This window comes from Vombatus ursinus, unplaced genomic scaffold (assembly GCF_900497805.2).
Source record: "Vombatus ursinus unplaced genomic scaffold, bare-nosed wombat genome assembly UNPS02014772.1, whole genome shotgun sequence".
NCBI lineage: Eukaryota > Metazoa > Chordata > Mammalia > Diprotodontia > Vombatidae > Vombatus > Vombatus ursinus.
Window position 1 is genome coordinate 8,077,467 of NW_020954550.1, and position 72,089 is coordinate 8,149,555.

The 72,089-nt window shown below is 41.9% G+C and overlaps 2 protein-coding genes across 6 annotated transcripts in view; one reads left to right on the forward strand and one right to left on the reverse strand.

The window, feature by feature from the left end:
- The first annotated feature begins 4,222 nt into the window (after positions 1–4,222).
- On the forward strand, positions 4,223–35,131 carry CD180 (CD180 molecule). The gene is made up of 3 exons (XM_027863485.1): positions 4,223–4,462; positions 27,140–27,306; positions 32,929–35,131. Exons 1-3 carry the CDS (start codon positions 4,361–4,363, stop codon positions 34,652–34,654), a joined length of 1,995 nt encoding a protein of 664 aa, XP_027719286.1. The 5' UTR covers positions 4,223–4,360; the 3' UTR covers positions 34,655–35,131.
- Positions 35,132–57,581: 22,450 nt separating this feature from the next.
- MAST4 (microtubule associated serine/threonine kinase family member 4) overlaps positions 57,582–72,089 on the reverse strand; it is a 783,557-nt gene continuing 769,049 nt past the window's right edge. For all 5 annotated transcript variants that reach the window (XM_027863400.1, XM_027863401.1, XM_027863399.1 and 2 more), the window contains 3 exons: positions 67,021–67,157; positions 65,310–65,491; positions 57,582–63,963 (listed from right to left, as the gene is read on the reverse strand). In XM_027863400.1, the coding sequence (XP_027719201.1) occupies positions 60,041–63,963; positions 65,310–65,491; positions 67,021–67,157 (4,242 nt within the window). In that variant the 3' untranslated portion in view covers positions 57,582–60,040. The remainder of the gene's footprint in view (positions 63,964–65,309; positions 65,492–67,020; positions 67,158–72,089) is intronic.

A 72,089-nucleotide genomic window follows, 5' to 3' on the forward strand; every position in this document is an offset into this window, starting at 1 on the left:
ACACACACACACACACACACACACACAAACAATCTATTAACACCTAGAAGAGAACACCATATTGATCGAAGAGCAAAAAGAGTATATATGAACATCCTGAAAGTTTAAAAAGCAACCTGTTATCAGTTTGGTAATTATTGAACAAGCCGTCCTAAAACTCTGTAACATTTATACTGCTTATGTCAGTTATCATAAAGACTTTGACTCAGTTTTATACTCCTGGCTTGTTCATGTACAGAGAATATATGGAATAGATCCAGACACAATGAGATTATCAGAGTATTCAATGTCCACATGGAAAAATGTTCCCCATTTAAAACATGACAATATAACAATATCAAAAATTAACAAAAACATCACATTTTTCAAGGGAAACTGTTTAAGCACATTATGGTTCTGCCTAGCTTTAAATTCATTATCATTTCTCCTAAAAATAAATAAATAAATATGGTTTCCAAATTAAAGGAACCAAAAAAAAACCCTCTTATTAAGCCCTTGAAGTATATAGATGATATCAAGCCATATTGCTCCACTGAAAAGCACATTAATCAGCTCCTTCACTTCATTAATATTTTTCCAATGATATCAAAATGTTATTTGGACGCATTAAGTGTAAAATTATACACCAAGGAAAGATTGATTCTAAAGGTGTCAAGCTTGAATCCAAAGGTCACATTAAATCAGTGGATGAGACAATACCTACAAATATCACTAACTCCTCTAGCCAAGCAAAATGGAACATAAGGATATCAAGAGAAGACTGTGCTTGGATGTTGAGAGTGTAATGGAGTCATCAGATCCTCCCCATCTACTGTGATGAGAGAATACCCCTGTGGTACACGTGTGGAGGTGAGCTGGGCTTCCCTGGCTATTTCCAGGGATGCACCTGGCTCAGTGCTGCAGGACTTGCATTTTGGCAATGACAGAGACATCCTTGTACTATTCCCTTTGTCTCTCTGGCAGTGTCAAAGAGGTAAAGGTCACTAAGTCAGGAAGAAACTTCCACTCATTGAACATTAAAAGGAGAAATAACATTTGCTTTGGCTTTCTTCTTCCTGTCTCCAGAACATGTGGTATGGGACTCTGTCTCTCTCTCTCTCTGTCTCTCTCTCTCTCTGTCTCTCTCTCTCTCTCTCTCTCTCTCTGACTCACTTCAAGTAGTTTCATTGATTGCTTAAACATGGTGGTGGGCTCATTTGCCACATGGGGAGAACCTGAACCTAGACTTTCGACCTCTGGCTACCTCTTCTACTTTGTTTCTTTGCTTGAGCATAAGCGAACAAATAGCAAGCCTGAAATTTCTTTTTCTGTCCGAGAAGGATGTTTCTAACCTCAAAAGTTTGAGAAATCAGACCTCCTGTACCTCTCAGTTTTTGGCCCTGGCAATTCAGGCAGACTGCCTCCTAAAGTGTAAAGGAGGTATCTGCATCAATGGAGGAAGTACCCACAGAATGCAATCCCAGATATTTGAAGACTACTCTCCCCTGACCTGTACAGTTCCCATAAGTTACAGCAGTAACCTTGGTGAGGTCCCCAGAGATAATATCAGAGAAGGGACTTACAACAAAAAAGGAGAGGAGCAACCTCTGTACATACCCAAGTAAGGCTCAGTCAAAATGCAAAACCCGAGGGAGAAAACAGGTCCAGATAGAAGTGGGCTTTGAAATTAAAATAGCAAAAGGACAAAAGTCAAGTCAGTCAGTCAATCAACATTTATTAAGAACCTTCTATATGTCAAGCACTGGGCTAAACCTTGGGGATGCAAAGAAGAAAAAAAAAGAAAAAAGACTGTTCCTGCTCTCAAGAAGAAGGAATCATCTCTCTAATGGGACAGACAACAAACAAAGTATAAACTATAAAACAGTATGTACAAACCATAAAGCTAGAATTCTAAAAGCCAAAGCAAAATTAAGAAACTGAATGAAATAGAGAAAAGGAGCAAATACAAAGTAGAAAGCCTACTGCCTGAATATATTTTGGCAACAGGAAGGGCATAAATAAGGGCCTTCCCCAAGAAGTCCCCCTCCAAAGCTTCGTCACGGCACTGAAGTGGCCCTGAGCCCTCTAAGGCTCCACCAATGAAACACAAGGGCAGGCAGGCTCTACCAAGGCAGAAAGGCATCAATTAGAGGCCTCCGTGATTTACAGTATCTGTCATTTGGGGACCAGCCTAAGTAAGTTAGTTCAGTGAAACTCGTCACGAGGCTGGCCACAGAGAGTTGAATTTTCCAGCCACAAGAACTCTCAAAGACCATCTCCTAAATTATAGAGGGATTATGATCTCTACCAATAAAGGGGCACCCGGAATAATGAAATCATAGAACCTGAAATTATGGAGGTAATGATAACAACAACAAAGGGAAATCCAATTACATCAGCAAGCTTGCTGCTTGCTACCCAGGATGGAACCTTGGCCCAGAAGCAGGGTGCAAATTGTTCCAGCAAAGAAGGGAGATGCAGACAAGGGAAAGTTAGAGAATAAAGGGAGGAGAGATTCAGGCAGGAATCAGGACTGGTTCCAACTCCTCTGGCTCCATTTGTATGCCAAGGGGCTGATGGCTTTTCCACCAACCCTCAGCACTTATGATAGAGGTTCGTCTTGTACAAAGCTAGTTTGTTTTCAGTCCAGTTTCCTTGTCTCTGAGATGTCCAAAGCACCCAATCTCTACTAGACTTTGGGAGTTTCCTTGGGGATACCATTCTAGAAAGGCCAGGGAAATCTGAACCTCATTCCCTTCCTAGTCTCCCATCTCTCAGTCCTGGCCCCTGTACCAGAAGGTTGCTGTTACGTGAGGTGTGGGATACCATCCCACCTCTAGGGTAGACCAGAAGTACCTGGGAAATGGGGTGTCTACTAACCCTTTGCCTTTTCTCTATTGACAAGGACAAAGGGGACAATGGGGACAAAGGGATGGGAGTCATCAGGATCTCCATTGTGACTGCGATCATCCCAGGTGCTGGTATCTCTCTTCCACATTACCTTGTATGTATCTTATATATGTGTATATGTTGTTTCCCTTGACAGAGTACAAAGTCCCTGAGGGCAGGAACTGTTTCATGTTTATCTTTGTGCCCCACCCACCCATCATGCTGCTTAGCACACAATAACTTGTGCTTCATATATGCTTCTTTTTAAAATTAATTTATTTATTTCTAGTTTTCAACATTCACTTCTCCAAGATTTTGAGTTCCAAATTTTCTCACCATCTTGTCCCTCCCTCCACCCCAAGATGGCATGCATTCTGAATACTCCTTCTCCTAATCTGCCCTCCCTTCTATCTCTCCCCCCCTTCTCTAGCCACCTCCTGTGGGGTTTTCTTGGTAATGATACTGGAGTGGTTTACCATTTCCTTCTCCACCTCATTTTAGGGTACATGGAATAAATAACGATTTATCATTAAAGACTAAGGAGAGAACAAACAAGTATGAAGGGAGCTAGGACAGGAGCGCCGCGCCAAGCAACCCCAGAGAATCAGGAAAAGAAGGCTTGGTGGATGGGCAGAGGCACTGGGGTGAGAGCTCCTAGGAAGACGATGACCCCCTCCAGTTTTTCCCAGCCTCCTCCCCTCACTGTGCCATCTCACCCCAAACCTCAGGGCATCCTTCTGCCCTTCCTATTCTGTAGTCACACTTCAGTTTGCTCCAAGTGAGGAACTTCCTATTTTATGGAACTTCCTCAAACCAATCAGAGTTCTCTACCATACATGTATCTCTATGGCTTCCCAGCAAGTTCATATTTTCAGGGGCAGAAAGCTCTCAGCATCAGCCAAAACACTCAAACTGGTCCACATCAAAATGAATTATTAGCCAACTTCACTGCCCACCCCCAGCCCTGGACCAGGGGTTCTTCACTTTTTTTTGTGTCAACCTTTCCATCCCTGCCACCCCCCAGTCTGGTGAAGCCTATGGATCCTTCTCAAATTAGCATTTTTAAAAGCACAAAATAAAATACATAGGATTACAAAGGAAACTAACTATGGTGATAATAAAGATAAATATATATTTCCCAACCAAGCTCATGGACCCCGTGAAATCCATCTGTGGACCACAGGTTGAAAACATCTAGCCTAGGGGGTTGTTCAAGTACACCAAGTTTGCCATCAGGAAGTGCTGTGTTAATCATTCATACTCCCAGTGGGGCTGAACTTTTGGTGGTGGGTGGGTGGGGAGGGGCCCAGGCCCAGAGAGATTTCCTCTTTTTGCTGTGGGAGGAGGGAGGAACTGCCCAAAGGGTGAAAGCTTTGACCCATGCATTCACTTTTTTCAGAGTGCACCACTTTGTGCTCCTGAGCTGTTGTACATTTCATTGATGGCCTCTGCTTGACTCGAGGTTGGACAGGCCAGCTGGGCTGGAGTGCATATGGTCTTTGTGATGGCAGGTTACACGCACTATCTGTTTCTGGCCGGCCTGTTGACTCCTGGATGTGTAGGAGCTATATCTGCAGCCCAGATGTGCACGGAGGTGAGTGCTATAAAGGGGGAGAGGGAAGAGAGGGAAAGGAAAAGAGGAAGGGGGAGCACCAGGGAGGAGAGGAGATAGTTTTTCTCTGGGTGAAATCCAGATGCTCAATTTGAAATCTGGCCAGAGTTCAAGCATCCCACTGTTCAATCTCCCTCAATAAAAGAATGAGGAACTGGCAAGATTTTCTTTCATGAGGAGTAAGTCAGATATCTCAGACAGAAAACACAGGACTTTGGGGGAGAGGGGAATGGAAAGCTCAGTGTCAGGAAAGGAAAAGTCTAGGAACATTCTTTTCATCAGACAGTCCTGCCCCTCAGAATCCCAGCATGTTAGAGCTAGAAGAAACCTTAGAGATCATGCCAACCCTCTCATTTTTATAGATTAGGGAACTGAGGACCAGTGACTAACTCAAGATCAGAGAACCAATGGGTGGCAGAGCTGGCATTGGAACCCAGGTTTTCTGATGCTAAGTTGTGGTCTCTTTCCAGTGAACATGTAAGGCATCACATAGAGAGTGGGTCATTGAAAAGGTCTCAAGGCAAAGCATCAACAAGCTTGTTGCCACTAGCTTATTCCTCACTCTCACAACGCACAAATGAGCAAAGAAGTGTTAATGCAGAGGTTCCCAAACTTATTTGGCCTACTGCCCCCTTTTCAAAAAAAATTACTCAGTGCCCCCCTGGAAATCTACTTTCTTTAATCCTGTCATGGTTTTTTTTTAAATTTGCATCATTTCAAAATAATATAAATTTTTAAAAATATCTTAAATTTAATAATTTATTGTAAATTTGTGGATTTTTTCCCTGCATTAAAATTTTGATGATGTAATATTGAATCACGTAACTGTGTAATGTCATATTGTAAACAAGTCATTGCACTCACGTATTCCTGCCTATGCATGCTGGACTTCCAGACAATGCCACATGCTTGCCTGCCAACACTTGCTTATTAAGGCCTGTCAGTGGACTTCACCACTTATCGTTTACAACTTGCATTTTGTGTTTATTTGGAAAATAATGTAATCACTACAACTTAGACTTTGTTACACAACAGATAAAACACGTACAAATGGTTTTCAATATTTTCCTGTCTTCTCTTCTTTCCTTTTGCTTCTACCACCCCCTTATTTTTATTCAACACCCCCCAATTGCACCTGAGGCTACTACCACCTCCATTCATCATTCCAGCACCCCCAAGGGGTGGTATTGCCCACTTTGGAAATCTCTGTATTACAGTAATCAGTATGGGGGATGTGGGTGACCCCTTTATGGTTTTGAGATGTTCACAATTCCAAGGTCTTTTCCAGCTCTAAATTTTATGGACTTACAGCCCTCTGCATGGACCCTAATTTTTCCCACAGCTCTCCATTTTTCCATTCCAACACAAAGAATTAAAAAGGAGAGAAGAGTCAAATTGTACCTGACTTCTATGGACTCAAACTGTATTTTTCAAACTATGAGGTGTTTCTTTTTTTAAATCACTTCAGACTCATCAGTTCCACTCCCTCTGAGTGGGAGTGGACGTTATGTCCACCCCCATACCCCAGAAGGCTGCATGATGCTGTAGAAGAAATGCTGGGCTCAGAAGGCTTAGAGTCAGAGGGCTCAGATGCCATCTGTGGGTGAGCTTGGCAGGTTCCTTAACCCCTCCTAGCCTTAGTTTCCTCATCAGTAAAACGAGAGACCTGGACAAGATGACCTCCAAGTTTCCTTCCACCTCTAATTCAGGGATTATTTGAACTGACAGCTGCATTGCTTGGGGAAGGTGGAGCACATCTGCGAGTCAACAGGACTTGCAGAACCAAGCACCAGAAGGCCCAGAGTTGCTGACGCTTGCTTGCTCAATTAGCTTTACTTTAAGGGTGAAAGAAAGGGGGGGAAACAGGGAGATTTTATGCTCCATGCTGCTACTCCTAAAGGCCACCAGGTCAGGCTTCCTTCTGCCGTTGTGAAGTCAAGTGGGTACTACAAGGTACTACAAGCCTTGAGGAATCTCAGGCTACGTAGACCTTGACCTAAACCCTGACCGCTTTCATTTTTCAGATCTCTTAGTTTCCAAAGGCTAAGGAAGCAAATAGCCAAGTACAGTGAAATCCCTCATTTTTGTTAGCAGCTCCTGAGCAAAGCTTTCCTCCATATAGGCAATAACCTTGATGACCCTGCTAGCTCAGCGGGCAAAAAACAACACTCCCGGAGCCACTCTCTGGCCTAGCTCGAGAAGGGTCTGAGCATCACAGAGGGCAGAGGGTCCTATATCAAGGGCTGGAATGACCTTCAGGGGCTATCTAGTACAACTTTATTTTACGGACGAGGAAACGGGGGCTGAGAGACCTACCCAAGGTCTCAAGGGCAACAAAATTCATAGGTCAAACCCAGGTCCTCTAATGCTAGAAACTGTGTTCTTTCCAATGTGGTAATTCTATATGAAGTGGGGACAACTGTTGGCTGGGATCATGCCCTTTCTACTAATACTAGTATTTCTCTATAAACAGGAAATAAGTCTCAAGGGTCCCTAAAACCCAGCTTTGAGAAATGAATAAGGCTTCACATGAATGCGTGGGAGGTGGGGGGTGACTTGCCTTTGACATGCTTAGTTGTTTCAGTTATGTCTGACTCTCTGTGGTCCAATTTAAGGTTTCCTTGGCAAAGATACTGAAGTGGTTTGCCATTTCCTTCTCCAGCTCATTTGACAGATGAGGAAACTGAGGCAAACAGGAATAAGTAACTTGTCCAGGGTCATTCAGCTAGTCTGAGGCTGGATTTGAACCCATGAAAACAAGTCTTCCTGATTCTAGGTCTGGCACTCTATCCACTGCACCACCTAGCTGCCACTATATAAAGGATAAATTGGAGAAAATCAACAGGGAGAAGGCACTGGCATTAAAGGGTAATCAGGAAAGACAGAAGGTAAGATTTTAGCATCGAAGGATGCCAGGGAAACCAGGAGGTGGAAATGAGGAGAGAGACTAGATTTCTTTAGATAGAGCTGGACTGTCATACATTCTAAACAGGGGTCGGTTTGAGTAAAATGGTACAGTTTGAGTAGAATGGTACAGTTTGAGGTCCTGAAAACGTGTGGATCCCATGTGTACTCTAGGTATGGGGATTTGGGTCTAGATCCACCATCAGGGAAGAAAGCTGGGAAGTCAGTGAGATCCACTAGAAGCCCTTTACTAGACAGCCCAGGGCCAGCCCAGCCAATGCACTCACAGGCAAATTCAGGAACTTACTACAATGTTTCTTGGTAATGGTCCAAGGAATAACCAAAAACCTTGAGCTGGGAGCCGGTCCAAGTGCTCTAGAAGCCCAAGAAAGCAGTTCCCACTGATGGCTATTCAGTGCTCAGCTTCCCATTCTCACCCAGTGCTGCAGCAACCAGGCTGCACGGGCCAGCATTTGGCCGTGGCCACATTTGATCCCTTGTCTATGTTCTCATTAACTCAATTTAGCAACGATCCAGTGAACAAGTATTAATCCCTTACTGTGTACAGAGCTCTAGTGATCTCTCCCTATGATTATGAGTTAACAGAGAAGGTGTTGACCCATATTGGGAGAGGGAGTTTCCCCACCTGAAAGCCCCCAATACCAATGATGTCCCAGGTCTAGTCCCTATCCCTATGTTTAGACCCGCAGGGGTGGGGAACCCATGACCTCCAGGCCATATGGGGCCCTCTAGGTCCTCAAGTACAGCCCTTTGACTTAATCAGGGCCACATTTGAGGACCTAGAGGGCCCCATATGGCCTCGAGGCCACAGGTTCCCCACGCCTGGAACTTAGAGCATTATGCTGGACTGGAGGGAGATACAAAGATAAATAGGACCCAATCCCTGCCCTCTTGGAACTTACAGTCTAGCACGAGAAGTCACTATATTCAATTTCATTAAACTCATTTCAGCCAGTGTTTATTAAGCACCTAGTACATGCCACACACTAGTGATGCAAAGACAAAAGTGAAGCAAACCCTGCCTTCAAGGAGCTCGTATTAATAGCTATAACACAAAGCGGGACATGAGAAATGCAAAAGAGATACACAACTTCAATCAGGAATTTCACTAGGGAAATCAAGGAAGGCTTCATGGAAGAAATATCATTGGAGCTAGACAGCAAAGACTGGAGGTTGTTGGAGGAGTGGAAGTATATAAATATATATAGATATACATTTATACGTATATATACATACATATGTATATCTATGTGTGTATATCTATCTACCTCTCTCTCTCTCTCTCTCTCTCTCTCTCTCTCTCTCTCTCTCTCTCTTTCTCTCTGTCTCTCTGTCTCTCTAGCTAGCTAGCTAGCTATCTATCTGAACCATACTCATGCCCTGGCAAAACCAGGACAGTTGCAACTTCAAAAAAAGAATGGGTCCTTCTAATAACTCTTGACAAAAGAAACATGCTTTGTCAAACTATGTACTCTGAGTTTTTATATGGAAACTACATTCATTTCAGGTATAGACAGAAAGGCATCATGGGAATAGTTGTAGTAGATGGGTTCAAGTACTACTTCTGACATGGTGTCCCAAAAATCTTAATGCAGTTTTAAGCTTTAATAACTTCAGAAATACAAATGCTACTAACTTACCAAAAATAACACTTCAAAGGTTAATTATACATTTTGAAAATATTGCTAACTTTCTTATTAAAATTTCACATGACCACTGCCTCATGCTGAACATCGCTTTAGTGAATTTTTGAATTTTGTAAAAAATTTCATCAGTTGCTTGCTCAGTGATCGAAAAGATTGCATTTTAGCCTTAAAATCATCCAAACAAAAGGGTTTTGATGCATCCATGACAGTTTTGAAAGAAAAGAGACTAGTGGAGATAGATCGGGTAACTGAGGTGAACAAGCAAGAGGATCCGCTCCACTAATCCTCAGGTCTGAGAAAGCGTCAACATACAGCAACACATAGTAACAGGGTGATTCACCTTGTTGAAATTAAAATGTTTTGCTAAAAATTCACAAAACTCAGTAAGCATATAAGAAATATTAATAGTTTAACTTTCAAATGATTTTAAAAATAAGTTTGCGGCATTTATTTTTCTTAAAGCTTAAAACTGCACTAAGACTTTTGGGACACCCTGTACTAGTTGTGAGATCACGAACAATTCATCGAACCTCGTAGCATTCCAGGGGACTCTTCTGGAATATAAATTACAGAGGGACTCAGTTGTTGCCTGGCATCAACAGAGAAAGTTTACATACAGTGCCTTCCCCAATACCAATGATAAAAAAGAAAGAGAAAGAGAGAGAGAGGGAGAGAGAGAAAGGAAGGAAGGAAGGAAGGAAGGAAGGAAGGAAGGAAGGAAGGAAGGAAGGAAGGAAGGAAGGAAAGAATCATAGGTCTGGATCCCAAAAGTCTTAGGGAATAGAGTAAATAAAAGTGTCCAAGTGGGACAAGACATATTTCAATATACCCATATGGAAGGGAGAAGTATGAGGTAAGTACACTGAATCTTATACAACGTAGGATCTGGAGAAGGAAGATCAGTTTTAATTGTAGCTTTACTAATTTGTTAGCTGACTGGCCTTAGCCAAGTTTCCTCCCTCTTCTCTAGGCCTCCCTGTCCTCTTTTGTAAAATAAAGGAGGTGAAATTAGATGATCTCTAAGGTCTCTTCCCAATCTAAATCTATGAACCTATGATTCAATTACAATTTCCCAACCGCTGCATTAACGCGAATTTCTGAAGACCTTTCATCCAAGGAACTGAAAGGATTTCGCTCATTGTGGTCAGCTTCTTACTCAAGCTGAAAAGTCAAATATGTAACATGATTTTCATTCATTTGTAGACATCCCCGAGTTTTATCTCTCTGCAGCCCCAGCTGCCTGCTACCAAAGCCCGTGAATGTGTCACTGATGCATCTTTACCACCTTCTCTTGGAGCAGCGAAAGACAATGACTGCTTGGCAGCTGCTGAGCGCCCTCCCTCTTCCAAAGGCAATGCAGTGTAATGGAAAGAGGATCCAAGGATTTGGGGCTAGAAGGCACCTTAGACATCATCTTGTCCAGGCCCCTCACTTTACAGAAGAGAAAACTGAGGCCTAGCTCCCCTTTCCCACCCCCTCTGCCATTCAGAGGAGGCGGGGAAAGGCTGGTTCAATAGCCATTTTGCCCTGGCTTAATCAGACTTGTCCCTTTCTGATTTCTCTCCTGACAGTCTCATATTAAGAGAGAGAGAGAGAGATAGGTAGATAGATATACACACATAGATATACATATGTATGTATATATACGTATAAATGTATATCTATATATACTTATATACTTCCACTCCTCCAACAACCTCCAGTCTTTGCTATCTAGCTCCAATTATACTTCTTCCAATGGCAATAAACATTTGTTAAGTGCCTACTATGTGCCAGGCACTGGGCTAAGCACTGAAAATGCAAACAAAGGGGAAAGAGGGTCCTTGCTCCTGAAGAACTCATGGTCTAATGGGAGAGACAACATGCAAATAGCTATATACAAACATTACTTATATATGAGTGCCACTAGGTGGCGCCAGAGTGCACAGAGCACCAGGCCTAAACTCAGCAAGATTCGTCTTCCTGAGTTCAAATCTGGCCTCAGACACTTACTAGCTGCGTGACCCTGGGCAAGTCACTTAACCTTTTTTAACTCAGTTTCCTCATTGTCAAATGATCTGGAGAAGGAAATGGCAAACCACTCCAGTGTCTTTGCCAAGAAAACCCTTAAATAGGGTCACAAAGGGTCAGACATGACTGAAAAACGACCAAACAAAACGTATATATAGGATCTTACTTTCATTAACCTCCAGAAGAAGGAAACTCCCTTTACCTCAGCATGTCAGCACATTTACAACTTACAGTTTTAGAGAGTAATGAATCTCAAACTTGTTGGTCTCAAGACCCCTTTATATTCTGAAAAATCATTTGGGATTCCAAAGAAATTTTGTTTATGTGGGTTCTAGCTATTGTTATTTACCATATTAGAAATTAAAATGTCTTAGTATTACTATGAAAATAATTTTGCCTTCATGGACTCTCTGAAAGGCATAAGGGACTCCCTAGGGATCCCAGGAGCACATTCTGAGAACCACTGATCTAGAAGACTGACAGGTTAAAACAGTTGTCCTGAGCACAGTGGACATGGGAAGCAGGAGGACCTGAGTTCAAATTCAGGTCTCAGACCAGACGCTTGACACTTACTAGCTGTGTGACCCTGGGTGAGTCACTTAACCCCAATTGCCTTGAAAAACAAAACAAAAAAAAAAGTGTCAGGGTTTCAAAAATTATAAAAAAAAAAAAAGACAGTTGTCCTAAGTCACACAGTCAGAGATGAGGCTTGAACGCAGTTTGACTATGTTGGAACCCAGAACTACGTTAGAGTTTGACTCTATTCATTTAGTGCTTTAAATTACAAAATGCTCTATGTACTTTACCTTGTTTGCTCCAAATGACCCTATAAGGTAGAGACTGAATGCATCATTACACCCATTTCACGGGTGAGAAAAATGAGATTTTTCGCAGTGCCATCCATAGTCCTTTGGAGCTGTGGGCTCATTTGGATGAGATAAGACCTAGACGGGAGTTCTGGCTCTGAAGTTTCCTCTACGTGACCTCCTGGGCCAGATGCCTGCCTTCTCTGAGCTTCTCTTGGCCTAGAAAATGTCTAAGGTCCCTTCCAGCTCTACGTCCTTGAATTCTGACTTCAGACTCAGAGCCGCTTCCGTGATACCACATTGCCTTTTGGGGGGGCCGGATGCTCTGGAACTCCCTCCGGAGCAGTCATTTTCTTTCACTGCTCCAAGGGAAGATGGTAAAGATGTATCGGTGACACACTCACGGGCTCTAGTCGTAGGCAGCCGAAACTGCAGGAAGATAAAACTAGGGAAAGGTGATGGATAGCAAGAGCTTTCAGGGAGAATGATAGGGGCCCTTAGGTCTGTGAGGGAACTGCCCTCCCGCACCAGCAGAATTACAGGGGGCTAAATGGCAAGGGGCCTGAAGCACGGCAATGAAAATTATGAAATGCCTCTAGGAGACCTCAGGCAAGAAAGATTTTACAGGCTGTTGATGATTTATTTTGTTAGAGAAAAGGAGACTAAATAAAAATACCTACTCTACTAAAATCTGAAAGCACCAAACAATATTCCTGTTGTTTTTTTTTTTTTTTATCTAGTTAGCTTGTGTAAGAACCAGGGGAACAATCAAAATGGTAAGAAAAAAATCCCTGTAACAGAGAGTCTGTCAACAAACATTTGTTAAGTGCCTACTATGTGCCAGGCACTGGGCTAAGCACTGAAAATGCAAACAAAGGGAAAAGAGGGTCCTTGCTCCTGAGGAGCTCATGGTCTAATGGGAGAGACAACATGCAAATAGCTATATACAAACAAGTTATACACAGGATGAGTTGGAAAAGTTGGAAACAAGCAATAGAGACAAGGTACTAGAATAAGTCTTCTGAACCAGGTCTGTGAGACATTATGGGGGGAACCAGGGTGGTCCTTAAGGGGAGGAGGAGAAAAGAATCTCACTTGGGGCAGGAGAGTTATAGTGATTGCCAACATCAAGTCAGGAGGGACCCTGGTTCAGTCCTGCCTCTGACATTTATCATGTGACTGTGAGGAACCTCCCTGGTCCTCAGTTTCGTTTTCTGTAAAATGGGAGTAATACTTCACCAGGCTGTTGGGAGAATCAAACGGACTAAAAGCTAGAAAACGTTTTATAAATGTCATCAATTACTCAGCAGGCACCCACCATGACAAAGCATGCACTGGATACTGAGAGAGAGGCAACATTTTCTTAGGACTGAGTAGTCAAGTCAATTTGGGAAGCATTTATGTTGGAAATAGAAAACCAAAGCAAAAACAGTGCCCTCCCTCAAGGAACTCACAGCCTAAGGGTTCCTGTTTTCATTTAGCTGGCACATATAATACAATAATACAAAAATAATACAAACACATATAACTACAATATTACGTGATTCAATTCAATTCAACTCAATTCATTCAAATCAGCAAGCATTCATTAAACGCTTAGACAAACCAGGTACAGTGCTAGGCACAGAGGAGGGAGGAGGTCAGCTTTTCAGTGGTCCCTAAAATCTCGTTGTAGATGTCTGTCTGGGAATACAAAGACAAAAATTCCTGCCCTCAAGGAGCTTCTTTTCTACCAGGGGTGGGGTACAAGAAGTAGGGGAGGACCAGATTACTATTAACTTCCAGGTAAGGGAGAGAGACCAGGAAGGTCTTCCCCAAGGAGGTAGGGCCTGCGCTGAGCTTTAAGGAAATAAGGTCCTTAGAGATCATCTCAGTGGTGCAGTGGATAGAGTGTCAGGCCTGAAGTCAGGAAGACTCATCTTCCTAAGTTCAAATCTGGCCTCAGACACTTATTAGCTATGTGACTCTGGACAAGTCACTTCACCCTGTTTGCCTCAGTTTCCTCTTCTGTAAAATGAACTGGAGAAGGAAATGGCAAACCAGTATCTTTGGAAGAGGGGAGGGAGTATATTTCAATTAAGGATGGGGCCAAGCCCAAGCCAAGGTACAGAGAGAGGCAGGAGCTGGAATGGGGAGTTGGGACAAGAGCAAAGAAGCCAGTTTAGCTGGAAGACATAGTAGGTGATACATCTAGAAAGGTAAGATCGTGAAGGGCTTTAAAAATCATACGGAGGAGTTCATATTTGATCCTCGAAGCAATAGGAAACTGTTACACAAGGTCATCCAGGCTAATCCCACTCTAACCACCCTCAGAAATGGTCTAGTTTTAAAAACTTCTTCAAATGACCTTGTGAACCTTTCAATTATCCAATAATTGTTAAAAGTTAAGGTCCATCTTTTCCTATGACCGCCAAGTGAGTAAATACCACCCTGCACTCCCCTCCTGGGCCCAAATGAATAAAAAACTTGCTTCTCTGTCCAAGCATGGCCTTACAATCAGGCAGCCACCTTCACAATGAGTTTTTTGTCATTCAGTCATTTTAAGCCATGTCCAGGTGACTCTCATGGCCCCATTTGGTGTTTTCTTGACAAAGATACAGGAGTGATTTGCTATTTCCTTCTCCAGCTCATTTTACAGATGAGGAAATTGAGGCAAACAGGGTGCCCAGGGTCACACAGCTAAAAAATGTCTGAGGCCGGATTTGAACTCAGGAAGATGAAGTCTTCCTGACTCCAGTGCTGGCCCTCTATCCACTGAATCACTTAACTGAAATGAGATTCTTAGGGACCACCAAAAGGCTAAGATACTCCTCTTTTTCCTCCCTCTAAAGTAGCAGGAAGCATGCTGGATTTTAGAGCTAGAGGACCTGAGTTCCAATGCCTGCCCTCCCACTTCCTACATTCGTAACCTTGAACAGATCACTAAAGATAGTCTTTGCCCTCAAGGAACTTACACTCTAATGGGGGGAAGTTAGTACCCAGAAGGAAGCTGAAAAGTAGGGAGATGCAGGAGATTCAAGCTGAGCTGCTAATGGAAAGTAGAATTACCTGGAAAGTTCAGGTGCCAGCTCTCTGTAAAGAAGGCTGTAGGAGTTTACTGCTCCACCCTCCAATGGGGATGGGGGAAGGGGTAGGGGAGAAGCCCTTGAGGATCAAAAACTGAGTCAATCGGTATGATGATGAGATCCTAGGTGGGGCATGATCTCAGTTGCTGTGGTTTGTCCTTCCTTCTCAAAGAGTACCATGATGTCAGGGAATGATGACAAGACTTACAAAGGAAGCAAAACTGTTGCTAGAAAGTGGAGTATTGGGACAGCTAGGTGGCACAGTGGATAGAGCACTGACCCTGGAGTCAGGAGGACTTGAGTTCAAATCCAGCCTCAGACACATAATACTTCCTAGCTGTGTGACTCTGGGCAAATCACTTAACCCCAATTGCCTCACTAAAAAAAAAAAAAAAATGGAGTATTAGAAGACCTGGTTCTACTTCTCACCATGCTATGTGTAAGCTATTATGACCTTGTGTGGGTTCCACAGCCTCAGTTTGCTCATCTGGAGTAATCCCTATTCCATACCCTCTATCCTCATCCTGCTGGGTTATAGGGAGGATGCAATGAACCATGTATGTAAGGCTTTATAAAACTGAAAAGGGCCATATGACATTATCATTCTTCCATTGGCTTGAAGCTTTGTCTTCTGTTCAGATGCAAACATCCCCATTGCAATGTAGGTGATACAATGGATAAAATGCTAGACCTGGAGTCAGAAGACATGAGCGCAAATCTGGCCTCTGACACTTAGTAGCTGTATCACTCTGGGCAAGTCACTTTACTGTCTCAGTTTCCTCATCTATAAAGTGGTGATAATAATAGCACCTACTATTATGATGATAAATTGATATAATGTTTATAAAGCATTTTGCAAACCTTAAATTTAAATGTTAACTATATTATGTTAATTATATTAATTGTTAACTATTTTATTCTTATTCTTATTATTAACTACATTATTCTTAATGGTTAATAATAATAATAATTTCTTCTTTCCCTCTCCCCCTTCCAGTCTTAGTCCTTTCCTAAGGGGTATTAACAGGTCAGAGGCTGCTAGCTGGTTCAGGAGATAGAGCATGGGCCTAGAGTCAGGAAGACCTGAATTCAAATCTGGCCTCAGACACTTACTAGCTGTGTGACCCTGGGCAAGTCATTAATCTCTGTTTGCCTTAATCCACTGGAGAAGGAAATGACAAACCACTCCAGTATCTTTGTCAAGAAAACTCCATGGCCAGTCTCGGCATCCTATGGTCCACAGGGTCACAAAGAATCAGACCACACTGAACAACAACAATAATAGTTCTCATCTATATAGTGTTTCAAGGTCTGCAAAATCCTTTGCCTACTTTATCTCATCTGGTCTTTATCATAATTCTGAGTTCATAAGAGGTATCCTGGAAAAGGTACAGAACTAGGCCAGTGTCAAGAGACTAAGATTTCAGCATCGGTTTTTCCTTCTTATCAACCGACTGACCTCAGTCAAGTCACAACCTCCCTGGGCTTCAGTTTCTTCAGTTAGGCAGTAAAGAGTTTAGGGAAAACGCTCTCTCAGGTGATGCTTCTAATTCTGGAAGTCTATGATTAGAAGAGAGAAGAGAGAAAGCAGGAGTTTTGGTGCCAGAGAAGAGAGCTCAGAATGGACGCCACTCAGGGAGCTTGAACGTGGAAATGGACAGCTGGAGGCACCAGAACATAAACTTCACATTTTTGCTTGGGCCAACCTTGCTTATAGGAAATGAGACCTCTACTTCTCTCAGTTCATTTCCTTCTTTCATTTCTTTGGTTTGTTTTGCTTGTTTGTTTGTTTTGTGAGGAAAATGAGGAGCTTGTATAGCAAAACCAGAGGAATTTGGTCTTCAGTGAGTGCCAAAATATCCTTTACCAGCCTCTATACCCACAGCCAAGATAGACTGGAACACTGAGAAAATGGAGTCTGGATGCCCTTTTGAACTGTGCCTAACACATCTGGGAATGGCTGGGAGAAAGGGAGAAAGGCTTTGTGTTGCCCCTTCCGTCAAGGTCAGATTGAGTTTAACTGGAGATCGTCTATCCCTATGGCTGTCTTCCATTCTTTCTTCCCCTTCAATCAGTTTTGACCGGGCCATCTCCAGTCGTCCTGATCTATATCTCATCACTGGACTCAGACGGCTCCGGAGGAGAAAGTGAGGCTGGTGACTTTGCACAGCCCTGCCTCACTGAAATCCAATTCATTTACATGTCTTGGCATCACCTCCCTGATGTCATGGTCCTCTTCCAGAATGAAGGACAAATAAAAACAACCTGGTTTTGACCCTTAACTCCACAGATAGCATTATACAGTTATTTATCCCTTCCGCATCAAGGTGGTTATGGGAATGGTACTCTCCCCCCCCCTTCTCTGGAAAGTCTGAGTAAATTTTTTTTGCCCTCCCTTCATACCAGAGAAGGTCTGAATTATTAAGGTATTAAATGATAAAATATATTGATATTATACAATACTATACATATGTTTTATGTATTTCTGAGTTTCTAAACCTTTTCTGTGTCATCTGCTGGCCTTCACATGTTGTATGCAGCTTCCACAAAACTCCCAAGAGATTCCTTCTTAATTTCTTACGCCAACCCATGAGATATCGAAACTATAGTGGGGAAAATCACAATGTGGAAGGGATAACTGTAAAGAGCTATGAGGTTTGCAAGGAACTTTACATATATTATCTCATTTGATCCTTACAACAACCTTGTGAAGTAGGTGCTTTATTAACTCCATTTTCAGATGGGGAAACTGAGGCTGGGAGTGTTTAAGTGAATTGCTCAGGGCAATGCAGCTACTCAGGGTCTGAGGCAGGATTCCAAGTCAGGTCTATCCTGCCTCCTGATGTGGCACTGATTCCATTATGCCACTTAGCTGCATCAATAAAGTGCCATAGTAAAGCATTTTGGCTGTTCTGACTCTCAGATTGAAGGTAGCAGGGATCCCAGACCCAGAGAGCCAGGCAGGATGGTGCTCACATTTCTAGGGCAGTCAGATTTAGGCTGGTGGTAGCAGAAGAAAATGAAAATGTGGGCAGAGCCCCAGACACAGAAGCTTCTTCCACCTTCTGGTTAGCCACTGCCCATGCTGCCGGCCTCTGCTGTTACCCCCTTGACTCCTTTAAGCAGTTCTGGGGACTTCCTCTTTCTATTCTGGGTGTTTTCTGAGTCCGCTCTTGGCTTACCCTCCCTGCTTGGGCTTCTTACAAGCAGATGGAATAGTCAGGGTGTGACTAGTACTTGGCAGGAGCAGCTCTGGCTGGCCTCTCCACTATGGGCAGGGCTGCCCTGTATTCTGCCCTCTGTTGATCAAGGGAGTCCCCTCATTGTCTGTCCACCCCAGCATCCTTAGGTACCAAGAAGCAGCTGGGAACCTTACTCGCTCTCAGTTTCTCCAAGGTGATCTCAGAGCAGGAGGTTTTTTTTTGTTGTTGTTGTTGCTGGTTTTTTGTTTTGTTTTTTTTTTTTTTGTTACCCGAAGTATCATTCACTCACTGAGTGCTGCGTCTGTATTTTCACTTGTCTTTCCCCATGGGGGTTCATTTGCATTTTTAATCAGGACCTTATTTTGCTTTTTTTTTTTCCTGCTGTGTTCTTAACTCCTTTAGATCTATCTGTCTTTTCATTCTACTTGCCTGTGTTGAAATCACGTTCCAATTCAGCATCCTTTGAATTTCACTCAAGGGCTGTTCTCTCCCTTTATCCATGTATCATCAGCACTTTCCACTTTTATTACCACTTTTAATATTAAACCAGCAGCTAGGTGGCACAGTGGATAGAGTGCCAGGCCTGGAGTCAGTAAGACCTGAGTTCAAATCTGGCCTCAGACATTTACTAGCTGCGTGACCCGGGGCAAGTCACCTAACCCTGTTTGCCTCAGTTTTCTCATCTGTAAAAATGAGCTGGAGAAGGAAATGGCAAACCATTGCAGAATCTTTGCCAAACAAAACCCAAAAAGGAGTCATGAAGGGTCAGAAATGACTGAAAATGACGGAACAACAACAACAACAAACATTTATTTAGTATTTGCTCTATGCAAAATACTGGGACACTGTTTTTTTTAGGGGGAGAGGTGACCTGTGATTTCAGCAGATAGAGCACTGGGCCTGGAATCAGGAAGACCTGAATTCTAATTCTACCTCATGTATTTACTAGCTGAGTGACCCTCCAAGTTGTTTAACCTGATTGCCTCAGTTTCCTGAACTGTAAATTGGGGATAATAATAATAGCACATCCCTCCCAGGGCTGTTGTGAGGATCAAATGAGATGATATTTGTATAATCACTTAGCATAGAGCTGGCGCATAATCAATGCTTGTTTCCTTCCTTTCTCTCAAAAAGGGAACTCCTACCAATGCAGATTGGCAGCTGTTCAGCAGCTTACAGTCTTAGAGATTCTCAGGGCTCAGGAACTGAGAAGTTAAGTGGCTTGTCCAGGATCACACACAGACAGTATGTCAGAGTCAGGATTTGAACCCAGATCTTTTTGAATATAAAGGGCAGCTCTGTAAACACCACTGCAGGCTGCCTCTTCCTCAGAGACGTACAATACTTAAATACACATGTCTTGACTGAACTCACAATCTATTTGGGGGTAGTTAATGATCAGACAGAGAAGCAGTATGTCACAGTAAGTGGAGGGCAGAAGAAGGAAAACCTCAAATTCCACCTCCAATACATACTATGTGTGGGATCATGGATATGTCAATTAATTTTTCTGAGCCTCAGTTTCCTCATCTGTAGAATGGAGATCATACCTGCAGTAACATATGTACCTCATAAGGTTGTTGTGAGAACAGAATGAGACAAAGTTCACAAAGTGTTTTGCAAACCTTAAAGTTCTATATAAGTGTTTTGTTATCACAGCACATACTTATAACTACAATATGAAATGGCATAGGACAAGCCTAGAAAAGCGATGCTATTGAGTATCTGAAAGGAGAACTCACCAGGAAGATGAGCAGAAGCTTCGTGGAGGATGTGGCATTTGAAATGGGCCAGATTTCAGCTTGATAATATGATATGATTCGAATAGATAGAGATGAGGATAGAAAATTTTAGGGAGAAGGAGCAATGTAAGCACGGCCCAAAGGTGGGACAGCCTGGGGAGTGTGAGGGGAATGCTGAGTAGTCACATTTTGCTGAGTTGAACACAGAGTGGAATAGTGTGAAAGCTGATAAGGGGATGGCTGTGTGGGAAATGAGAGGTGGGGTGATAACAAAAACAGAAGGGAGAGGTGCACAGTTCGAGAGACCTCAGGCGTAGTTGACAACTGGTTTTTAAAAGAGAGAAAAGTCTGAGATAATACCCCAATTTCAACTTTGTGAAATGGGGTGTATGATGATGTCATGGAGTGAAATAAGGAAGCCAAGGAGTGTAATAGGTAATAGGGAAAACATTCTGGAGGCAATGTGGGGCTGAGGAGAGTGCTAGCTTTGGAGTCAGAGGACCTGGGTTCAAATGCCAGCTCTGCCACTGGATAAATCATTTGATCCCTCTAGAACTCCATTTCCCCATCCGCAAAATGAAGGCCTGAATTGGAAGACCTACAATTGTTGTTGTTAAGTTGTTTTTCAATTGTGTTTGACTCTTGGTGACCCCACTTGGGGTTTTCTTGGCAAAGATACTGGAGTGGTTTCCCACTTCCTTCTCCAGCTCATTTGACAGATGAGGAAAATTGAGGCAAACAGGGTTAAGTGACTTTCCCAGGGTCACACAGCTAATAAGTGTCTGAGGACAGATTTGAACTCAGGAAGATGAGTCTTCCTGACTCCAGGCCACTCCAGCTTTAGATGTATGATCCTAAAATTCTGTTTTACTAGCTGTGTGACCCTGGACAAGTCATTTAACCCTGCTTGCCTCAGTTTCCTCATCTGTCAAATGAGCTGCAGAAGGAAATAGCAAACTACTAAAGTACCTTTGCCAAGAAAACTTCAAGTGGGATCACCAAGAGTCAGACACAATTGAAAAACGACACAACAACAATAAAAGATTCTATAGTAAATTCACTTTGGGTTATGTTACCTTCATTTTCTAATACATCCCCATCCTACTCAGACAGCCATCCTTTATAATAAATAAAAAGAAAAGGGAGAAAAAAAGCTATTCAGCAAATCTAACCAACAAACACATCAGTCCAGTCCAATAGAAGAATATGCATCATTTCACACCCAGAGTTCCCCAGTCATGTCTCTTCTTTGGGTCATTATAATCACATTATAGTCTTCAGTTTCCATTTTCAAATTGAATGTTGTTTTTCTTTCCATTTATTGGTTGTTTTCCTGGTTCTGCTTACTTCACTTTGCATCAGTTGATATATGTCTTCTTATGTCTCTTTGTAGTCTTCATTTCATTGTTTCTCATAAGGCAGTAACATGCCACTATCACACTGATGTAATACAATTTGTTTAGTTATTCATTCCCTAATTAATGGAGGTGAACTTTGTTTATAGTTCTTTGCTTTACTACAAATGGTGCTTCTGTAAATATTTTGTTGGATATTGAACCTTTATTTCTGACTTTGATTTCTTTGGGATATGCCTCTGAGGAAAAGAGGATAGACATTTTAGCTACTTTCTCTGAATAATTCCAAATTATTTTCCTGAGTGCTATCACTAATTCATAGCTCCACCAATGTTGTGTTAGTGCTCCTGTCATTCTATAACCCCTCCCACATCAATTATCCCCATCTTATTATAGACTACACTTTCGAGAAGTTTGGTGACCAGCGGGTTTGATAAGTTAGGAGAGCTAAGAAAAGACTTTCAAAGAGCAGTTTGGGGAAGCTAATGCAAACGGCATAGAGCCGATGAAGAGAGAAAGATGGAAAGTGTTTTAGAGATGATGGGATGATTTGAGTGTAGTTCGAGAGTTGGCAGAAGGGATAAATCAAGAGCACAGATGGATTAATCTTGGCAAGGAGTAGGGACTCTCATCCTAAAACAAGAGGGAAATGGGTAAAGACACTCAAAAGTTTTTAGTTGCAGAGTGGGAAAGTTGAGGAAGCTTACTTCAGACGACCTCAGTCTTCTAAGTGAAATAGGAAGCTAGATCATCCGATATGTGTGTAAGGGGTGAAGGATGTTATATGTTTCAGAAGAGAGGAAAAGATTTGAAACAGCGCCTGTGGGAAACAACATAGAGAATCGATGAGAGTTGAAAAGAAGGATTTTCCTGCAACTGTGAGGGTCCAGAAGAAGTTACGCTCCATAAATTTATAGCAGGTGAAATCATGATGATTTCATAGCTCTCGCCAAGGATTCTGGGCAGTCTGGGAACAGGGACACAGCAATCTGGTTGTGGAGGTCATTCAGAGTTGAACCTTAGCAGGCCAGTAACACGCAAGGTTGGGGGGATTAGGGCTTACTGTGTGGGAGTAGGGGACAGAGTGGTTGTTGAACATGAAGAATTTGAAATATCTTAGACCTAACTCATTTCTTTGCAGATGATAATACCCTAATCCCAAAGTAATATTACAACTCACCAAAAACTGAAAATAGCTGTGCTTAAATACACAAATTTTATTCTATCGACATTTCAAACTTGGAACCCCCAGATAGCACAAGCACCCCAAAACCATCCTGGCCAAACCCTGTATCCCAGCCTCCTCTTCTCAGCTAGAGCTGCAGTGGGCTGGCCTCCATCACCTGGAAGTTCTCAGCAGGACCACACACTCTTGGATCTTAGCCCCTAAGCACATGGGGTATAGATTCCCCTTGGATACTCAAAGCAAAAGGGTTATTACCTATGTAAATGTGGATTGTTGTTCTTATGACCAACATATTTGTGAAGGTGCTGAGTCTGACAGTCAATAAACATTTATTAAACAACTACTATGGGCCATGCACTATGCCAAGCACTAGAGATAAAAGATAGGCAAAAAATTGTCCCTGACCTCAAGAACCTCAAGTTATAATGGAACAGAAGGTATGTAAATAACTTGAGGGGTGGGAAACCTATGTCCTTGGGTGTAGCCTTTTGACTGAGTTCAAGTTTTACAGAACAAATCTTTTTATTAAGGGGATTTATTCTGTGAGGTTTGGATTCAGTCAAAAGGCCATATGTGGCCTCGAGGCCGCAGGTTCCCCCTCACTGAACTAGGTACATATAAAAAATATGGAATACGGGGAAGATAATCTGAAAGGAGAGTGATTCAGAAACAGCAGAGAATCAGTCTTTAGACTACTAAAAAACTAATGGGTAAAAAAATTAAAAATGCTGTAGCTCAGAGGTCCAATAATTATTGCACACTAAACTGTAGCTAATATTTTTGTGATTCTATTTTTAAGTCTTTTCAAATTGATGAGCTTTTGCCTCCACTTACTCATTTTATTGGTTACAGAACCATGGATTTGTGAAATAACTATACGGGTAACCATGGAAACATGTAAAACTAAGTGGACCATAGGATTTAGGACTACAATGTAGTGTGAGGGACTCACTCTGGTCTCTCAGTTGGCTACTTCAAGTTCTAGGTATTTTGTGAGTCAGAATTCTCTCCAAATCACAGCTCATAAGCCCCCACCAAAGTATTTTGCTTTTGACTAGTCAGCAAGATGACTTTGTATGAAATACAAAGGTATTTCATAAAGTAGCATTGTAAATAATAATAGAGTATTCTTCCTTCCCAACCTCAATCTCAATCTTCAGCAAAAACATACACGCCCAGTGTAAATTGCATACCTTTACAGAAATTATGAGGAGGATATTCTCAAAAAGTGATCAAATAGGCATCCATACATGAAGGGATGTGTGTGTGAATGTATAAGCACAGCATATGCATGTAGAGGCAACTCATATCTCTGATACAAAGCTGGAATGTCTTCTACTAGTGTCATAGCACTGCTGTCTGCCAGACATGATCCCCTCCCATGCTTTCTCCAGCTGATCCATCAACTCAGGCTATTTTCAAGGTCATTTAATGTTCTATGCAACATTTACTCTGGATGCTGTGACTATAGCTCTTTCAACAGCAATAGTAATAATAATAATAGGATTTATATGGTGCTTTAAGATTTGCAAAGGGTTTTACAAATAAATTTTCATTTGATACTCACAACAAAACTGGGATAAGTATTATTACCCTCATTTTGCAGATGAAGTAACTGAGGCAAACAGAGGTTAAATAGCTTGTGCAGTCATACAGCTAGTCAATCTGAGACAGGATTTGACCTGAGGTCTTCCTGACTCCAAGCCCAGCAGTTTAACCCACTATGCCACCAAGGTGCCTCAGCCTAGCCACCTCTAATATCCGCTAGAGGATATGTGGTTATGAACCCCCACCTACCTACCTTTGGATTGCAATTTTCACTCCAATATTTAACTTGTTTTCCTGCTGTAATAACAACAGGAGAATAGCCATTATTTAATGAGGGATCTTTTTGATAATTCAGAATTTGTAGTGGCAAAGGGTAATCATTATGAATATCACTTATGATTAATTATAATTAATTATGATTGTCCAGTACTCTAAATATAGACTCGTTAGTTTTTGTTTATAAAGTTCCTTAGAGCTGACAAAGCACTTCTTTCTTTGAGGTTGGCAGAGCAAGTATTGTTATTATTCTACAGATGAGGACACTGAAGCTGAGGCAGGTTAAGTGTCATATCCATCTAGAACCATGTAGTCAGTAACTGCAGGAGACAAGATAGGACTCGAGTCCAGATCTAGTGACTAGAAGTCCAATATTTGTTCTCCTACAACACGTTGAAGGGGCATTATCTTAGGTATATTGTTTTATACTTTGACTATTCCTGTCCTTAGCCCATTTGGGGGACCCTAGTGGGGTAGTGGCCTACAAATTGGATTTGGAGTCAAAAGAAGTGAATTCTGATACTGGCTATCCTTCTTACTCCCTAAGTGACTTTGGGCAAGTTGTTTTTATGATGAAAAAAGTCAGGTTGGATGACTTTGACAATCCCAAGATGATGCTATGGTAACCTTGGCAAATCACTTAATTCCCCTGGGCCGTTTCCTCACCTATAAAACGATGGTTTTAGACTAAATGGTTTTAGGTCCTGTCCAATTCTAGATGTAGAATACCATAGATGATCTCGTAATTTGTCTTTTTCTCCTTTTAAAAAATGAGTGCCTGGGGAATAAAACCTGCTAAATTGTGCTACTTTGCAGTTAATTTTATTTTATTTCATACAGTTGCAGAATTCAGTGTACTTCCTGTTATTCCCCATTGCCCTAAATTCTAATGTCCTTTAGAAGCTAAGTCTGATCTGCCTTCTTCACAGGCTGGATATGGAGGGGGCTTTTCTTCCTTTGGCTCTGTGGCCATGGCCTCAAGAGTGCACCCAAGCCTCTGGTTGAGCCCCATTGGAAAGCTGGGCACTTCTTCCCGGCTGCTCTCTCTGGATCCCATTAGTGAGGTAAAGAACTTAGTGTGGCTCAGGGAAGGATTAGGTCTGGAGTTATTTAGGCCCTGGAGACCTTGCAAATTCAAGAGGAGAAGAAAATTGTTGCTGCCTTAAAGCCTCCTGTGGCAAGGTCATAATGGAGCCAGACAAATTCTGCCATACCCTTTCTTGCTCCTGTGTATCAGGGCATCAGTGCTCCAGCTGAGGCAGCAGAGTGAGGGCCCCGGAGCACCCCTGATGGGGTGAGGGAGAGGGGAAACTGGGGCAGCCCAGCTGAGGCGGCAGCTGTGCAGTAATAGCTATGGGGCTCCTGCACATACAGGGGCTGGCACCTGGGAGCTGCTGCCCACATGGGTTGCCCCCCAGCACTCACTCAGCCAAATCAGAGTTTGCAATGCAAAGTGTGCATTTCAAAAACATGGTGAGTATTTGTAGAGATCCCTAAAGGACTGAGGTCTATGTAAGACGATGAATGAATTACTAACAGATATAAATATACAATTTTCATTAGTGACAGTTATGATGCTTCCATCTCATCCATGTGATTAAGAGGAAAATCTGATTTCCCTTCTGTGAGCTTACTCATATTTCCCATTGTAAAGGTGCCCAGATCAGCAGTAATCCCTATGAGTGAGTTATACTATGAAGCAATTAGCATGGCAGGCCTGGTCTCTTCAGTAAAGGTCATGCATTGGAGGCATGGGTAATCTCAAGATTTTCATGAGGGAAATGCTGATTTTGAGCCCAGGGGAACAGGAAGCTGGAGAAGGTCATTATCTGGCCCAGGCAGACTTTGTAGGGGATGGGGTGTGATGAGTCAGAGTTACCTTCTTGCCTCTACCAGCGGCAACTCAGGGGGAAAGAAGGGGGAAAAGGGGGTGGGGGGAGAGTAACAGAAAGGGGGAGGGAAAAGATGGGAAGAAAGGGAGGGGAAGGAAGGGGAAAGGAAGGGATAAAGTGGGGGGAGTTAGAGCTGAGAGGTTAGAAGAAGGGGAGATTGAGAGGGAGGAGGGTGGGAGAAGGTAGAGGAGGAAGAGGAAAAGGGAAGTACTGTTACTTGCTGAATTATGGATTTCTGTACAGATGTTGCTATTGAGGCTAATATGAGAAGGATGGACTTTGCCTCACTAAAAGGCTGGTGTCCACTGATAAATATTTGTATTTGTGTGTGTGTGTGTGTGTGTGTGTGTGTGCTTAAAAAGAAGTAGTCACTGGCCTTTCCACGAGATCCTTAAGAATGATAAAATGATAAGTCCATGTGATAAAATTTGTCTGCTGGCCTAGAAATCCTGTGTAATCACCCTAACTACTGGGGGGGGGGGTAGGGGGAGAGGCTCAAGGGAGGGGAAGAGAAGAGAGGGAGGGTCAGTGAGGCGTTCCTCAATGAGTGACACATTGAACCAGCCTCATTTTAGTCTCCACTATTCCTAAGAATCCTAACTTAATAAACATTTATTACATTCCAGTTCTGTACAGGACACTGTGCTAAGCAATGGTTACAAAGACAAAAAAGAAACCTATCCCTGACACCATTTCCTGAAAACAGTTGCTGTCTGAACTTTGGCCCATACTCTTCAATTATCCTCTGTTACCACAGGCATAGAGATTTAGAACTGGAAGGCCCTCTGAGGTCAGCTAGTCCTTCATTTTACATATAAGAAAACTGAGGTAAAGGAGGCTTGCCCACGAGGTAAGGAGAGGGACGAAGGGCTTGCCCAAAGTTTTAAAAACATGGCAACTAGCAAGACAAGATTTAAATGCAGGCCTTCTAACTCCAGGTCCAGCTCTTCTCCTGATTGGAAGATGTCATGATCAAGCATTGAGATCTTTTGTTCCTTCCAACAGGTTACAGCCAACCTGACCTACAACTGTGAAAACCTAGGACTTAAAGAGATTCCTGAAAGTCTTCCAGCCACGACGAAATTTCTTGAGTTCAGTTTTAACTTTCTCCCTGACCTCCAAAACTCAACCTTCAGCAGGCTCAGAGACTTGGTCTACTTAGATTTAACCAGGTAAATAGATGATTTCCCTGGGTGACTGCAGTGTTTTATGGAGTGATTATAAGTCTTGAGAGGCAGCATAGGGAAGCAGCTAAACAGCTAGCACTGGAATCAGTAATATCTGTGTTCCAGTCCTGCCTCTTGCAAATGCTAGGTGTGTGACCTTGGGCAAGTCCCTCTCAGTGCCCTAGGCAACTATTGCTGTTGTTCAGTCATTTAGGTCACGTCTGACTCTCCGTGACCCCATTTGGGGTTTTCTTGGCAGGGATACTTGAGTGGTTTGCCATTTTTTTTTTCCTCCAGCTTGTTTTACAGATGAGGAAACTATGGCTAACAGGGTTAAGTGACTTGCCTAGGAACACACAGCTAGTAAGTGTCTAGGCCGAGGCCAGATTTGAACTCAGGAAGATGAGTCTTCCTGACTCCAGGCCTGACATTCATTCAGTGAACCACCTAGCTACCCAGGCAACTTTTAAAGATTATCAAATGATTGATATTCATCAGTTGAGGGGCTGTTTAGACCAACCAGATCCCCAAACTGATGAAATCACAGGCTTAGGGGAAAAACATTCCCATGTCCTATATCTGGTACCCACAGATGAAGATCTCTTAGAAGCTGTGGGGAGGAGAAAAACACACCATATCCCTCAGCAGGGTCCAACATTCTAGGTGCTGTAGTGGATAGATTGTTAGAACTAGAGTCAGCAAGGCTTGGGTTCAAATTCTACTTCAGATGCTTACTAGATATAAGCCATTGGGCTTACCCTTTCTCAGCCTCAATTTTCCACATCAGTAAAGTAGAGATAATGAAAGCAGCTGCCTCAAAGTGTTACTGTGAGATTCAAATAAAACACACACACACACACACACACACACACAGTATTTTGCAACCTTAAAGCATTATGTAAATGCAAGGTATTTTATTATTAGCTAGATGAAGTCAGGTTATATAGAATCAAAGGTACCTTGATGAGAATTATTGCAAAGGCCAGAAGTAGACAGTAAAATGTCTGAAGCAGAGGGATGTCTGAAGGAAGAGATGTCACAAAAATGGTGGTGATCACCTCAGGTCCAGCAAAGGTTTCAAACTCTCAGCCTACTCCAGACTGTGGTCTGAACGATATTAAAAAGTAATTGGGAAATGTTTAACGAAATAAATAAAAATACAATATAGCATAGACAGTGTTAACTTGTGATCTTCTAAGACTATATGCAGCCAGCAATGATCCATTTCTATTTTATTTTGACAATGCTATTTTAAATCACCATTTGGTGGCTCCCATTTCTCGTGGTCACATTAAATGCCGTCCTGACCCATGCCAGAGCTTTTGCTCCTGGGACTCTGTACAAGGAAAATTTAAGCCTCCACAAGAAAGGGGGATGACTCCCTCTACCCCTTCCCAATCCCTAGGGTCACCTCCCATGGAGTTTTATAATTTTCAAAGTAGTGTTCACATTAACTAACTTAATCATAGGATCATAGATTTAGACCTGGAAGGGACCTTAGAAGCCATGTAGTGCAATCTTCTCATTTAAAAAAATTAAAATAACAGAAATGTATGTGTTCGTACTGGTCTGCTGACACCTGACAGGAATGAAAGACGTCCTTCTACAACAGCATCCCTAACAAACCAGCCTTCTGCTGAAATACTCTCAAAGAATCTTGCTTCTTTTTGGAAAAAAAATAATCTTATATTAAAAGATATCTTTTATTTTTATATCACCTTTATGGATATACGTGTGCTTGTCTTCACAGACACCCCCCCATACACACACATGCACACACACACACACACACACACACACACACACACACACACTTTCCTTCCCCATCTTTTATCTATCCCTTATAACAAAGATTTTAAAAGAAGGAAAAAAGTAGTCTTGGAAAACTAATGAATACATCAATCACATCTGATAGGATATGCCATATTTTATACCCATAGTTCCCCATTTCTGCAATGAAAGGATAAAGGTACATTTTTTTCAACTCTTCTCCAGGGTTAAGCTTGGTCATCATAATTACGTGGCATTTAGTTTTGCCAGCTTCTATCATTTGACATTTAAGGAAACTGAAGTTCAGAGAGATTAAATGAATTACCTACAGTTGCATAGACAGGTTACATAGACAAGTGGCTGAATCAGGATCTGAATGCAGGCCCAGAGACTACAAATCCAGCACTCATTTTGACTATGCTACATTATTTTCATGATAGCTCCTGAGGGGAAGATATTATTATTATTATTATTATCCTCATTTTTATAATCAGGAAAACTGAGAGCCAAAGAAATGAAGCAACTAGCCCAAAGTCATTAAGAAAATATTGTTTGAATTTAGTTTAGATTCCAGGTGTTCTGACTCTTAGTCCAGTTAGAAGTGTCAAATATGCAGCAGCAGCTCAAATGCAGCCCAGTCAGATTAAAATGTAATTGGGAAATATTGAACAAAATAAATACCTAGAACATAGACAATGTTAGTATGTGGTTTTCTAAGTCAACATGCAACCTGCAGGGATCCTTATGTGTGGATTAGTGGCCCATATTTCTATTTGAGTTTGACACCACGGGTTTGGGTCTCCTTCTCAGGCCTTTTTCTCCACCTTCCTCCAGGCTTTCTTATGGATCTTTCCTATAGGAAGAAAGTGACAAAAAAAAAAAAAAAAAAAAAAAAACAACAACAACAACAAAAAAAAAAAAAAACAGTCTCTGGGATTACTCTTGAAATTTGCTATAAATCTCCTATACTTTCTTCCTAAATCCATGGAATTTGCACGGACTATATTACCAACAACTCATATTTCTATGTCCCTTTGTGGTTTACAAGGTATTTGACATAATAGTGGGACACTTTCTCCTCACAAGAGCCCTGTGAAACAAGCAGAATGTTCCATTTTACAAAGGAAGAAATTAGAGATCAGAGAGGTTAAGTGATTTGTCCAGGTTTACATAGCTGGAAGCTCCAGAAGCCAGATTCAAACCTGGAAATGTCCTAGTATCATGTCTGGTGCTAGGACCGACCCATTCTGCCCAGGGGTTTAAAAAGTGGGTGTCACTTTCATGTTCATCATCAAAGAACCCGTTAAGCACTGACTGGTACATCAAGCTGCACAAGGAGTGAGGCAGTGGGGGATGGAAAGAGGGATCTGAGAGTAATGAAAAGCACCCTGGATTTTGGTTGGAGACAAATGACTCGGGTTCAGATTCTGCCACCTATTCCTTATGTGACTCTGAGCAAATAAGCCATTTCTCCTCCAGGAGCCTCAGTTCCCTTCTCTATAAAAGGAGGCTATTGGACAAGATGATTTCTAAGGTCCGTTCTGGCTCTAACATTCTGTAATAGAAAGCATGGGAGACACTGACACAGGACTATCCAGCATGGCGTGGCCCACAGCAAAGAAAGTGCCTTGCCCTAGGAGCAAATCAGAATTGCAATAGCTTAAAAGAAACATGAGATGTACAAATTTAGAGACATTTCCGTTCCAGATGTTACGTGGGGACTATTTGTGTCCAACGTGTGGTAGAGCCTTCAGAGCTCATAGCGGTCTGATCGGCCAGTCGGACACAATCTACCTTCACCCTGACGTGGGGATGTCATTTTGGTCCTCTTTGAGTAAGAAGGCCAACAACGAAGCAACCAACATTCTATAAAGAAAAAGGATTGTGTAGATGTGGCACCAAGAGCCACAAAAAATTCTGACTGTGCCCTGGTGCTAACTGGCCGGTGCTAGAAGATCCTCTGTAGCTACCCAGAGAAGTACAGACAACACAAGTGTTAGCTTGTTAATGCCGACCCTCCTCAAACCCAGAAATGACACCTGCCCCCAGTGCATCCTTTTGCAAGAAAGTGTTTATCTGCACAGAGGTCCAATGGACCCTGGTCAAGTGGAGGGAACTGCTCTTGGCCATTCAGATTGGGAGGAGTAGTTGTTCTACTTCCAAATAAGCAGGAGAAATCAAATCTTTTCTAAGTAGAAACTAGTTCCTTGTCTTTCTATAGATTTCTGACTCACAGCTATTGAAGCTCTTCTGTTGGGTTTCTTTGTTTTGTTTATTCTGCTTATCATACATATAGGTAATAGAAATGGTAACTCTAAGTGTGATAATCAGTCAGTAAATATTTATTAAGTACCTACCAAATGCTGGGGATACAAAGAAAAACAAAAGACAGTCCCTGCTCTAAAGGCACTTACAATCCAATGGGTGAGGCAATATGCAAACAAGAGTGTACAGACGTGTTGCGTGTAGCATAAATTGGAAATAATCAACAGAGGAAAGACACTAGAATAAAGAGGGGTTGGGAAAGCCTTCCTATAAATGGTGGGGCTTTTTGGAAGCCAGGGAAGCCAGGAGGCTGAGAGGAGGAGAAACAGCATTCTAGGCATTCCGGACAGCCAGAGAAAATGGCCTGGAGTCAGGAGATGAAGTGTATTGATAAGCAGAATAAGCAAAATAATGAAATCTAAAGGAAGATAACTACTTTGGTGGTTCAATTAAAAGATCATCACACTTGGAAAAGAGCTATGAGTAACGCAAACATGAAAGGACTATAAAACTAATAGTACTTTCTTGATAGATTGATATTTCATGTTTTTTAAATGGCAGTTAATATTCCTTTGCTTTGGGGTAGAACTGACCCATCCATTTGCAGATGGGTCTCTGTAGAAAGATTATGTGGTCTAGTGGAAAGAGTGCTGAAATGCAAGTAAAAAGGAGTCAAATCCTACTTCTACTACTTAATGCCTGTGTGACTATGGGTAAATCCCTTACTTAAGCCTCAGTGATCTCATCTGAAAATGGGAATAATAATGATAATATCTCCAGTGCTTAGCTCACATGTTGTTGTGAAGCTCCAGTGAGAAAATGCCAATAAAGCTGTTTCCAAACTTTAAAGCGCCATATAAATCCCACTTATTGTCATCTGCCCCAAAAGGCTCTTTTCCACCCATGGGTGGCTGGTTAGTTGCCTTTCGGCTCACAGACCTTTCTTTTCTATCCTTGACCTAGTGCACCGCTTTTGGGACTGTCTCCCTGGTTCATTGAGTCTCAAGTTTGCTTTTAAGCATTGTTTTAAGCATAAAAGCATCACCAAATGACTTGATGCTCCAGCAGCTCCTAGCATCAGACATTAGCCTCAATGAATCCTCTGACGAATTTCTTTTTCGCCTATGTAGCTACAGCATTTTCTCTCCTCTGGAGAGCAAACAAAAATCCTCCAGCAAATACAGGCTGTAGAAGGGTAGGGCATTTGGGAAGAATTTCCACTTGGAACGTCCAGAAGGGCAGCACCTGTGAGGGGAACAATAGTGCGGTGGATGGGTTTCAGTATGTATCTTAGTCTGGGAGGCAACATGATAGGGTGGAAATGTTGAACGTGGAGTCACAGGACCCGGGTTTGAATCCCATCTCTGCTAGTTCTCTGTGTGACATTGGGCAAGCTATTTAATGTCTCTGGGTCTCAGTTTCCTCATTTCTAAAATAAGAAGCTTGGACTAAATGACCTCTAAGTTCCCTTTCAGCTCTAAATCTGTGGTCCTATGGGCTGTGCCTCTGCATGTATCCATCTATCTATCTATTCATTCGTTTATTTATCTGCTTCTAATTGATTATTCTGTTCTCCATTTCCATCTTTTTAAGGTGTGAAATTAACTGGATACATGAAGATGCTTTTGAAAACAATAATGACCTCAGCATCGTTGTACTGACCGGAAATCCCCTGATATTTGTGGCAGACACAGCTTTTCAGGGTCCTAGGGCCCTGAAGCATCTCACCTTAACCCAAACAGGCATGACTAGTGTTACATTTATTCCAATGCAGAATTTGGAAAACTTGGAAATTCTGCGTCTTGGTAGTAATCATCTTTCATCCATCCAACTCCCCTCAACATTTTCTGCTCATAACCTGAAAGTCCTGGACTTTGAACTGAACGCCATACATCACATCACGAAGAAGGACGTAGCATCCTTGAAACAGGCAAACAACTTAAGCCTTAACTTGAAAGGCAATAACATTCGGGACATTGAGGATGGGGCTTTCCACTCCACCACCTTCCAAAGCTTGAACTTTGGAGGGATCTTTGATGTTTCTACCGTGTTAAAGGGGCTGCAGAATTCCACCACTCAAACTCTTTGGCTTGGGTCCTTTCAAGATGTACATGACCTAGATATAAGCCCAGACATGCTGGAAGGGCTGTGTAATATGTCTGTGAAAGCCCTCAACATGCAATTCCACCATTTCTCCAACTCAGCCGGCATCTTTCAATGTTTCATGGGACTCCACGAGCTGGATCTGACTCACACTCACTTGAAGAGTTTTCCCTCTGACATTAAAGGGATGAATCAGTTTAAGAAATTAGTGTTGAACCAAAACGAATTTGACAATTTGTGCCACATCAACGCGGCCAGCTTCCCCTCCCTGACTCATCTTTATGTTAAAGGCAACATGCAAAAGTTAGACTTGGGCACAGGCTGTTTAGGAAAACTCAAAGACCTTCAGCACCTAGATTTAAGTCACAGTAAAGTTGTCTCACACACCTGCTGTAATGCTCAGCTGAAGAACCTGTCTCAGCTGCAGCATCTGAACTTGAGTAATAATGAGCCGCAAACTCTCCAAGGCGAGGCTTTTGGGGAATGCCCTCAGCTGAAGGTGTTGGATTTTGCCTTCACACATCTTCATACTGATGCTTCCCCAAGTCCTTTCCAAAATCTCCGCCTCCTCCAGGTCCTGAATCTCTCTAACTGCCTTGTTGAGACCAGCAATTCTCAGCTCCTGGTAGGTCTGCAAGGCCTTAAGTATCTAGACCTGGGAGGGAATCCCTTTCAGTCTGGGATCCTCCCAAAGGACAATCTGCTCCATCCTGTGGACAGCTTACAGGTCCTCATTCTGTCATCCTGTGGTCTAACAGCCCTGGAACAGCAGGCCTTTGGAGGCCTTGGCAAACTCAGGTACCTGGATCTGCAGCACAACAGCTTAACCAGCTCAGGCTTGGCAGCTCTTAGCCATCTCAAGGGAACTCATCTCAACCTAGCATTCAACAATATACGTATCATTCCACCTAATCTTCTACCTGTCTTTTCCCAGCAGAGCATCATTAATTTAAGTCACAATCCCCTAGACTGTACTTGTTCCAATATTCGCTTTCTGATATGGTATAAGGAAAATCTACATAAAATTTCAGACCCCGAAGAGACCACATGTGAGGATCCCCCAGCTCTACGAGGAGTAAAATTGTCCAATGTAACTCTGTCCTGTGCCCTTTCAGCTGTAGGAATCTCCTTTCTGGTGTTATTTCTTTTGATGGGCATCGGTATGTTCATTGTCTTAGCCCGACACTTTTTAGTTAGAAAATATGAAAACATTTAGGTTTGAAGGTTTCCAACAAAGGCAGGCATGTTAGCTGACCTTCTCTTAAGTTTGCGTCCACTTCCTTCTTCCTCTAAGTAGCCTTTTCAGCTTGACTCCAGAGTCTGATGGGAATTAAGTACTTTCTTTTTCTTTGTGGTGGCAGACTCCTGTGCTACAGACCACAAGAGGAACTCACCACTGTGTGCCCGAGATTGCTGGTGGTGGGGTGAGCTGGGCAGACACTAGTGAGAGAATGAAGTGCTACTGGTTGGCTGCCATCTTGCCCCACTCTTCTTCCACCAACAAGACTTAGGACATGACTCTTTGGTTCCCTCTGCTGGTTTCTCATTGCCCCCACTTCTCTCTGAGCCTAGGTTCTTCCACGACTTTGTTGCACGAAGTGAAGCAGGTATTTTCCCCCAACCTCTCTTGCTTTCCCCACTGTAAATGGTGCACAACCTTGCTTTTCCATTTTTTAAAGGTTTTACTCTTTTGTTTTGTTTTGTTTGCTTTGTTTTTACTAAAAGAGCTACAAGGACAAAGCAAGAAATATTACAGTATATAAAAGATAATAGTAGGGGCAGTGAGGTGGCACAGTGGATGGAGCACCGGCCCTGGAGTCAGTAGTACCTGAGTTCAAATCTGGCCTCAGACACTTGTCACTTACTAGCTGTGTGACTCTGGGCAAGTCACTTAACCCCATTGACTAGCCAAAAAAAAGATATTAGGGAAAGGAAGCAAGTTTATTTTGACAGTAAATCTCAGGACTGTTGCAAATATCCTGTGGATATAGCACTGGGGATACAAAAAGAGGCAAAAGGCAACCCCTGGCCTCAAGGAGCTCACAATCTAGAGGGGCAGGTAACAAACAAATATTTACAACAAGCTATATACAGGATAAATAGGAAAGGAGAGGGAAGGCACTAGAATTACAAGGAGTTGTAAAAGGCTTCCTGTAGAAGATGGGATTTTAGTTGGGATTTGAAGAAGGTTAAGGAATACAGTAGGTAGAGCAGAGGAGGGAGAGCATTGCAGGCATGGGGGACAACCAGACCAAATACCCAGAGCCAAGAAATGGAGTGCTTTGTTGATAGAACAGCCAAGTGACCGGAATCACTGTATCAAAGAAGACAGTATGTAAGAAGATTGGAAAGATAAGAGGGGCTAGGGTATGAGGGGCATTGAAGGCCAAACAGAGGATTTTGTATTTGATCCTAGAGGAAATTGGGAGCTCCCAGAGTTTGCTGAGTAGGGGGTGACATGGTCAGACTTGTGCTTTAGGGAAAATCACTTTAATGGCTAAATGGAGGATGAATTGGAGTGGGGAGACACTTGAGGATGACAGACAAATCAGAGGCTATTACAATAGTCCAAGCTTGAGGAAATGAAGGCCTGTACCAGGGTGGTGACAGTGTCAAAAGAAAGAAGCTACGAAGGTTGTTACAAATGGCTCTTATCCTTCAGAAAGCTCTTGGGTCACATGACAAGTTCACAGGATGTTAGGATCATACTTTTTTTTAGCTCGAAGAGATCTGAAAGTCCAACTCCTTCTTCATACAAAAAATAAGTGTTAGAGACAGGATTTGAAACCAGGGCCTTTGACTCCAAATATAGTGTTCTTTGTACTGTACCATATTTCCTAGTTTTCCCTATAACCTAGGCTTTTGGGCTAGAGACCCGTGGAAGACCTATGCTAGCTCTTTGGTTCCTTAGATAAGAATTGACCTAACTTTCCCTAACTGGACTCCATTAAGCCTTAGTGAACTTGTAGGCACCTCTCCGAGCTCCTGGGGATCTCAATGACCTAATCTACATCTTTTTTCTGTTGACTCATTCTTTATGCCCCATTGGTGGACCTGAAGCAAATTCAAAATTGCTAGCCAAATTTAATGGCTAGTTGTGTCCTTTTCTTTATCTACCTATTCAATTAGATTGGCATCTGGGTCCCCACCCCACTCAGCGGTCATGTGATCAAGGATCATTCAGCAAGGCTGCTATGATCTCCATCCTTAAATTTTGTCCTCCTTCAGCACAGCCCACTCGTCTGACTTTCCCCCGTTCGAACTCAGACCTTTCCTATTCCCTCACTTCACTTAGCTTCCGCTCCTCATTATTAGAGATGAGAGCAGACATCTTGGGGCCAGTGAACCATGAGCATGTTTCACTGGTTGAACTGTTTGCTTAGCTCTTGACAATCAGGTGCTCAGATTGATGTGTTAGATACCTTCCCTTCCTCCCCCAACCCTCCCATCCTTCTCCAAGGAAAAGAGATTGATTAGAATCCAAGGGTATCACTTTTTAAATCTTTAAAATACACAGAAAATAAAGGCAGAGCTCTCCCCCTCCCCACCAGGGTCAACCTATGTCACTACTCGTTTATGCCTAAATTCCTTGTAATCCCACTCCTCTATTGAATCTACTCAAACATTACTAACAGCAGTTTAACTGCTAAATCCAATGGCCTTTTCTCAGATCTCCTTTTCCTTGACCTCTCTGCAGTTTTTGACACTGATGACCACCATTCTCCTCCTCGTCACGTAGCTTCCAAGACACTATCTCCTGATTCTCCTCCTATCTCTTGGAGAACTCCTCTGTCCTTTCTGCTTTTTCATCTTCTTCTCTTCCTTCCCCTACCCCCTACCCCCTGCTCCAGGCCTTAAGCATCAGTGTCCCTCTCAGGAGTCTGTCCTAGTCCTTCTTTCTGATCTCATCCACAATTATATATTCCATTATCATATCTGCACTGACCCCAACATTTGTGTATCCAGGCCTAATCTCTTCTCTGAACCATTCCCTGTTAAGTATATCCACCTGGCTGGCCCACTCTAGCACCTTAAATTAAACGTGTCCAAAATTGAACTCATCTCTCTCCCCTCCTGAAACTCTCCCACCCAAACCTGCCTCTCCTCCTAACTTCACCATCCTCTCATCCATCCAAGCTTGAATCCTTAGACTCAGCTTTCCTTATCTACACTTTCCCCATATCCAATCTGTAGTCAATTCTACCTTCGCTACGTCTTTTCTATCCTCTCCCTTCTCTCTGCTCCCAGAGCTATCTTAAGGCTCTTATCACTTTCAACAATTCAAGAAACATTTATCAAAGACCCATTATGATTAAAGCACTGTATCATTGCTGAACTGGACCATAGTAAAAGCCTTCTAACTGGCTTCCTTGCTCCACTCCTCTCACCAATCTATCCTTCACACAGACACTAAAACAACCTGTGCCCAATAAGAAAGGTCTCACTAGGTCCTTCCCTGCTCAAAAGTCTTCAACTTTCCTCCCTAATTCCTCCATGATAAAGGAAAAGCTTGCTTTGTTGATAATCTCTTGTAAATTCTCTTCTCCCTGGGTTTTTAATGACAATTCTTGGTCATGGCTCTTTTTACCTTTCACTCTTCTTTGTCAAATCATCATCCATGTCCCCCCCTCCATGCTTGATAACCCTAGAGCTCTGTCCTGGGCCCTCTTGTCTCTACATTCTCTTCCTTGGTTATCTCATCAGCTCCTATGAATTCAATTATTATTTCTTTCTTTTTCTTTTCTTTCTTTCTTTTTTTTTTTTTTTGGCAAGGCAATTGGGATTAAGTGACTTGCCCAGGGCCACACAGCTAGTAAGTGTCAAGTGTCTGGTTTGAGACCGGATTTGAACTCAGGTCCTCCTGACTCCAGGGCTGATGCTTTATCCATTGCACCACCTAGCTGCCCCTCAATTATTGTTTTGATGCAAATCAGTCTACATATTCATTGGCCATTTTTCTCCTGATCTCCAATTCCAAGTTTCAACAGCCTACCTGATAATCCCTACTTAAATGTCTCAGACACACTTCAAACACAATGTGCCCCTAACAAAATTCATTATTTCCTCCTCTAAACCCACCCCTCTTCCTAGCTTCCTTATTTTTGTCAGGTGTGCCATCATTCTTCTGGTGGTCAAGGTTTATAATCTAGAAGTCAGCCTATGCTCTTCTCTTTCACCCACCATATCTAACCAGTTGCCAAGTCTTGTGGATTCTACATCCTCAATATTTCTGGCATCCACCCCCTTCTGTCTCGACACACCACCACCCTGCCCAATTCAGTTCCTGGCCACCTTTCAAGCTGAACTGTTGAGAAAGCCTTAAAATTAGTCTTCCTTCCACTCTCTCCCCTTTCCAATTCATCTTCCACATTACCACTAAAGCAGGACCACAACCTTCAATGCTCCTTTTAAATTAGAAAAGCACAACTAACTAAAAGAAAGGCCACTTTGGAATAGTGGGAAGCAAACACGATCTGCATTTCCAGGACTTGGCCTTAAAAGCCAGCTCTGTCACTTACAACCTGTATGGCCCCAATTGGGCAAATCATGTTACTTCTCTAGGCTTCCTTATCAATAAATTGAAGGAGGTAGACCAGATGGCCTCTGAGGTCTCTTCCAGCTCTAAATCTATCATTCTTTGGAAAAGAAAAATCTCAGATGTGAACTCATTATCCAGGAGGTCGCACTATTCTACTCAGACCCTTAGGAGGACATGATCCTACAGAGTATGAAATACCCCCAAGATTAAAATTCCGACCATGTTTCTTTTAATGACTTCAGACCTAATGAGGACCATTTCCTCTCCCCTGAAGTTCTAGCTCTCCAGGTAGCCCTTAAATTATCATAAGCTACTTTTGACACCGGCAACACTCTTTCCCATAGAAATAATATTATTACTAGATTCTTAAGTCATCTCACCAAGTCCTGTTCAATCCCTAAAGGAATAGGAGTTCCTTTAAGTTCCTTTAACTATATTCCTAAAGGAATACAGTTCCTTGAATTTTTCAAGTCAAAAGATATTTACAATGAATATAGCCCCCAACCAACACTGCTGCAGTACAAGTTATTAAATAAAACAAAAATAATAAAAACAATAGAGTTGATTAAAAGTTTATTTATCTTCAGTGCTGGAGGGGAAGAACACTTGCTTTACAGAGAAAGAAAAGGCAGATGGAAGGAGGGACTAAGAGACCTATGCTAAGGAGGATCTTTGAGCATTTCTAGGGCTGTGGAGATGGGCGTCACTGTTTCCCCGCCTTGTTTAATTCTGCCTTGAAATTGATGGCATTCATTTCCTGTGGCCCAGGGAGTACTGCTAGCTTTTTTTTTTTTTTTGCCTTCTTGGCCTTAATTAAAGTCAAATAGAAAGAACAGAGGCAGAGAAAGGGAGGAAAGGTTTTTTCCAAGGTAACTAATTGGGCAAGAATCAAAAAACAGAGAGGAAGGAGAAGATTTATATCTATTTACCTATATATATATATATAATATATATAAATATATATACACATATATACATATACATATATACAAATATATACATACACACACATATACATATATACACATATATACATACATACATATACACACACACACACACAGATAGATAGATAGATAGATAGATAGATATACTGAAGAAGAGAGATTACCCTCAGTGAAATTAACTGAGCTATGAGGCATGAAAGGTAGAGGGAAAAGAAAACCCTGAGGTGTGCATGACAAGGTTGTTGTTATTCATCCTTCATTTTCCAAAGAGGACCAATGACATCACTTGTGATATCTTGACTTGGGCATGAATTGCATTTAAGTGAGGCAGAGCTACACAGAGTCATCAGCCTCACTCTCTACTCCGGAGTCATCTAAGTTCAATAGCAAGACAAAAGTCAAGATTCCCAGGATGCAGTGGATGGCCTTGACCTTTCCAGGGGACTAAGTAATCATTTCCAGAATATTTTTTTTTTTAGGCAATTGGGGTTAAGTGACTTGCCCAGGGTCACACAGCAAGTAAGTGTCAAGTGTTTGATCTGAGGCCATAGTTGAACTCAGGTCCTCCTGACTTCAAGGCTGGTGCTCTATTCACTCACTGCACCACCTAGCTGCCCCTATTTCCAGAATAATTGAATGCTACTTACCCCTTGGGTGTTCATGACAATTTGGTCTACTTACCATTCCTTAAACATCCCATCTCCCTCCTGTTTGCCTTTGTACAGGTTGTCCTTCATGCCTGGAATGTACCCCTCCCATAAGCCTCTTGGAGTGTTAGCAGCTACAAGAAGCCATTCCTGATCTTCCCGTTGTTAGCTCCTCCCCCCCAATACTTAGTAAATATTTTGTATTTGCTTATCAGTGTACATGATTTCCCCCTACAAAATGTAAGTTCCTTGAGGAACTATTTTCAAACTATTTTCTTCTCTATATCTCCAGCAATGCCTGGCACATAAATGAGTGCTTAATAAATATTTTTGGCACTTCTGACCATAGCTAATTCTGGTCACCAACCAATATTATCGGTTTGGTTGCTAGGGGTGTACGTGGGATTTGGGGAAGCTATTTATTCATTATTTTAGGGCCTTCTTCACAGGTATCTGTGCCCAACTTCAGGATTATGAGTATTCCATTTGTCATTTTATTTCAATCTGATTTCAGGAGCACTTTCCAAAGCAGAGTTAACCACTTGGCCCTCCTTCTCCATGTCATTACTACCTTGGGAAAAAACATCTTGAGGTAGCAGGTGGAACACTGGGAAGGACAGGAAGCCCTTGTCGATGCCCCATGGATTCCATTTCTTTTTTTTACTTGTCCTTTTCTATGTTTCTGAAGGGACTTAAATTCTGGAAATAAAGCTGAAAGTTTTGCTTGGGGAGGGGGAAGGAGCGGAAGGGAGGGATTCCCCTTTTGATTATGTAATTGTAGCTTTGAATTGTGACAACAGATCCACACCCTGAGAAGACACATTGAGAAAAAACCCAGAGGCCCTGTCTGTATTGGTGCTGTCCTGGCAGATACAGCCTACTTCACTGTTCATTCCCAGGCAGGCCCTGGGGGAGCTGAGAACCAGCATGTGCACAGCTGTCCAAATTACAGCTTCAGCCAGGCTCACAAGACAATATTCCCCAAACGTGCATGGCAGGGAGCCCTAGTTCAGTCCCCTAACCTTTGCTGGAGGTAAGAAAGGGGGCCTTGGTTCTAATGAACTGAAGGTTTTCATCAATTCAGTGAGAGGTGGTGGCTCAGCTCTCCAAATGCCATAAAGAACAAAACACCCTTGGAGACGATTATGTTTCTACAAAGCAAGCTTGATGTTAATATTTAGGCAGTCTAGAGATATTTAGATTTCTGGATCTGGAGTCAAAAAGTTGTTGTTCAGTTGTGTCTAACTCTTCACGACCCCATTTGGGGTTTTCTTGGAGAAGACACTGGAGTGGTTTGCCATTTCCTTCTCCTGTTCACTCTACAGATGAGGAAACTGAGGCAAAGAGGGTGAAGTGACTTGCCCAGGGTCCCCCAGCTAGTAAGAGTCTGAGGCCAGATTTGAACTCAGGATGATGAGTCTTCCTGACTTCAGGCCATGCACTCTAATCCACTGCACCACCTAGACCAGAGTTCAAATTTGGCCTCACATACTTAGTCTGAATCCTGAGCAAGTTGATTAGCCTATTTGTGCCTTAGTTTCCTCATCTGTAAAATGGGGATAATAATAACCCCCACCTCAGGGCTGCAGTGAGAATAAGACAACATTTGAAAGGACTTTACAAACCTTAAAATGCCATTCAAATGCTAGCTATTAGCAATTATTAAAGATGAGGTACAGTACTGTTTTGCCTGAGGCAGGTAGGTATACAGGGAGCAGAGCGCCGGACTTGGAATCAGGAAGCCCTGAATTTGAATCTTGCCTCAGACTTTTACTAGCTGTGTAATCCTGGGCAAGTCACTAACCTTTTCCAACCCAGTTTCACCATATGTAAATTTTTTCTTTTCAATTCCTGCTGCCTTATTTAACTTCTTAGGTTGCTAGCCTGATCCATCTAGATGGACCTTTAGCACCTATTTTTCCTTTAATTTGGACCTCTACCTGCCTAAATATATACTTCTATTTCACAGGGCTGAGAGCATCAAAGGAGGTGATATTTGCAAAGCATTTTGCAGACCTCGAAGCGCTATATTAACAGTGGCTACTATTTTGAATTCTTAGGCAAATTCTATGTTTCTGTGAAGCGCTGAGTTGACCGACAACGAAGGCCCCATTTAATCCTATGCAGTTGTATCTTGCCCAGATAAGGTAAAGAGCTAAGAGCAGGAATCGGGAGGTTTAGCCCTGGTTTCCTTGCCCTCTTCTTTTCCTGGGTGTTAATCAAGGGGTCAGTTAATGCCCACAGGGAAAGCTTTTGTTACTTTTGCAAAAGAAAAATTCTACTTTTGTGGATGGATGCGACAGATATTGCCCCTGTCTGTGCTTCCTGGCACCCCATATCTGCACCAGCGGGGAGACTGAGCCCACCTATGCTCTCAGAGGTCAGTCCTGGCCCTGGCCAGGAAACATAAAATGAACCCTTCCCCCAGCAACCTTTTAGCTTGACATTCAGCTTCATTTTTCCAGGCCTGTTACTTGGAAACTATTGTAGTCCAGACCTTTCGTCTGGGTCTTTTACCTTTGTTCTACAGTCTCTGATCCTGTTTGGTTTTTTTTTTGTTTAATATTTTTAAAAATTCCTGCTGCCTTATTCTCCTGGGTTGTGGCCCTTGCCCGCCTAGAAGGACCTGCAGTACCTCTCTGTTCTTCCTTTAATTTGGACTCCTGCCTGCCTAGATCTACACTACTCACTGACTCCTCTGGCCTTGTCAGCCTTTCCACCTGACTTAATAGTTTGTAGCAGCCCTGTGTCTTTTCTCACACAGCTTCTGGTCTAGACTTCCTAGGACCACCCTGCCCTAAGATCTTGTATGGCTTAAGCTCCAACAAAAATTAATTGCTCATTATGTGCCGAGCACCTTGTAGAAGAGAGGCCTTTTCATAGCTCAAAATCTAACGAGGAATACGACACATACAAAAATAACAAAGGGGGCTGGGGAAATTTCAGGAATGGCAGGCCACTCGTGTTTCTTTCTCCCCTGTTTTCTACAACATAAAGCTGGTTAAACTGGGCTCCTTCTTCCACAGGGAAGAGGGACAGGACATGTAGACAGAAACATCTAGAATGACTGACAAATTCGTGAAAGCAGGAATTCTACCAAACCCTGCTTGTCCTCTTCTGGTTTACTCACATTGTTGTATTCAAAGGTACCTGAGGCTTACTTACCTCAGATTAGTATGCTTGTAAAAGGCTGCAGATTCCTTTGTTTCGTTTAGTCGTGTCCAATTCTTCATTTCCTTCTTTGGCTCATTTTACAAATGAAGAAACTGAGGCAAACAAGATTGTTGTGACTTGCTCAGGGTCACACAGCTAGTAAGTGTCTGAGGTCATATTTGAACTCAGGTCCTCCTGACTCCAGGGCTAGCGCTCTATCCACTGTGCCACCTAGCTGTTCACCTATCTATCTGCCCACCTGTCTATCTCTGCATAAAACCCCATGGACCCTAACATGGGCCATTGGGAATTGACATGAAGAGTAGGATTTCTTAAACTTTTTTTGTGTTGTGGACTCCTCGGGAATTTGGGTAACACCTATTGCCTTCTTTTAAAGAATATTTTTTTCTTTTTTTATTAATTCATTTTGACTTATCAACAATCACTTCCATAAGTTTTTGAATTTTAAATTTTTCTCTCCCTACGTCCCCGCCTCCCTCCCCCCGTCCCCGCCTCCCTCCCCAAGACTGTGCACAATCTGATATAGTAAACAATATTTTAAAATGTATAAAAATAAAATACACAGGATCACAAGGGAAACCAATTATATTGAAATCAATTATACTGAACTAATTTTTTTTTAAGGTGATAGACCCCAGATTAAGAACTCTTGATCTATAGAGCCAGTTTCTTCAGATGTCCAGACATGTGCAGCTTGATTTTCAGAACCAAGGTGGGAACCAAGTCTAGAAATAAGGCAAAAGTCCAACCATCTTTGTAACCTTGTTTTCAGTATGCCACGTGACACTTGCATGTTTTTCATCAATCTTATAGTTAGATTAAAGGTAGATATGATCTTATTGGGCAGCTAGGTGGTGCCATAGCGCATAGAGCGCTGGCCCTGGAGTCAGATTCATCTTTCTGAGTTCAAAACCGGCCTCGGACACTTGTCAGCTGTGTGACCTTGGGCAAGTCACTTCACCTTGTCTGCCTCAGTTTCCTCATCTGTAAAATGAGCTACAGAAGGAAATGTCAAACTACTCCAGTGTGTTTGCAAGAAAACCTCAAATGGGGTCATGAAGAGTCAGATGCAACTGTAACAATTAAACAACTGTGCTGCTGTTGCTTGAGAGTAGAACTATACTTACTGTATAAACTCTCTTTTTCCCTTGACTCCTCCCCTCCAGTCCAGTATAGAAAGAAGATTTTCTTGTACTAGCCCTGGGCAAATGCCCTATCAAGTAAACCAAGCTTGAGTAGTACTAGCTTGCTCTGCTACCCTCAGGATATTTCAAACTGGCACAGATTTAAATAGTAGTTTAGAACCGACCAATGACCCTCTGGTGAACAAAGCTGGGTGAAGCATTCAACAGAGAGATATCCACTAAAGATAATTGCCCCTGGGATGGCCAATGTCCTGGGGAGCTTTCTAATGGGGAGGAGGGATTTCCAAGGTGTAGTGAGGGTCTCCAGATGCTCCTGTTGGTGAACGACCTTGTGTTGGCTACATCAATCCCTGGAAAGTTGCAGAACTTTTTTTGCTAAGGTACATGGTCATTCAAAAGATACTGGATTTGAAATCCATAAGGAAAAACAAAATGGATGAAAACTCTTATAGCTCAGACTACATTATATAACTGGCTGGCCAATGCACTGAACTTTTATATACCAGTATACAAATCTGGGACCAGCTCTACAATTAGACAAAAAGTCCAGGCCCAGAATTAAATAATAAAGGGTGAGGAGAAAGAGAACTAGACTGAATTTGTAAAGAAAAGGGCAGGCTGGCTCACTATCAGTGGTCTAGAGTTACAACTAGGAGTCATAAATTTACAAAAAGCATTCCTTAGAGACAGAGTTGGGCCTGATCACAGGTTTGTACATATGCCCCTTTCCTTAATGTAACTGACAATGTAGCCCTCAACCCCATGATGTCACAGACCTTGTTCTGTTCTTTGTTTTATCCTCTCCAAAACCTATAAAAAAGGGAACTGTCCTTCTGCTCAGGGTCTCTGGCATGAATCTGAGGTTAGTCAATGACCTTTTTATTGGCAAGTAGCATATCCCTGTTAATAAAATAACTTGCTTGTGAAAAAAGGGGGGGGTGGATAAGTATTCACATAGCATCTACTATATGCCAAGCACTGTTACTAGCGCTTTTCATGTATATTATCTCATTTGATTGTTACAAAAGCTCTACGAGCTAGGTGCTGTTATGATCTCCATTTTATGGTTAAGAAAACTGAGGCAAAGAGGTTAGGTGATTTGCCCAGGGTCACACAGCTAGTAAGTGTCTGAGACCAGATTGAACTTAAATCTTCCTGACTCCAGTCCTGGCACTCTATCCACTATACAATGTTTGTAACAATACCAAGCAAGAAGCAAAGACTTATCTTTTTCTAACAACTGGTTTTGTGGTGATGCTGTATGGTTATGAAACTTGAAACACTGCAATCTCTGAGAAATCCAAATTACATGTGACTCAAAAGGCTATCAAGGAATGCATGGTGGGTTTGAGGAAGCTAAGTACAAGATGTGGTGTCAAGATATCAAGTAGGCAATGTATAATAGGAAAAGGAGGTGCCTCAGTCATGTGTCAAAAGAAGAGTGATAACAGATGAAGAGCCCCAGTGCTCCATTGGCAGACATGAATGGAAACTTGAGACCAAGGAGAAGACCTTCACCTCTCACTGTGGAAAATCTGTGAGCAAGCATCAGTAAGAATTTCACAAAATGAGAAGGCATAGGGAAGTTGTATGTTGAGCCCATGAAGGGAATACTCATGTCAATGCAGTAATGGATCCATTGGGCTTGTTGGAGTTAAAACTAGAAAGAGGAATCATTGTCTCCACTGCCAAGACTTACCGGTCCAGTCGGATATTTTGTATTTAGTGTGTGTGTGTGTGTGTGTGTGTGTGTGTATGTGTGTGTGTGTGTGTTTTAATATCTTGCTTGTATCAAAATGTTCGAAGTTTGGAAAAGTCTCTAATTCTCTGCTTTGATTTGATTTACCATGCAGGTACCCAGCCCATTGTGTGTACTTGCAACTGCATAACTTTGCTCTAATCTAATATTTTATGACAGCTGCTCTGTTTTAAGCAACAGTAAATTCCAGTGCAAAGTCAGAATGGGAGTGTTTTGATGGCTGCTGTCAATTTTATTACTTTATCTTGATTATGAGGCCAGAATCTGTATACTTGGTGTGTTTATTGGTTTTATGTATCACATGTTGTTCTTAGTCCTGACAAGTTACTCCTATAAAAATGTGTTATTATTGTATGCCAGAGCTCCGTGAGCTGACCCTGCATTTCATAGCGTGTTTGAGCAAACAACACAGTGGTCCATAAAAGCTGGCCAGTTTCCATCCAAGGAGACTTGGAGGATGAATTGCAGCACCCAGGAGTCAGGGAGCCAGTTATGCTCATCCCAAGATCTCCATTCATCACTAATAACTCAATAGCAAATTATGGAGTGAGTGCATTTTTCTTTGGAAGTCTCAACATTTTAAAATGAAAAATGACAACATCACAGTGGCTTTGTACAACTCTCTAGTAAGTTTTATTTGAAATTTTCTTGGTTGCCAAAACACAAAAGAAAGATCTTTTCAAGTTTGTTCTTTTCATTTACTAAGTAATAGGAGGTAAGATGAGGGATAGGGAAACAATGTTGTTCACCTCTCACTGCATACAAAGCAAACAATGAAGAATATGTGTGTGTGTGTGTGTGTGTATGTGTGTGTGTGTATATATATATATATGTATGTATGTATGTATGTATGTATATGCAAGGGAGATTTAGATTAGGTAGCAATAAGAAAGTCCTCATCATTGTAGGAGTGATTGTGGTACTAGTATTTATAGCAGTAGAGATGATCCATAAAATAATTTACTATGAAGTTTTAAGGAACTCATCTGTCCTCAGTGGTTGAGGGGAAATCCCCCAGAAGGCAACAGGGAATCAACTTAGGTGACCTAAATTTTCCTTTCTACCTAAGGGTTTCATTGAAAGTTTCTTTTCCTAATTCTTAATTAGCTAGCATTTCTTAAGTCCCTACTATGTGCCTGGTACTGTGCTAGATGCTGGGGATGCAAGGACACGGAATGAAATCCCTGCTTACAAGAAACGTTGTTGTTGTTGTTGTTGTTTGTCCTTCATGTTGGAAGAGGATAACTGACCTCACAGGGTGATGTCTTGACTTGTGTGTGAACTGGGTGGGAAGTGAGGCAGAGTTGCACAAAGTCATCAGCCTCACTCTTCCAGAGTCATCAAAGTCCAGTGGCAGGACAAAAGTCAGGATGACTGGTGATGGCCTGGGATGCAGTGGATGACCTTGGTGTCTTCAGTGTCTGACCAGGCGCTCCACAGCACCTGCTTCAGCTGCCTTAATGGTCATTGGAACAATTTGTCCTCATCCACCCAATTCTGCCAGGGGAAGTCTTCACATGCTTGAGGTAAACATCCACCTAACTCACTGATGGGTTTGAGGCCTTCATTTACTCTCAACCTGGTTTAGCCCGTTTGCCAAGATGGTTTTACTAGGGCATGGCCGCTGCACATGCCACAGCTTCTTAGAGTCACAGGTGAGTGTTGGGTGAGTGGTGGACAGCAAAGGTGCATGAGCAGACAAGAAAAGGGCTCGGCAGCCCTCACACCAGAGGTGCTAGTCCTCCCTGAACACCACATACACCCCATCAGGAATGTATATTCTAATGAGGGAGACAAATACAAAAAAATAGAGAGAGAGATAGCGTAAAGTGAATAAATACTAATATATACAAAGGAGTTTAGGAAAGAGGGCACTAGCAGTTCAGGAGATCAGGAAAGGCTTCATACTGAAGATGGTGCTTAAGCTGTACCTTAAAGGTTTAAATTAAAAAATTAAATTCTTAAATAACACTTTTCCCCTGAGGCTAGAAGCATGTGTTAAGCACTCCTTCACCCGTGGGCAGAATATGTTAGCAATCCATCCTTGTCCTTTAAATGGAGTTTTCTGTGTTTGACAGGAAAGGGCCAGTGCTTAACTTTCCCTCCTTTGCAAGATCAAGGCCACAGGGACACAGCTGAAGGCTTTGTGATCTAGACTGGCATTTGGTATGGCATTATTTCACCACCCAGTGTAAGTCTTGTCAAAGGCACGGGTCCCATCCATCCCCCATTTTCCAGATGCTTACTTGCACTAACCACCCATTCCATCTCTCTTTAGAGTAGTCTTAGGGTCACATTCATTTGTGAAAGTAGAGTTCCTAGTCATACACTGGATGGTGCAGTGGAAAGCATCCTGGCTCTGTGCTTGCTATCTGTGTGATCTTGGACAAGTCACTTAAGTTCTGTGGGCCTCACTGTCCTTGTTTGTAAGAGGAGAGGGCTGGACTAGATGGCCACTGTGGTAACTTCCAGTTTCATATCTCTGATCCTATTACTTATCCTCAATCTTGGAGCTGGAAGAAAGCCTAGAGGTCATTGAAGTCAGCCCCTTCCTTTACAAACAAGGACCCCAAGGCCACAGGGGTTAAATGACTCACCCAAGGTCACACAGGTAGCAGAACTGGGATATTAACCTGAATGATTTGACTCCGGTTATACTGCTCTTTCCATCACACTGTTATTGCTGCCTCCTTAGACATCCTGAAGATTAAATCTTTCTTCAAATACATAGTCCTCAGCCAGAAATAGCCTGTTTATCTGTATTGCCTTTGATGTATACTGCCCATTTACTAATGCACTGTCTGTGGAGCTATGAACTGGTCCAACCATTCTGGAGAACAATTTGAAACTATGCCCAAAGGGCTATAAAATATAAAATAAAACATAAAACTATAAAGTACAAAACTGTGCACACCCTTTGACCCAACAATAACACCATTAAGTCTGTATCCCAAAGAGATCAAACAGAAAGGAAAAGAACCTAAATGAACAAAATTATTGATAGCAGCTCTTTTTGTGGTAGAAAAGAATTGGAAATCGAGGGGATGCCCATCAATTGGGGAATGGCTGAACAAGTTGTGATATATATTGTGATGGAATGCTATTGTGCCACAAGTTTCAGAAAAAACTTGGGAGGACTTTTATGAACTAATGCAAAGTAAAATGAGCAGAACTAGGAGAACATTGTACACAGTCATAGCAATATTGTAACGACAATAAACTGTGAAAGACTTAGTGTTTCTGATCATGAAAATGATCACAGACAATTCCAAAGGATCCATGTTGAAAAATGCTGTCCACCTCCAGAAAGAGAACTGATGAGCTCTGAGTGCAGACTGAAGCAATTTTTTTTCACTTCTTTTATTTTTTAAGAGATGGCTAATATAGAAATATGTTTTGCATGACTTCACATGTATAATGGGTATCATTTTGCTTACCTTCTCAACGGATGGAGGAAGGGTTGGAGGTAGAGCAAGAATTTGAAACTCAAAAATAGTGTTAAAAAAAACATATGTATTGAGACACCCACAAACAGCCCTTAATTCCAGCTCAAGACCATAGGATCAAAGATTTAGAGCTGAAAGGGAACTTGGAGGCCATTAAGCCCAACCCCCTCATTTTACAGATGAGGGAACTGAGGCCCAGAGAAGTTTAATGACTTGCCCAGAGTCACACAGTTAATAACTGTCTTAAACAATATTTGAAACTAGGTCTACCAGGCTTTAAATCCAGTTCTCCAATCTGCTAGTCCCCGTTCTGGCCGTGTACTTTACAAACTTGTGCTATTTAGTCTGAACTTGTAACAAAACTGATTTTTTCATTCAAATCCACATTACTCATAAGGAAAGCTTGAATCCACTGAATTGCAAAACTAATATTTTATTCTGTCCTAGAATGTTACGATTATCTTTTGTATTTGGGTGCTTTAAAAAAAAGATTAATAGTTTTATAGCAAATGATTCAAGTTGTTGGCCCTCTGTAACCTTTAAAGTTACTGGAGACTGATGTAACCTTTTAAGCCTTTTCAGTGGGTCTCTAGCTCTATTCCTTTAGCTCACCTATGGATCATTCCTTCTTCCACTTGGCTCAAGGAATGACCATTAGGCCCCAGGTATATATAGCAAAGTCCTGAGACTTGCACAAAAATAATTTGTTATCAAAAATGCCCATCTAAATCATCGAGTTTCATACTTTCTCCTTGTACCCCCCTGCCCCAACCCAAACTGCTATTCACACTAACTCACAAAAAAAAAGGCATTACAAGTATACAACATATATTTATCCCAAAATCTAATCAGAGAAGTGCCAATCTGTATAAAAATTTTAAAAATAAAGAAACAATCTCTTGTGAAATGTTTTTCCTCCCACTCTGCACTGGTAAAAATGGTGACTTTCCCTACTGCTCTGTGTATTCAAATACATTTTTCCAGCCACATATTTTTATGGATGACCACTTCCCAAGGAGAAGGGGGTTGCCAGGGGACCAGTCACAGTGGTGCCTCCAGGCCCAAGCTAAGGAGGGATCTCTCAGTTTCATGAATGGCTTCTGAAGAACATCATTTATCACCATATGTATATTCTAGAGGACAGAAATGGCAGACTAGGGATTGTTTTTAGACAGGTTACAACCCTAGGACATGGTGATGCCGGTGTGACATATGAAGACTTTGTAAAGGCCAGGTGCCTGCTTCAGGGTCTGGAGATATCAACATCCTTCAGCCCACAGGGCCACAGTCATCTCCTAAGAGAGCTGGTTGATATGGCCACTGAATATTTATGAAGGGTTTCTCAGCTTACGATGGCATCAATAATTTTTTTTTTTAGGTGGAGAACAACAAATATGCATGGGGCCATAATTAGTAATTACATGCAACAGATTTCCCCTCCCATCCATTTCCATGAACAGACTGACATTTCAAACAACTGGAAGTCAGGTCTGACCCTGGGTGGCATGTCAAAACGTACGCTAGGCAGGCCTTCAGCCTCTGAAACAAATTACCTTTCTGAAGGGCTTTCATGCAAAGCAGTGAAAGGCATAGATTATGCAGTCAGAAATTTATAGTACAGAGATTGCTTTCTAAGATCACCTAGTGATGTTATAAATAAGATATGGTGATTTTGTTCTTTAGGATGTATTGTTCCAAAGCTCCCTGGGGCCGCAGCTGTGTATTTCCTGTGAGGTTCTGTTGCTAATGAGTCCCATTTGCCTGTAGAAATGCCTGGGGTGACCAAAGAGCTAATGGATTTGAACCTAAGGCCACACTGGCTATCAAATATGCATAAGGTAGCAAAGCCTAGCATGAGCCAAGAGGGACCCTGCTAAGCACACAAGAGATAAGCACGTATGAACCAGAGGAGGAGGAGGGAGCTCCTGCCAGCTGCCATGGGTTCCTAGGATGGGAAGGGCTGGGGTGAGATGGCAGGTGTGACAAAGTGCCAACTTGGGCCCAGAAACCCGCTTTGGAGAGACCATAGAGCCCCCTTGAGCTGCCTCCTATTCTTTTAAAGGACAGGACCTCTTCCCGATGGAAAGCAAGAACATCTTGGTACAAAGGCAAGAACAAAGGCAGATCTGTGTTCAGATCCAAGCTTTCCCCGTTACTGTTTATCAGGGAGACGCTGGGGAAGTCATTTACCTTCTCTGGGTCTTAATGACCTTATTTGTAAAATGAGAGAGTTGAACTAAATGACCTCCAAGGTTTTTTTCAGTGATAAATATACGATCCTACCATCTTGATAATGTTGTTGTTTTCGTTGTTGTTGTAGAGTTGTGTCTGACTCTTTGTGACCCCATCTGGGGTTTTCTTGGCGAAGATACTGGAGAGGTTTGCCACTTCCTTCTCCAGCCCATTTGACAGATGAACAAACTGAGGCAAACATGGTTAAGTGACTTGCTCAGGGTGAAACAGTAAGTGTCTGAGGTCAAATTTGGACTCAGGAAGATGAGCCTTCCTGATTCTAAGCCTGGCAAGCTATTCACTGCGCCACATAGCTGCCCCATCTTGATAACGTTTGAGTAATAAAATTGGGGGCAGGTGATTCATGAGATCGTAGATTTAGAAGGGAAAGGATCTCATAGGCCATCTTGTTCAACCCCCTACATCTTACAGGTGAGGAAACTGAGGCACAATGAGGTTAAGAGGCTTCTTTAATGTTACAAAAATGTTTGAACCTAGGTCCTATGATTTCAAATCCAATGCTTTTCCCCACTGTACTACATACATTGCACTTTCCCCACTGAAACCCCCTACAAGCCATACAGCCAAAGAGTAGGGCACTAATATATTGTAATAATTCTTTCCCTGGTCCTAGGTTGTGGGAGCAAGAGTATGAACTTGAAAACTCTGGGAGAAGATCCTTTTAGAAGGTTTAGGGTATGGGTCAGAATATTTTTGCAGAAGCAATGTCAAATGATAAGAAGGGCTGCCAATACCTTCATGCTATTTAAAGATTTGTAATAATAATGATGATGATAGCTTTTATATAGCATTTTAAAGTTTGCAAAGTGCTTTAGATATATTATTTATTTTGATCCTCACAAAAACCCTGAGGTTTTTGAGGTGGATGATATTTTTATTATTCCTATTTTATGGAAGAGGAAACTGAGGCAGACAGGTTAAGTAACTTGCCCAGGCATACATAGACTCATAGTTTGAGGCAGGATTTGAACTCTGGACTCCCATTCCAGCTCTCTATGCATTGAGCCACCTTCAGCTTCTTGGATTGACTTCAATGGTGATCCCAACAGGAGTAAAAGAAATGGAGTCTATGTGAAGTTGATCTGGATCCCAATTTAAGGCCAATAAGCACAGTACAAATAGAAAAACCCTCCCCATGGTTGCTTAATGTCTGGCCTACACATCAGGGAGCAAATTTCTATAATTAATATAGCTCTGCTCTCTCATGTTCCTTTTGTGCTATGAACCAAATTTATTAGATGGGTAATGGCCTGTTGATTAATTAGAAGGAATACTATTACTCAGAATGATTAGTTTTCCTGTCTGATGATTCTTCACCTATCCACAAATTCTCAGTTTAAAACCAAGAAGGATTTTAATGGCCCAGTTATAAGGGAATATGGAACTAGATGTTTTGGAATTTTCACAATATGACCTGGAACTTCCTTTGAAGTGATACCACAGTCAAAGGGGCCTTAGAGTTTTGTCCCTGTCCATGCTTGTGACACTCCAGATCTGAATCTGTTCGAGAAACCTAATAAAATTCAGAGTCAAATGTGGGCATACCTGTTAACACAGCAGAACAATGTGGACTGAAGTTTGATCAACCGTCAGCTTGTCTTTGACTTGGCCTGCCTCCGAAACCACCTGATATCTGCTCCCACAACCTGAATTGGAATCACCCTGAAAAGTTTTCACGTGAAAGCTTCTTTTGCTTGCCATTGCTTTTAAATATGTTGTTTTCAGTTGTGCCCAATTTTTTGTGACCCCATTTGGGGTTTTCTTGGCAAAGACTCTGGAGTGGTTTGTCATTTCCTTTTCCAGCTCATTTTACAGATCAGAAAACTGAGGCAAACAGGTTGAAGTGACTTGCCCAGGGTCACACAGCTAGAAAGTGTCTGAGGTCAAATTTGTACTCAGTTCTTCCTGACTCCAGGTCTGGTGCTTTATCCACTGTGCCATCTAACTGCCCATGCTTTAAAATTTAACTTCCTGCCTTTGAGAAATTTATATCATTAGGGAAACAAGATTAGGGCAAAAGAAAACAAATGCCACAGTCCTAAAGGTCAGAGAATCACGGGTTTAAATTCAAAGGGGACCTTCATCATTTAGTTCAGTCCCCTCACTTTACAGATGAGGAAACCGAGGCCCAGAGAAGTGATTTACCCAGTCATATACACAGTGAGGATGGACTTCAAACTCAGGTCCTCTGCCTTCTACTTGCTTGATCTTCCCACTGTACCATGGAGAAGGATGTTTCTTTGTTGGTAAAAGTACTAAAAATTCTAAGAGAATGGTTTAATTTTAAGTGCAACATTTTGATTTAATTTAAAGTGTAGCTTCCGAATTTTTATTTTTAAATTTTAGGCTGGACCTGTGATTTAATTGGCATAGGGTATTGCTGGTGAAGAAACTCCCTAGACCAATGCAGATCAGTATCTTTTCTATTTACTTAACAGTTTAAAAAGTTATCTGGGGGCACTGAGGTTAAGTGACTTGTCCAGGGTCAAAGAGCTAGTCTATACATCAGAGAATAGACTTCAACCCATGTGTTTCTGGCTCTAGGGCCAGCTCTTGACGATACCTCACTGGGGTAATACTCACAAAAAGTCAATTGATATGAAACAACATTTCTACCCAGATCCAGCAAAGTTATTACTTTTTGAAACAAACATGAAACTTTAAACCAATTTTACTGAACTTACTCATAAAAAAAAATCAGTTGTTGTCTATATCCCAGCTCAAATCATTTGTGGAAAAGAATTCTTGAAAAGTTGGCTATAAATTTTTTTTTTATAAATTGAACCATTTATCCTCCATCCATCTATTATTCCTTTTCCTTTCAGCATAAAATCAAAGTTGTGTTCTTCCAGGTTAAAAAGTAAGCTGGTAAGTAAGATGCAAGAAAACCACAGCTATGCTTGCAGAAAAACTTACTTCTCTAACTTAAAGTAATTATGCTTCTTAGAAAAGTAGCAGATGGGTAGTGGATAGATAGAGCTCTGGGCCAGTAGTCAGGTAGACCTAAGTTCAAATCCAGCCTCAGATATAATAGCTGTGTGATCCTGGCAAGTCACTTAAGCTCTGTTTGCCTCAGTTTCTTCATCTGTAAAATGTCGTGAGGATAAAATGAGATATTTGTAAAGTGTTTTACAAACCTTAAGACACTAAAAATCTAGCAATTATTATTATTATCATTATTGGTGGAATTAGATGATGTAGCTTGAATGTTTAGTTAAGCAAGTCATGGGGCGCTTCAGTTTCCTCACTTGTAAAATAGGGACATGATGTCTATACTCTCTTCCTTACAGGGTTATTGTGTGAATCCCACAAAATAATCAATGTGGTCTGGACCAAAATGGGTTTTCAGCATACAAATGAAAGTTATTAGTAGAATTGTTATATTATTAATTTATTAACATATTGTTAATCTTATTATTATATAGGGCAATGACATTCTGAGGTCACGCTTCATCTAAAAGACTGCTAATGTGGTAGAGTATTAGACCTAGAGTTAAAAAAACCTGAGTTCGAATTCAGCCATTGACACTTCCTAGCTGTGTAACCCCAGACAAGTCACTTAACCTCTGCCTCAGTTTCCTCAATTATAAAAGCGGGATCACAATAGCACTTCTCAGGGTTATTGTGAGGATCAAAAGAAATTTTCTGTAAAGGGCTTAGCATAGTGGCATATAGTAGGTGCTTGATAAATGTACCTTTCCTTTAATAATGCACTTCCTCCCTTTCTAGAAGATTTTAAATATTTTCTTTCTTCTTGAAATCTTTCTTCATCTAAAAGGATAGGAATTGGACCTGTGATTTCACTGGCATATGAAATTCAGATGAGGAAACTCCATGTCCCAACGCAAGTCAATGCATTCCGGACAACTTAGTGTTACAGAATTAGCTAGCAGAATGAGAGGCTGCACCTTGCCCCATATCACAAAGTCAAAACGTGGACTAGAGGATGGACATGAATTCAGGTTTTCCCAAGTTTTGTGGCTGCCTCTTCATTACCTAAAAACCAAGGTAAACACTAATTTTAAAAAGCACAGACACTGACATCTTGGAAAGAGGTTTCTCTGTTGGAAAGAACCATGGGTTTGGCATCAAAGGCTTAGACTTTGAATCCTCTTTACCTCTTACACTCTAAATTTCCAAAATGAAGGGTTGGTTAGATGACCTCTAAGCTTCTTTTCACCTCAAAATCTGATGATCTAATTTCTCAGTTATTTGCTAGTTGTATAATTCTATGTTATTTCCCTTCAGAGGCACTTCAGTCCAGCCAAAGTGGCTTTCCTAACACACACCTCATCTCCCTTCTCCTTGTCTTTGCACAGATGGTCTTTACTCCATGTCTGGAGTTCACCTCTTCACCTCTTTCTCTTAAGAATCCGTACTTTCTTCTAAAACTCAGCTGAAATACCATATGAAGCCCTTCTCAATCCTCCTGTCCCACAGCAACTAGTAACTCCCCCCAAATTGCCTTGAACTTTAAAATATTAAATTTAAATTAAAATAAATATTATTTTATTAATATTTAAAATTATTTTATTTTAAATATTAAAATTTAAAATTATTTTATTTTAAATATTGATATTAAATATTATTTTAAATTTAAAAACAAAAATATTAAAATAAAAAATTAAATTTAAAATCTTATATTCTATAGAATGTAAGATCCTGCATTCTCAATACTTCACACAATCCCTGGCACACAGTAGGAGTTTGATAAATGCCTGATGGTGAATGGATGATGAGATCAGCTTTGTGAGGTGTGTTCTGAATGTGTTTGTAATATACTTGGTAAATTCTTTATTGTGAGAGCTGACCTACTTTTCTGCGTATCACAAAACCCACTAAAGGGTCAGCACCATAACTATTCCCAGGAGTACAGATTTTCTTTAAGCAGGTTATAAACTATGTAACTGTTCTCATAGACACTAAAACTGATCATAACCAAGAGTGTATTATTTCATCTTGGAATTCTCCTTTCTTGTTCTCAGAGAATGAATTGTGTGGGGAACTTAAATATCACAATGAGTTATTTCTTGGTTAGTTGCTCTTTTGCTAGCCTTACTGCTCTTGATAAAACAAATTTATAGAATCCAATAGCTTCTAGAATCATAGAACTACATTTAACAACTTGTTTAATATTTAGTAACTGTCTTTTCTTGGAGTGGTGGTGGGGAGTGGAGAGGAAGATGACAGAGAGAAGGTAAGAAGCTACCAGTCTTTATCTTTTCATGCTAAATTTTTATTTCAATGTTATGCAACTGCATAAGTATAAATATTTGTTCAATATACAACAATTATGACATCCATAGGGAATTTATTCCAGAAAATCAGACTGCAAACACTTTATTGCACAAAGCCTAACAAACTTTTTTTTTCAAACTGGTAAATCTACAGCTGGGAGTACTACCAAGGAGCACGTCTTACAATCACACAAAGACTGACCAGATAGAACACAGTTAGCAGGAGGGTTTCTACCAGCTGATTAGAGAGTTTCACACCAACAAACAGATATTACATGAACACAACCCTATTGTACTCATTACTCATCCAAAATGCAAAACCAGATTTGGCAGAAATGATAACACACTATACAAAATATACATAAAAGGGTATCATTGTAAACAAGCAGCTAATTGTGCTTTAAAGGAAACAATAGGACAGTTAAAATGCAAGGGCTGTAAACTATGAAATACCTCCTTGATCAAAGCATCATGATGTCTGAGTGCATTAGTATTGGGGCTATGATCGCCCAACACAGATATATACTGCAAATGTTGAGACCAGTATTGAAAACCAGTAAAAAATGGAAAAATGTTTGTTTCCTTTACAAGTGTCGAAGGGAAGATAGGAAATGGCCATGCCCTATGAAAAATTAAGGGGAGAGAAAGTGGTTCTTTTCCTTTCCTTTAGTAATTCATTAGAATGAGGCAAAACCCAAGAAACCAATTGGACCATACTTTTGTTTTAAGAGCCCTGTTCACAAACTGGCCAAACATATTTTAGGGTCATAAGATTATACTGTGCTTAGAACAATGATTTTTATCACCTGGAAAAAGTAAAAAATCCCCATCAGGAATGGGGGACTTGATTACTTCTTGCTGGGCATATGCCTTAGTGGGAAAAAAAGAGAAAAAAAATATTGTGGTATCGATCCCAAGCATCTTAAAAATACTTATCTGTGTCAATATTCCCTTAGTGCCACAGTACTTGTTTCATCAAGTGCTTTTTCCTCAAAAAGAAAAAAAAACCAGAACAAAACAAAACAAAGTACATCAGCGCCAAAATTATCTGACAAGTTCTACATGTTCCACAGTATACAAAATTTAAATAAGGCTTAGCGAAAGTAAAAAGGACAGTCACATTCAAGCACCAAATAGCTCCAACAGGTCTCTTTGTTACAAAAATGCTGCTTTTTATTAATAATACAGTATTTACTTTTTTTCCATACAAATAAAGAGATCATGTTATGAAATGTATGGAGCTACCCAATGCATTTAGAGACGAATGTGAAACCCAGGATTTCTTGCTAAAAACAGCAAGCTTTATCTATAACATAAGGCCCCCGCTATGTATTAAAATGGATCTGATGTCCTGGTTGTCTCTATTTATGACATGATGCTAAAATAACTTTTTTTTTCTTTTTTGCCAAAAAATGTCAAACTTGAAAAAAGCTCTACAATTCATGAAACTGATTACTCAAACCTAAGTACTTGGGGGGTTCAAGTCATCTTCTTTCTTCTTATACAAGAGCAGGGCAGACATGGGACTACAACATATGTGCTTCTTATACGTAAGACTCACAGCATAAAGGCCTGAGTTTAAGAGCTGAAAGAAAAAAATGAAAGGATTACAGCAGAAATTAAGCTGATGAGTATTTATAGTCCCAGCGCCATGTGAGGTGAAGGTCCAATACACACACCAATGGACCAAAAGTGAACAACTGGTCTTTCAGACAGTTGGACCCAGGATCAAAAGGCCTTGCTAGGACATTCATGAAATAAAAATGGTAGGCCCTCTCAGTCCAGGCCTATCCTAATTGAGGCAGATTTTAAATGCAGTGATCAAGTTACATCTTAAATTAGATCTGGAAATATAGGTAGCCAGATACAGTACTATCAAAATCTGATTAAAAATACACATAAAAATTCACGAACTGCAGTTATTTATGATTTTCTTTTGCCTTTAACTCTTGAAATACTTTAACTTGTAAAAATGTAGCCTTGAACTATTGTCTTAAACTATAGACCAAAACTGTGTTTTGTATGTATGTGTGTGAGGGCATATGCCCAGTTTTAGTAATTTTGCTTCTTTCCTACATTATGGTAAGTAAGTGGCAAAGCAACAATTTGTTTAAAAAAAAAGTTGTAGTAAACAACGCAATCAGCAGCAAAGTGTATATTCTACATTCAAAAACCAAACACACTGCTAGATATTTACAGAGAACATCTTTTTTTCCTTAACAACTCTCAACTGTAAAGGTATTTTTGTATAAATACTATATGGTAACAGTTTTACCGGTTACAATTGGGAAGGCATATGGAAAAAGGTCCTCTCTATCGCTCTGTCCACCCTACTCCTCCCAAAGCTCTGCCTGGCGAACAATCCCATTTGGTGCTGGTTTTTTGAAGGTCGTCAGGACAAAGTAACAACATCCAGTCGGAGTCTCCACAGTCCTGCCTCCTGGGTCCTGCCCCATTAGGAAGCCTTTTTGTGGGGGCTGCTGCGCAAACTCTCTTTCCCTCGTCGCTGGCGTACCACAAAGTCCTTTTCAGAAGAAGGGGCTACAAGGCGGTCGGTGTTTGCAGCTGACCTGGGAATGTCTTTTCCTACATTCTGTTTCCTGGCAGCCAGAGTCTGGGCCAGGATGGATTCCTTCCCTTTCACTTCTCCTGGGGTGGTGGTCATTGAGAGGGCCCTGTCCAGGGTACTGACTTCTCCCCTGAGATGTGAATCAGAGTGGTGGGACTCCAGGGCACCTGCTGTACTACTGAAGGATGGCAATGAATCGCTCTTTGTCATTTGTGTTCTGCCATCTGCCCCAGACCCTGGCTTCCTAAAGTCCCTGGTGCTGGGAGCTGGGGTTTCTGCCTGGCTCCTGTTTGTCTTGGCAAAAAGGGTGTCACCAGCCACTGCAGAGATCTCAAGGACTCCTGACTTAGACTCGGGGAAACTTGATGAGGAGCTCAGAGTCTTCTCTGAGGGGGCAGCTGAGTGGAAGGAACTCTGCCCAGTGGCTGATGGAGAACGTTTCATCCCACCCTGTTTGCTGGTTTCCATCAACTGCTTCTGTGAAGGTAGGGCTTTCCCTTTGGGCTCTGAGGAGCTCTTTCCTGCTACAGCTGGCTTTTCCCCACCTTTACCCTTGGCCTCACAGCTCGCCAATGAAAGGCTGTGCTCCAGCTTCCCACAGTCAGGTAGAACATAAAGTGCATCAGTGCATTTTTTCCCTTCTGGCTTCTTGTCTGCCACATTGGCCAAGGGAGCTGGGCCCTTGTCAGTCTGTTTGCAGGTGGCTGAGGGACTTGGGCTTTTGTCGGTCTGTTTGCACAGTGAGGGACTGTCTTTCACAGTGGATGGTTTGGGGTGCTTCAGGGGCAGGGTTTGTTTTTCAGGGATTGTGGAAAGCTTCTGTTCTACCAGCTCAATCGAGCCTGTGGGGTCCTGCCTCTGTGAATGGACCACTGGGGGGTTGCTATTACCTAGCGATTTTAACTTGTTGTCAAGGATGGTGGCCCCCTCCACTTGGCATGAAGGTGCTGACCCACTTTGTGAGTCAGGGGTTCTGTCCCCCTGGACACTCTCATTGTTCGATTTCCTTTGGGAGACGAAAGGAAAGGTCTCTGGCACAGTTCTGCTGGTGCTTTTTCCCTCTTTGCTAGCACTGCTAGGGGCCTGTGGGGCAGCTTCTTTCTCCTTGGCACCTCCAGTGCACTGTTTCTGGGATGGTGCCAGTTTTTCTAAGGGTTTAGACTTTGGAGGGCAGGCCTCAGGTGCAGGTTTGAGCTTGTGGCTGCTGCTTTCCACCTGGGCCGTAGCTGGCTTGACAGAAGCATCAGGGAGGCCCAAGGCCACCTCTGATGCACAGGTCCTAGAAACAGGCTCCCTCACTGAAGGGAGAATGGGTGAACTGAGCTGCTGCTGAGTCACCACACTAGGGGAGTCCTTGGAGGCCAGTGAAGGCTGGAGACTGCTGACCTGTTTCTGAAAAGCTGAATCTTTTCTTTCCGCTTCTTTGGGACTGTCTTTCTGTAAAGAGGGAAAACCCAGGGCTTTTTCATTCTTGGTGTTACTGACTCCTGGAAGCTGGCCAGACCTTTTTGGGAGAGAAACCTCAGGCTTCAGGTCCACGCTGGTTTTCTGCTTGCTTATTTCCCTCTCACCAGGAATCCTGGAGGAGCGAACATCCTCTTTGGTGGGCACCTTAGTTATTTCTTTCCCTTCTTTGGAATCGGCTTTCCCACCAACACCCCTAAGTTTCTCCACTGCACGTGGCTGAGTGGAAAAGTCGGGGCCGGCTCGGATCCCAGAAGCATTGTTTCCAAAGCTACTAGCTTTCGGAGTCTCTGTGGACAAATGCTCCATAAAAGATTCTCTGGCAATCTCTGCCCTCACTGTTGTCAGCGGCTCGCTGCTTCTCGAGGTCACTGGATACTTCCCAGGTGGTTCCCGGTGGTTCTGCCTCTCTCTTCCAGGGTTACTGTCAGAACTGAGGAACCCTAGGGGTGCCACTGGCTTAGGACCAGCCATGGCATTCTGACTGGAGGAGGTAAGGAGTTTGGCATCAGCCGTGTGGTCTCGCCTCTTTGACGGGAGCTCCTCTCTCTTATGATTACTTTCACTGATGGGGGTGTGGTTTCGTACAGCTGAATGGGAGACCCTTCTCTCCTTTTCCAGTTCTGGGGCTGCTGGTATGCTTGCAAATCCCTTGTTGGGCTGCTGAAATCGGGGTTCCAGAAGGTAGGATTTGTTCATCTTTACACAAGTCACTGGGGGCTCCTTCTGACTGGGAGTTTCACCCTTCATGGAACCTACAGACAGAGCTGGTGACACAAAAGGTCCCAGGTCACTACTGAGGTGATGGGTCTCTGTGGAAGCCGGTGATGGCCCTTCTGTCTTGGAAGCCTGAGGCCCTGATAATAAAGCAATGTCCAGGGTGCCCTCAATAGGCTTCAGACAAGAGACAGACCTGCCTTCCAGTTTGTATTCTGACGGACTTTTCCTGACTGGGGACTCGGGAGGGATCAAGGTTGGCTTTTCCATCCCACCTTCTGCTCGACCAGTCAGAGCCTTGAGAGGAACAAAAGCCGTCGAACTTATCTGCACTCCATGAGCACTGCCGATGACCGTCCGGCTCTCTGAGACCGGAGTGGGATCCTGCTGCATATTTATAGGCCTTGTGGTGTTCAGCTGAAGGCATTCATGGACATTTGATGTAAGCTTCGGTTTCAGCACGGAACTGAGGCTGTCATCTTTCTCCTCAAAGGACATCTTCTTCCGAAGGTAATCGATATTTGTAAGCTTGCCATCAAATTTTTCAAACTTGCTGAATTCTTTTGCCTGGCTGGCCTTCTCGACACCATCCCCTTTCCCACCGGCCAGCCTCTCTGCTGGGTGTGCGAGCATGTCTTGCAGCAGGCATGGGGGAGGCAGCCTTTTGTGCTCATGAGAGCTCAGGCTATGCTCGCTAAGTGGAAGTCTGTGGCAGACCCCCTGGGCGTCCAATGGCAGACCATCGCCAGACTTCACACCAGCAGCGTTCTTGTGAAGTAGGCTGCTGACGGATAGTGATGACAATGACGTTGTCTCCTGCATTGCTACTCTGTTGTCAAAATTACTTGATCTCTCCAAAGTCTTTTGATATGTTTTCTTCTCTCTTTCTTCCAGCCTCAAGGTCGCGAGGTTTTCCAAATCGCTGCATGGTTCATGGGATTTCTGCAGGGACTCTTGCTTCTCAGGGAAGTCTTGCTTCTTTGTCACCACCTTGGCTTTCAGTTTCTCTCTGTCCAGTTCCTCCACGGACTCCTGCCTTCCCAGCTTTCTTGAGATGGGGCGTTTCAGGCAGCCTTGTTCCACAGGCCTGGCTCGGGTGAGGGAAGGAGCATCACACACATTCTCCTCCAGGCTCTGGAGCATCGTGTCTCTTTGAGACTGCTCCCGCTGCACCTCTTCCTGAGTCACCTCCAGGCTGTGCTTCCGAGAACAGAGATGCTTCTTGTCACTGCCATAGGAAGGGGAGAGTTTTTCTTCAGACTGGACTCTTTTGAGCAGAGGGGACCTTGGTGGCTCAGCACTCTTGGGCCTCACAATATGTCTGACGATCGTGGGTGGGGAATGCATTTTGCTGGGAAAGGCCTGTACGATCTTGGAATTGCCAAGGGAATGCCCCAGCAAGGGGGACGGTGACCGCTGAGGGGAGGGAGGCTGCGGGGTTGGAGAAGGTGTCCTGGCCAGTGGGGAAAGTGGAATGCTGCCAGCTGATTTACGTCTCCCTGACCGGTATCTTTGTCCACTGAGTTTGGGTGCCAAGCCATGAAGAGTGCTGGGCCTAATGTGCCCAGAACCAGCTGGAGAATTAGGGGCACTGGAGCTTGGAGAGCTGCTCTGGGAGGAATTAGTACCTGTAGGCATAAAAAGCAAAGATCTTGTGAGAACCAAAAGCCCACTTTTCAAAAGCCCTCTGTTCTTTTTTTTTTTTTTTTTTTGGCAACTAAGGTTAAGTGACTTGCCCAGGGTCACACAGCTAGTAAGTGTCAAGAGTTTGGTCTGAGGCCAAATTTGAACTCGGGTTCTCCTGACTTCAGGGCCGGTGCTCTATCCACTGTGCCACCTAGCTGCCCCCCACATCTCTGTTCTACAGAGCATTCTGGGTATGTGGTCAATGAACTAGTCAAGGATTTAGTTACCCTAATTAAAAATCTGTTTTCCAATTTTTAAGTTAAATCTGTTTATACCCAAAATATAATGCCTTATTCTTAGTAGCTTTATAATGTTCATTATGTCAATAACAATTTTTAGTCAATTTCTTTTGTTTTCCCATAACCTGTAATTCCCATATAGTAAGAAATTCCCCTTAATTAATGCCAGTCAGCACCTTCTCTGAAACTGCCAGCACCTCCACTTTACACATCCCTACCCTACTCCCCCAAACAGCTATTCCCTTTGACTAGGGATTTTAATAAGAGAAAAAATAAGTTTGGCAAAACTGATCAACTTATCAAAACTGTCTAATGTAATATGTAGTGTTTCAGACCCATAGTCCCTCACCTCTGTAAAGGCCCACTATTATTTTTAGCAATATTTTTAAAATATCTTATTTCATATCACAAGTCTAATCAGCTTTCTTTATTTGGCAACACAGCAGGGCCTATTCAATCTTCCTCCTCAATATTTTTCCCTAATTACATGTAATAACAATTTTACATACTATTTTTTGTTTTGGTTTTTGTGGTGAGGCAACTGGGGTTAAGTGACTTGGCCACGGTCACACAGCTACTAAGTGTTATGTGTCTGAGGTCACATTTGAACTCAGGTCCTCCTGATTCCAGGGCTGGTGCTCTATCCACTGCGCCACCTAGCTGCCCCTTATTTTATATACTAATTTATTTTTTCCTTAATTACATGTTAAAACAATTTTTAAACTTTTTTTTTCAAGTTTTGAGTTTCAAATTCTATTCCCTCTCCCTTCCCTGAGATGGTAAGCAATCTGATACAGGTTATACATATGCAATCATGTAAAACATTTCCACTTTCATCATTTTGTAACAATAAGATTTAACATTTTTTTAAATTTTGAGTTCCAAATTCTCCCCCTCCTTCCTACCCTTCCCCCCTCACTGAGAACACAAGCAATTTGAAATAGGTTATACAAAATCATGCTTTCTTATTAGCGGGCAAGCTGAAGATGGTCAGATAGGCCTTCTACATGCTTCCAAATGTTGTTTTTCATTTAGAAGAGGTAACTCACCAGATGGAAAGTCTGGGGTGGAACGGTAGCTCGGTGTAGGTGATCGGGGAGATAAGCTGTGAGTTGGGGACCCAGGGAGGCTCTCTCCAGAGGAAAGAGAACGGTTTAAGCAGGAGAAACTTCGGCTAGTGTGGAGTAAAGGTGAAGGCTGCTTGGCTAGCTTCTTGAAGAGGGATCTTCGCCTAGAGAATAAATAGCGGCAAATAAATCAGAAGACTTTGGGAGACAAATTCTCAACCAATTTTACTCCTCTCACACTCCCACTATCTTATCCTTTCCACCTGCCCCTTGCCACATAGTGTATTTAGCACAACCAAGTTAATAGGAGGGGAAAGCAGCACTGGGGGTGAGGAAGGGAACCTTAGCCATGGTAAAGAATAGGGTGCTATTTTCATTTCTGAAAAGCATTATTTTAAGATTTGAAACAGGGTGGCAAGGGGAAGAGGAAGAGTTATAACCTCCTTAAAACAGTGTGTGTGTGTGTGTGTGTGTGTGTGTATATACACACACACATATAGTTGAGATTTCACAGCTGGGTTCATAGACATTCTACATCTAAGAAGGGATGTGGAAAAAATGAAACTGTTAAATACATTCAATTACTTATTTGTTCGTTTCGTTAAAAGGGCATCCTTTGCTTCTGGGCATATATCCAAAAATATAAAGAGGCACAATTTAATTAAGAAATACTGCAAAGTAAATCCCTACAGAAAGAAGAGCCATTATCTCTACATGGGTAAATGTCTTTGATGGGATTACCTTGGGCAGGGAGCTTTATCCAATTCTAGGTTTGCCTGGTGCTTTTGGCACTGGGAAGCACTCAAATATGTGTAATAATGAGACAGGTTGTACATTTAAATAGTAAAAACTGGGAAAGGAAGCTTATCCCAGCAGAGCCCGTCTGGAACAGTGTCTGGTGGCCATGTAGAAAACCTAGGCCATGCTCATTCAGTCCTCCTTAGAGCAACAGGTACAGTTGGAAATACTCTGTCCATACAGCTCTCTCATAATATCAACCTTTGAATTCCCTATTTCTGATGTGTTTAAATGGGAAACTCCTCCTCCTGCCCTTTTATCTTAAATAAAGACTGAGAATGATGGGCAGGGCGGGGAAGGGCTGGACCTGTGCTTTCCTCCCTATACAGAACACCTGGGTGAAAAAACTCCCTTTGACCCATGCCAGTCAGCACCTCCTCTGAAAGTGCTAGTCTTGAAGAGTTTCTAAGAACTTGGAGAAGTCAAGGGACTTGCTCAGGGTCACACAGCCTGTCAGAGGTGGGATTTTAACCCAGGACTTCTTGGCTTTGAAGACAGAACTCTATTCACTGGGACAGCGAGGTGGCACAGTGGATAGAAAGCCAGGCCTGGAGTCAGGAAGATCTGAGTTCAAATATGACCTCCGGTACTTCCTACCTGTGTAACCCTGAGCAAATCAGTTAACCCCTATTGGGCTCAGTTTCCTTATCTATAAAATGGGGAAAATAAAAGCACCTGTCTCCCAGGGTTATTTCGAGGAAAAAATGAGGTAATAATTGTAAAGGACTTAGCACAATGCCTGTTACAAATAGTTACTATGTTAGCTATTATTTGTTAATTTTATTGGAGGAAGGGAAGAGAGGAGAGGAAGGATCACAAAACATAAAGTCTACATCAAATCCACCTTCCCCTCCCCCCAAAAATATGGACTACACAAAATACAAATGGAACTAACCTTTCTAGACTTTCTTTCTTTTTGGTCTTCTTACTTCGTCTTACCATCCGGCTCTTGTAGCTATTTCTTCGAGCTGGGCCTGTTTTGATTGATGTGTTTTCAAAAGGGGTTGTCGTGATTGATACCTTATTTCCACTCTACCCGAAGAAAAAAAAAGAAAGAAAAAAGGAGAGATATTTAAGAGTAATTCAGTGACTCAACCAGACCAGTACAAAGACAGGAGTTTGAAGATAATAAATGTACATATATGGTACATAAGTCTTAGCAAAACATTAAAATCACTAAAAACAAGAGTATTGTTTTCCTTTTTTTTCAACATGGAGGACAAGGAATGAGTGAAAGAGAAAATAAATGCTTATTAATTGAAAAAATAATAAAATTAAATTTAACAAAGGATACCATACCCTACAAAAAGTGAGTAGAGGGAAAATAATAACAACAGCAATATTATTAGCGAGAAAGTTGCTACAACCTGCCTAGCAGTTCAGTTTTCCCACCCCATTTTCCTGGATTCTCTAGCACTTCCTCTGCCTTCTACCCACTCCCCCTCCTCGATCCCTTGTACAAAAGTCAAGAATTCTCAGATTTTTGAATTTTTTTTAAACAAAAGACACCTTCTTCAAATCTCAGCAAAATATTCCCACTTGTTGGTGAAGCTTAGAAGTCTCTGCCAGAGCTGGCAGGTATGAGGGACAGTCTCTCTCTAACCAGCTGAGAGTTAATTGTATGTTTCTATTGGATGCTCTCAGTCAGTTCTATAACAAAAAGGCTTTCACAGGATCAAGGGACCAGAGAAATGCCTGCCTCAGCAGCACAGGGCTGGTGCTGCATATAGCAATACCAGCATCCATCTTCAGCATCTTGGTAGCCCAAGAGAGAGCTATGCTTCTCTAAAGGGATAGATGCTGATGGGTATTTTGAAGACCTTCTGAAGATACTTAAGGAGAAAGCCACAGAAATCGTGGCTTTTTATCGACAGAAAGAACTACACTAGTGTTTCACAAGTCATGAGAAATTGACTTAAGTGTTGCATCGTCTTTGTTTAGATATCACTTGCATATCTATTTATTATACTGTTGAGTAAATTGTGCATGGATACTTAAATATCACATGGGTACATTCAAAAATGAAGAAAGATCTTGAGTTTTGTGAATAATATATGTATAAATACTGTAACTTGCCAACTAGGAAGAAATCTGATTTGGAAGAAAAAAAATTATTCTAATTGAGAATTTATGTCTTTGTGTATCAATTGATCAATCAATTAGTAAAGTCATTAAATGCCTAATATGAGCTAGGGATATAGATAGATATACACACATATAGAGATATACAAAGAAAGTGAAGAAGTCTTTGCATTTGAGGGCTTTGCTTTCTACTGAGGGTTTTCAGCATGTTCAAAGATAAGTAAATAAAGGATAGAGATAAAGTGATTGCAGGAGGCAGGAAGGAGGGGAGAACAAGAGACCCCTAACACCTGAAGATTCAGGAGAGGTCTCTTGTAGACAGTGGCAGGTGAACTAAGCCCCAGAGGGAGCTAGGGATTCCAAGAATCAGTAGAGAGCAGGTAAAGCATTCCAGGCATTGGGGGAGGGAGGGAAAAGCTTGTGTAAAGATATGCGTTAGGAGATAGGATGCTACATACAGGGCATAGCAAATAAGCCACATAGGATGGTGTGTACGGGGTATAGCAAGTAAGTCAAAGAAATTTCAGTGGCAGAAGGAAACTGGAGAACCACTAAGGTTGAGACAAGAAGAAAACCTTTGGGACAGCTAGGTGGCACAGTGGATAGAGTGTCAGGCCTAGATTCAGGAAGATTCATCTTCCTGAGTTCAAATCTGGCCTCTGACACTTACTAGCTGTGTGACCCTGGGCAAGTCACTTAACCTTGTTTGCTTCAGTTTCCTCCTCTGTCAAATGAGTTGGAGAAAGAAATGACAAACCACTCCAGCATCTCTGCCAAGAAAACCTCAAATGCGGTCACAAAGAGTTGGACACGACTGAAAAACGGCTCAACAACAACAAAGAGGAAGACCCAGAACCGATAAAATACAGCTAAGTCAGCACCTCCTTATTTAGTCCATAGCATGGTGAATATAAGAAGATGAGACAGTCAATCCATGGTAAGGGAAAGAACCAAGTAACTCGAGCAGCTCCTTGCCTATGGATTGGTGCTCCTATCACAGCATCTATTCTGAAGACTGATCATTGTTGAAGTCTATTCAGACTCCATCCATTATGTTTCACGTCCCATGCTTTAGCCACCTAATACTTAAATATGCCTTTTCCCAAAGGTATTGAAGCATGAACATATAACTCAGAGCAAATGGGATCAAATATTACTTGACGCAGTAACAAGGACATTACTGACTCCATTAAACTAGGGTTTGCTTTGCTCCCATTCGTGTCAACACTGTGCCACTTTTAATACACATTAGACATCAGCAAAACTACCACTTTCTTTCCATACAAATTCTTCACGGAAAATAAATTCATTAAGGCTTTTTCAAGGTAACTCAACAGAAAAAAATTTACTTAACTCAAGAAACTCCCCCCCCCAAGAAAAAAGCTTATACTTGTATAGTTGTTGCATAGTTGAATAAAAGTACATTGCTTAACTTCAATGACAACTTCACAAGGTAGGGGACCTTAGCAAAGAACAGCAATAAGAACTCACTTTGAGGGACCCCCTCTAAGTTACTCATTTTTGTAAATTCAAATTTTTGCCAGGATTTGTGCATAAGCTTGCAGGAGCTGGTCAAAGCAGCCCCATGGTTTCACTTCTCTTTCACTTAGAAAACTTTAGGGCTCAAGAGAGAATTATGAAGCACGACACCTAGTAGATCATCTCATCCACTGCAAATGTCTGAGTCCAGATTATTTATGAATTCCTTGTAAGTGATGACTCATGACTCACAGTATCTCAGATTTAGGGGTAGAAAAGACCTTATAAGTCATTCTAGTTCTATTCTCTCTTACAAATGAGGAAAATAAGCCTCAGGGAAGGTAAACTACTCCCTGGAAGGGGTAGAATTCAAACCCAAGGCTTCTGACTCCACATTCAGCACTCCTTTAACAGTCGGCTTCCTGTACCCATGGTACTTTTGAAAAAACATATATATTGTATATGGCCAAATACAGAAACAACAAAAATGAGTCTAGCAGTCTGTTAACTTTTTAATCAATTCAATTTCCCATTAAATTATCTGGATGATTAGTATGGAGCAGAGGGAAATTATTGGTTTTCTGGACTACTCCAATAATTAATAAGAGTAAAGATAACTAATTTTTCAACCTAATTCTGCAACTGGCTTGTTATATGTGTTCTTAGGTCACTGAACAGCTGTATGTTTAAAGTAATACGAGCAAGATGCATTCATTACTAGTCAGGGATGCGTAGACATCACTATGGTTGTTGAGGACCAAGTAATTCTATGTGATGACAAGGGGCACATTTCTTAATCCCTGTGTGCCTAACCTGGCCCCTCCACATTACTTATTTCTTAGGGATTTTAGGAAGATATAATAAAATGATAAATTTTGGACAATTTGGCTACGCTCCTAATTTAAAAGCATGATTTTTTCACAGGGTTTTTTTGGTTTCAGTGAGTACTTACATAACAAAAATAATAATAGCTAGTATCTATATAGTGCTTGAAGGTTTGCAATTTCTTGTTGTTGTTCAGTCTTTTCAGTTATATCCAACCCTTTATGACCAAATTTGGAGTTTTCTTGGCAAAGGTATTGGAGTGGTTTGTCACTTCCTTCTCCAGCTCATATGACAGATGAAGAAATTGAGGCAAACAGGGTTAAGCGATTTGCCCAGGGTCACACAGCTAGTAAGTGTCTGAGGCTGGATTTGAACTCAGGAAGATGAGTCTTCCTGACACTAAGTCTAACATTCTATCCACTGTGCTAGCTAGCTGTCCCTAAAGGTTTGCAAAGCATTTAAATATATGATCTCATTTTACCCTCACAACAGCCCTGAAAGGTAAGTGCTATCATACTTTACAGATGAGAAAATTGAGGCAGGCAGAAGTTAAGTGACTTAGCCAGGGTCACACAGTTACTAAGTGTCTAAGACCATACTGAACTCAGGTCTCTCTGACTCCACGTCTAGCATGCTCTATCCTACTCCTGGTCCAATGCTACTTAGCAGCCCCTTTCTCATGTGGATGGGAGGTGGAGGGTGGGAGGTGGGAGAAGGAGGAGATTCTGTAAGATAGCTTACAAACTTAACATAGCATATACCTGACAGAATGGTCCATGAAAGCAGATATCTCTCTGTTGTTCAGTTAGTGACAGAGAAGCCAGAACCATCAATGGTCAGTGCTAACCACTAAATAACTGCCTTTGCTCAGGAAATGTCTGTCTCTCAAACACAGAAGTTTCAGCATAATTACACAGCTCACTGAGAAGATAATTAAACCCCTTGTAGCTTTTTTCATTTCATTACACTGATTCCTCCTCTTGAATTCCCCTTTTATGTACTTGGAGGCTGGATCATTGACTTGGGTTCCGACAGTGTGTAGTACTCCACAGCTCCAAGGAAAACAAAACAGCCTCCAACAAGTCTATAAGCAAATTCAGTGACACTGGGTGACTTGCTATTTGACTAGCCTGGTGAATAAAGGCTGTCCTGAGATGCTCTTCCCCAGTCGGGGTTTGGAAAGGAGCCCTGAACTGAGCCACTCTTGCCTCATCTTAAATATCTGATTCCTACTTGGGACTAAAATGGCAAATCAAAGGATTACAGAGATCCCAGAGCTTTATAATTATACAGGGTTGAAAGGGCTAGTGATCTTTTTTTTAAAAATATTATGTCACAAAGGCAGCTTGTATACAGGATAACTAGCACCAACAGAATTGTCTTGAGTGTTCAAAGACCAGGTTTTTCACATTCCTTCAGTCTTATACTAATGCCTCTAGGAATTTATTATGTTCCAATTCCATTAAAATAGATTTTAAGATACTCTATTATTTCATCAGCAATATTTGAAAAAATGAAAACTAAACTAATACATCATTTTGACCAATTCTTTCACTGCTATCAATCTAAAAATGGGGT

What these genes read in the sequence shown, in the direction of transcription:
- CD180 (XM_027863485.1), top strand. Translation starts at nt 4,361, where the DNA reads ATGGTCTTTGTGATGGCAGGTTACACGCACTATCTGTTTCTGGCCGGC. An exon ending in CAGCCCAGATGTGCACGGAG is followed by an intron (nt 4,463 to 27,139) that starts GTGAGTGCTATA and finishes TCCTTCCAACAG; the next exon opens with GTTACAGCCAACCTGACCTA. An exon ending in GTCTACTTAGATTTAACCAG is followed by an intron (nt 27,307 to 32,928) that starts GTAAATAGATGA and finishes CATCTTTTTAAG; the next exon opens with GTGTGAAATTAACTGGATAC.